Raw genomic sequence first — 71,158 nt, forward strand, 5'->3', positions numbered from 1 at the left:
TTCCTTTTGCTTGAGGAGAGGAGGGGGAAGAGTAAAGAGGACTTTGTCTTACATCTTGGATAGCAGCTCAGCCACAGCAGGATAGAGCACTAGTCAGAGTAGAGAGGCCCCCATTCCAGAACCTAGCTCCTGAAGTTACATTTCTAGACACACCCTGGGCCAAAAGAGAATCTGCTGCCTTGAAGGAAAGAACCCAGTCCTGGCAGGATTCATCACCTGCTGACTCAAGAGCCCTTGGGCCCTGCAGAGCCAACAGTGATACCCAGGTGGTATGCTTTGGGCCTGGAGTAAGGCTCTGAGACATGCTGGTTTCAGGTGAGACCTAGCATATTCCCAGCTATGGCGGCTGTGGTGAGAGACTTCTTCTGCTTGAGAAAAAAAGAGGCAAAGGTGAAAGGGACTTTGTCTAGCAGCTTAGGTACCTCCCTGGCCACAATGGGGTAGAGAGCACCAAATGGGCTCTTGTGGTTACTGATTCTAGGCCTTGGCTATTAGACAAGCTCTGGACCAGACAAGCTATTGGACTTGCCCTGGGCCAGAGGGGAGCCCACTGCCCTGAAAGGTGAGTCCCAGGCCTAGAAGCATTCACCACAAGCTGACTGAAGAGCCCTTGGGCCCTAAGTGAACATCGACAGTAGCCTGGCAGTACTCCCTGCGGGCCTGTGGAGGTGGCCACAGGGTGAGGCTCCTCTGCCTGCGGAATGGGGAAGGAAGAATGGCGAGGACTTTGTCTCATGGTTTCAGTGCCAGCTCAGCCATCATAGAATAAAGCACCAGGTAAATTTCTAAGGTTTTTGACTCTAGTCCCTGGCTCCCAGACAGCATCTCTGGACCCACCAGGGCCAGAGGGAACTCGTTGCCCTGAAGGGAAGGACACAAGCCTGGCTGGCTTTGCCACCTGCTGACTGTAGAGCCCCAGGGCCTCGAGTGAACATAGGCGATAGCCAGGTAGTGTTGACAGTGGGCCCTGAGTGAGACCCAGTGCTTTGCTGGCTTTAGGTCTGGCCCAGTGCAGTCTCAGTGGTGGTGGCCATAGGGATGTTGTGTCGGCCCACTCCCAGCTCCAAGTGGCTCAGCAGAGAGCGAGAGAGCGAGAGCGAGAGAGAGGGAGAGAGAGACTGAGACTGTTTGGGAGAAATTACAGGTAAAGAATAAGAGTCTCTGCCTGGTAGTCCAGAGAATTCTTCCAGATCTTATCCAAGACCACCAAGGCAGTACCTCTATGAGTCTGCAAGCACCATAGCATAAACTGGGCTTGGAGGGTCCCCTAATACAGATACAGCTTAGATCATAACACCCACATCCTTTCAAGTACCTGGAAAGCCTTCCCAAGGATGAGTACAAACAAGCCCAGACTGAGAAGGCTACAGTAAATACCTAACTCTTCAATGCCCAGGCACTAATGAACATCCACAAGCATCAAGACCATCCAGGAAAACATGACCTCATCAAACAAACTAATTAAGGCACCAGGGACCAATCCTAGAGAAACAGAGATATGTAACCTTCCAGAAAGAGAATTCAAAATAGTGTCATCCCAGAACTTTGGGAGGCCAAGGCGGGTGGATCACAAGGTCAAGAAATCGAGACCATCCTGGCTAACACGGTGAAACCCCCGTCTCTACTAAAAATACAAAAAATTAGCCAGGTGTGGTGGCAGGCACCTGTAGTCCCAGCTACTCAGGAGGCTGAAGCAGGAGAATGGTGTGAACCCAGGAGGCGGAGCTGGCAGTGAGCTGAGATCATGCCACTGCACTCTAGCCTGGGTGACAGAGCAAGACTCCATCTCAAAAAAAAAAAAAAAAAAAAAAGTTGTTTTGAGGAAACTTAAATTCAAGACAACACAAAGGATTCAAAATTCTATCAGATAAATTTAATAAGATTAAATAATTAAAAAGAAACAAGCAGAAATTCTGTAGTTCAAAAATGCAAATGACATAATGAAGAATGCATCAGAGTCTTTTAATAGTAAAATTGATCAAGCAGAAGAAAAAGTTAGTGAGCTTGAAGACAAGCTATTTGAAAATACACAGAGGAGACAAAAAAAATAAAAAATGAAGCATGCCTACAAGATCTAGAAAATAGCCTCAAAAGGGCAAAGCTAAGAGTTACTGGCCTTAAAGAGGAAGTAGAAAAATAGAGGTAGAAAGTTTATTCAAAAGGATAATAACAGAGAACTTTCCAGACCTAGAGAAAGATATAAATATTCAAGTACAAGAAGGTTATAGAACACCAGGCAGATTTAACCTAAAGAAAACTACCTCAAGGCATTTAATATTCAAACTCCCAAAGGTCAAGGATAAAGAAAGGATCCTAAAGCAGCAAGAGAAAAGAAACACATAACATACAATGGAGCTCTCATACATCTGGCAGCAGACTTTCAGTAGAAACCTTATGGGCCAGGAGAGTGTGGCGTGATATATATATATTTTTTTTTCAAGACCGAGTCTTGCTCTGTCACCCAGGCTGGAGTACAGTGGCATGATCTCGGCTCACTGCAACCTCCGCCTCCTGGGTTCAAGCAATTCTCCTGCCTCAGCCTCCTGAGTAGCTGGGATTACAGGTGTCCACCACCGCACCTGGCTAATGCTTGTAATTTTAGTAGAGACGGGGTTTCACCATGTTGGCCAGGCTGGTCTTGAACTCCTGACCTCGTGATCCACCTGCTTTGGCCTCTCAAAGTGCTGGGATTACAGGTGTGAGCCACTGCGCCTGGCTGGCATGACATATTTTAAGTGCTGAAGAAAAAAATATTTTACCCTAGAACAATATATCCTGCGAAAATATCCTTCAAACCTGAAAGAAACAAAGACTTTCCCAGACAAAAAGTTGTGGGATTTCATCAACACCAGACCTATCCTGCAAGAAATGCTAAAGGAAGGTCCACAATCAGAAACAAAAGGATATTAGTGAGCAAGAAGTCATCATCTGAAGGTACAAAACTCAATGGTAATAGTACACAGAAAAACACAGAATATTATAACACTGTAATTATTGTGTGTAAATGACTCTTAAGTAGAAAGACTAAAAGATAAACCAAACAAAAATAATAACTACAACAACTTTTCAAGGCATAGACAGCTCAATAAGATGTAAATAGAAACAACAAAAAGTTAAAAGGCTGAGGGACAAAGTGAAAGTGTAAAGTTTTTGTGTTTTCTTTTTGCTTATTTGTTTGCTTCTTTATGCAAGCAATATAAAGGTGTCATCAGTTTAAAATAATGGGTTATAAGATAGTATTTGCAAGCCTCCTGGTAATCTCAAATCAAAAAAACATACAATGAATACACACACAAAAAAACAAGAAATTAAATTTTACATCCAGAGAAAATCACCTTCACCAAAAGGAAGAAAGGAAGGAAGGAAGGAAAGAAGAAAGAGAAGACCATAACAACTAGAAAACAAATAAGAAAAGGGCAAGAGTAAGTCTCTACGCCCTGTAGGCCTGACCAATAATAATATTGAATGTTAATGGACTAAACTCTCCAATGAAAGAGTAGCTGAATGGATTAAAAAAAAAGACCCAATGATTTATTGCCTACAAGAGACACACTACACCTACAAAGACACACACAGATTGAAAATAAAGGGATGGAAAAAGGTATTCCATGCCAATGAAACTAATAAAGAGCAGGAGTGGCTATACTTATAACAGACTAAATAAATTTCAAGACAAAAACTATAAGAAGAGACAAAAAAGGTCATTATATAAAGATAAAGGGATCAATTCAGGGCTGGGCACGGTGGCTCATGCCTGTAAACCCAGCACTTTGGGAGGCCAAGGTGGGCAGATCACGAGGTCAGGAGATTGAGACCATCCTGGCCAACATGGTGAAACCTTATCTCTACTAAAATACAAAAAAATTAGCTGAGTGTGGTGATGGGTGCGTGTAGTCCCAGTTACTGAGGAGGCTGAGGCAGGAGAATCACTTCAATCTGGGAGGTGGAGGTTGCAGTGAGCTGAGATCACAACACTGCACTCTAGCCTGGGGGACAGAGTGAGACTCCATCAAAAAAAAAAAAAAAAAGACAGAGAGAGAGAGAGAGAGAGAGACAGGTCAATTTAGCAATAGGATATAACAATTTTAAATAGATATGCACCCAACACTAGAGCACCCAGATATATAAAGCAAAGTCTATTAGAGCTAAAGAGAGAGATAGACCCAATACAATAATAGCTGGAGACTTTAACACCCTACTTTCAGCATTGGATAGATCTTCTGGACAGAAAATCAACATAGAAACATTGAATTTCATCTTCACTGTAGATAAATGGACCTAATAGGTATTTACAGAACATTTTATCCAGTGGCTACAGAATACACATTCTTTTCCTCAGCACATTGATCATTCTCAAGGATAGACCATATCTTAGGTCACACAACAAGTCTTAAAACACTCAAAAAAACTAAAATAATATCGAGCATCTTCTCTGGCCACAATGGAATAAAACTAGAAATTAATAACAACAGAAAATTTGGAAACACTACAAATATACGAAGATTAAATCGTATGCTGTGGGCCAATGAAGAAATTAAGAAGGAAATTGAAAGATTTCTTGGAACAAATGATAATGGAAACACAACACACCAAAACTTATGGGATACAACAAAAGCAGTAGTAAGAGGAAAGTTTACAGCTATAAACATCTACTTTTAAAAAGTAGAAAAACACCAAATAAACCATCTAACAATACATTTTAAAGAAATAGAAAAGCAAGAGCAAATCAAACCCAAAATTAGTAGAAGAAAACAAATAATAAAGATCAGAGCAAAAATAAATGAAATTGAAATGAAGGAACTATACAAAGCATCAATGAAATGAAAAGTTGTTTTTTTAAAAAAGATAAACAACACTGACAAACTTTTAGCCTAACTAAGACTAAGAAAAAAAGAGAAAAGACCCAAGTAAATAAAATCAAAGATGAAAAAGGAAACATTACAACTGATACCACAAAAATTCAAAGGATCACTAGTGGCTATCATAAGCAACTATATGCAAAGAAATAGGAAAACCTACTAAAAATGGATAAATTTCTAGACACATCCAGCCTACCAAGATTGAACCATGATGAAGTCCAAAACCTGAATAGACCAATAACAAATAATGAAATCAAAGCAGTAATAAAAATTATCCCAGCAAAGAAAAGCCTGGGAACTGATGGCTTCAATGCTGAATTCTACCAAACATCTAAAGAACTAATACCAACCTTACCCAAACTATTCCAAAAATAGAGGAGGGAATACTTCCAAACTCATTCTACAATGCTAGTATTACCCTGATACCAAAACTGAAGATACATTAAAGAACGAAAAATACAGACCAATATCACTGATGAATATAGATGCAAAAATCCTCAACAAAACATTAGCAAATTGAATTCCACAACACATTAAAAAGATCATTCATAGTTCAACATATGCAAATCAATCAATGTGATACATCATGTCAACAGAATGACAAAACTACATGATCATTTCAATGAATGCTGGAAAAGCATTTGATAAAATTTCACATCCATTCTTGATTAAAAAACCCTTGAAAAACTGAGTATAGAAGGCATATGCCTCAACATAATAAAAGCCATATGCAACAGACCCACAGCTAGTTTCATACTGAATGGGAGAAAACTGAGAGCCTCTTCTGTAAGATCTGGAACATAACAAGCATACCCACTTTCATCACCTTTCATCACTGTTAATCAACATAGCTTTGGAAATCCTAGCTAAAGCAAACAGACAAGAGAAAGAAATAAAGGGCATCCAGATTGGAAAGGAAGAAGTCAAATTATTCTTATTTGCAGATGACATAATCTTGTATTTGGAAAACTCTAAAGACTCACACACAAAAAAACTATTAGAACTGATAAACTAATTCAGTAAAGTTGTCAGATACAAAATCAACATACAAAATTCGGTGGCATTTCTATATGTCAACAGAGAACAATCTGAAAGAGAATTCAAGAAATTAATTCCATTTGCAATAGCTACAAATAAAATAAAATACATAGGAATTAACCAAAGAAGTAAAAGTTCTCTACAATGAAAACTATACATTGATACAAGAAATCGAAGAGGACACAAATGAAATGAAAAGACATTCTATGTTCATGGATTGGAAGAATCAGTATTGTTAAAATGTCCATAGTACCCAAAGCAATCTACAAATTCAATGCAATATCTATCAAAACATCAATGACATTCTTCATAGAAATAGAAAAAAATCCTAAAATTTATATGAAACTACAGAAGAGCCAGCATAGCCAAAGCTATCCTAAACAAAAAGAACAAAACTAGAGTAATCACATTACCTGACTTCAAATTATACTAGAGAGCTAAGTAGTCAAAACAACATGGTACTGGCATAAAAACAGATGCCAAGAATACACATTGTGGAAAGAACAGTCTCTTCAATAAATGATGCTGAGAAAATTGTATTTTTTAATATGGCAAGAGATAGGGGCTTGATTTCATTCTTCTGCATATGGATATCCAATTTTCCCAGAAACATTTATTGAAGAGACTGTCCTTTCCACAATGTGTATTCTTCGCACTTTTGTCAAAAATAAGTTCGCTGTAGATGTATGAATTTATTTCTGGGTTCTTTATTCTATATCATTGGTCTATGTGTCAATTGCAACAACATGGATGGAACTGGAGGTCATTATGTTAAGTGAACTAAGCCAGGCACAGAAAAACAAACTTCACATGTTCTCACTTATTTGCAGAAGCTAAAGGTTAAAATAATTGAACTTATGGAGATAGAGTAGAAGGATGGTAACCAGAGGCTGGGAAGGGTAGTGGGGAGATGGTAAGGAAGTGGAGGTTGTTAATGGTACAAAAATTAGAAAGAATATGACCTAGTATTAATAGCACAACAGGGTGACTATAGTCAATAATAATTTACTTATACATTCCAAAATAACTAAAAGAATGTAATTGGATTGTTTGTAATACAAAGGATAAATGCTTGAGATGATGGATACCCCATTTACCAGACGTAATTATTATCCATTGCATGCCTAGTGCTGCAAGATGTGTTGCCCGTGCTACCCTGCTGATTCCTCCTCCCCAGGGCAGTCAGGAAAGTGGTTTGCATTTCTCAGTTCAGCTGTTCCCAGAGAGATGGGCCAACCCAAACCCCATAGTCCCTCTGGCAAACACTGAAGGTATTTTGTGGGTTTCAGCCCCATGGGCGATATTCTGTCAATCTAGAATGTGTCTGACCTACAGTCACAGTGAGATAGTGAAGGCCTTGAGTGCTTGCCAAGAGCTGGAGCTTTATCAGGCAGAGGAAGGTCTCTGGGAAGAAGGAGAAACACTGGTGCACCCTGCTGGTGAGGAAGCTGGCGCCTGTGGCAGGGGTCTGGGGGCTCTCTCCTTGCACATCCAGCTGGGCCTAAAAGTAGTATGTCCCATCTGACTTTTTCCAAGGAGAGTTTGATTTCCTTCCCCAGCACTGAACTTGTTTCTGCTTGACACAGTGACAAAACTGTGTGTATTTCACCTGGGGCTGGAGATCAGTCAGCATCAAGAGCAGCAATTTAAGAAGACAAGGCCGGCGAAGGGAATGTAGCCCTGAACTATCCAAAGGCCAAAATACTTTTTTTGTGGCCTTCAAGGCCCCTGGTGTCTGGCTAAAAGGGAGAGCACAAATATGTGTGGCTGAAGGTCTGTGTTCTCATCCCATCTCTGCTATCAAGCTACTATGTGCAAACACTCAACCTCTCTGAACCTCAGTTTCCTCATCTGTAAATTGAGGAGAATATCGCCACCCTCCCTGGGCTTATGGGAGGTTCAAATCAAGTTCAGCTCTACATAGATATTTGACACTGATTTGCAGTCTTCCTCAGCTGCCCCCTGCAAGCTCTCTGTTCCTTATCTGCTGGGGCTGGAGGTAAAAGGACCAATCAGGAGGCAGCTGAGGCTTTCCACAGATGTGCCCCTGGGTAGCAGAATCAGAGTATAACCAAAAAAGGACCCTCAGTGATAAAGGAGAATGACAGAAAGGAAGGGAGACAAAGGAAGGGAAGTGGGCTTGAGGGTGGGGTGCAAAAGCTGTTCATTCATCTCTCATTTATTTGAACCTACCATGTGTCAAGCACCATGCTGGGCCTTGGGAACTCAGATGAACAAGACTCTCATTCATTCATTCATTCATTGAACATACAGTTATTAAGGGACTTATACGAAGCTGCCAGGTTCTAGCATAGAGAGCGGGTCAGGCAAGCAAACGAGCAATTGCAATCCAGGCTAGCGAGTAGCCTAGGAGAGGATGTAGATAGGGGGGGCAAAGGGCATTGCAGATGGAGGAAGCCTCCTATTCTGAGGCTGCAAGGAATTCCCCAAGGCTGGAAGGGACAGTATGTGTTGTGGTTAGAGGGGAGGCTGGAAAGGCCAAGAAAGACCCTGAATGCCACCAAGAGTTTGGACCATATGTACATAGAAAGCCACTGAGCACCTTCCCAAAGGGAAACGCCAGACTCAGATTTTAATTTGGCTACAGTGTGGCCGAGTGGAATGAAACTGGGGGATGAAGCAAAGAGGAGGGGAAGAAGGAAGAGATGAGACTCTGGAGATGGTTGAGAGGACTGGGTGACTGGCCTTTAGAGGGTAGGGAGAGGGGACAGGCAGCCATGCAGCCTGTATTCACTGAATGGGAGCAGAGCAGAGTGTTGGGGAGCTTACTAACCAGGCAGGTTCCTAAGCCCACCCCAAGTGCACTGAATCAGAATCTCTGGAGTGGGGCCCAGCAATGTGTATACTGCAGCTCAGTGTTCCTGGTCTTGGCGGTCGTGTAGAGGATCCTAAGACCAGCCATGGGCTCAATGATTTGTTATAAGGATGCAAAGGACTTAGAAAAGCCATTATACCCTTGGTCATGGTTCATTACAGTGAAAAGATACAGATTAGAATCAGCAAAGGGAAAAGGGACAAAGTCTAGGAGAAGCCAGGCACTAGCCTCCAGTTATCCTTTCCCAGTGGAGTTGCACAGACAGTGGTTAATTCTCCCAGCAATGATGTATGACAGCACATGCTAAGTGTTGTCTACCAGGGAAGCCCACCCAGGCAAGCCCTAGCATTCAGGGTTTTTCTTGGGGGGTCAGTCATGCAGGCATGCAACTCCTGGGTGATTGACCCCAGCTACTCAGGCTTCAGTCCTTAAAGAAGTCGTATTGATACACCAAGGCCCAAAGTCTCAGGCACACAAAACATTCTTAGAAGGCAGAATTTTCAGCCAGGCATGGGCGTGGTGGCTCACACCTGTAATCCCAACACTTTGGGAGGTCAAGGCGGGCGGATCAACTGAGGTCAGGAGTTCGAGACTAGTCTGGCCAACATGGCAAAACCCCGTCTCTACTAAAAATAGAAAAAAATTAGCTGGGCCTGGTGGCAGGTGCCTGTAATCCCAGCCATTCGGGAGCCTGAGACAGGAGAATTGCTTGAACCCAGGAGGCAGAGGTTGCAGTGAGCCGAGATCGTGCCATTGCACTCCAGCCTGGGTGACAGAGCGAGACTCCACCTCAAAAAAAAAAAAAAAAAAAAAAAAAGGCAGAATATTCTAAAGTTATCTCCCCAGAGGTGGTCAAGGGCCAGTCCTTTTTTTGGAATGTGCAGGGTTGGAGTGACCCAAGGCTGCGGAGCAAACTAACCCTTTACTGTTCAGTGGTCTATATTAGAATGGCCTGGGGAGCTTTCAGAATGCTCTGTGGCCAGGCTGCACCCAGACCAATCACTCAGAGTCCCTGGAGAGTCTATCCAATGTCAAGACCCACTGCCATAGATAGTAATTGGTACCAAAGAAGGGAGTGAGCTCATCCCAGAGGGAATGAGGAGAGAATGGTCACAGGTGGAAGAGATGGCCAACAGCAGTGGACTAAGGATCAGCAGAGGCTGCAGACTGCGGGAAGGACAGCACACAGAGAAGGAGGGCTAGAGAAAGGGCAGAGAACCAGGGTCCCCAGCGTCTGGAGAGCAAAAAGAGAGAGTAGGCGGTCAAGTCACATAGTGACCTGGTGCCTTTGTCAGCTCAGGCTGCTATAACAAATTACTAGGTAGCTTAGACAGTCATTTATTTTTCATAGTTCTAGAGGCTGCGAAGTTGGAGATCAGGCTGCCAGCATGGTTTGGGTTGGGCGAGGACTCTTTTTTTGGTTTCTCCTATGGAACCTCCTTGCTATATCCTCACACGGCGAAGAGAGAGACAGAAGGCCTACTTGCTCGTGTTTCTTCCTATAAGGGCATTAATTTCATCATGCAGGATACAAACATTCAGTGCATAGCACCTGGGAAGGCTCACTTAGGTCCAGGGTGGGAACAGGGTGCCAGGAGGTGCAAAAATTTCTGTCAATCTGGCACTGTTTTCCCCCTCCTCCTCCCCTTCCTCCTCCTGCTCCTCCTCCTTCTGATCCCCTCCCTCTTTCTCCTCTGCAGCTCTCCACTCCCTTCCTAGACTTTCTTCATAGAGCCAGAAGAGGGTACCTGAATTGGCCTGGACTGCTCAGCCTGTACGGTTCTGGGAATGGGGTAGGGTGGATGGAGTGAACTCAGCAGGCACCCCCAGCTCCGCTATCCTGTGGTTGTGACTGGATCTCCAGGAGGGACTTTGACTTTTCCAGGTCTTAGCACTGAAGATGCTTTGGTGCTTCTCTATAGGGGAGAAAATTCAAAATAAAAACAAAACAATAAACCATACAACTTTTATATGGATGCTAAAAATAAATTTTTTTTTTTTCTTAAAGTTTGCAATGGCAAAAGTCTGAATATTTGGAAGCTGAACCTCCTTTGCCCTCTTTTGGAGGATGTACTGGTTTTGTAGTCATCCGCAACCTGCCTTGGTTTACCTATGTACTGGGTCACCCACTCCTGTGGACCTTTGAGTCTCAAGCCCATGCACACCAGGGCAAAGGCCTTTGGAACCCTAGTATTCTTCCTGGGGTGGGGAACACACTGACTCCTCTGCATTATCCCCCTCACCCCCACCCTAATGGCTCTGCAGGGGAGAAGGGCTTTGATGCATTATTCAGGGATCTTCAGGGCCAGCTCTCAGCTGATTCCCAACATGTGATTCACTATGAGCTGGAGCTCAGCTGAGCTCGGGGAAGACCCAGGTAAATAGAAGCCATCCCTGGCCTGGACTGGGAGCAGATGGAGGGGGCAGGACTCTGATCAGCATCAGTCTTGCTAGTTTTTGTATTTTTTTTTCTTGTAGAGACAGGGTTTCGTCACATTGCCCAGGCTGGTCTCGAACTCCTGGGCTCAAGCGATCTGTCCATCTCAGCATCCCAAAGTGCTGGGATTACAGGTGTGAGCAACCACCCCCGGCCCCAGAAGCTTGGGGGGATTCTGGGGATGCCTTGGCCTGAGGCTCTAGGATCGTCCAACATGTCCAGGAAGAGGGGAATGTGAGCTACTGAAGCCATAGCAGAAACCCAGGCCATGGCACATGATAATATATGGGATTCCTGGAGCAGGGCCTGTGCCTGGCATGTGGCAAGAGCTCAAAAACTAATGGTGGGATCAAATTCCCATGAGCAGAGCCCATCCAGGGTCCCCAAAGAGCCTCCTGTCTCTCTGGCCTGTCTCACTAGGGTTCTGCCTTGCTGATGCCGAAAATCTGAAGCCGATTACAGTAAGCAGTCAGTAGCCCTCTCCCAGGCTGGTCCTTCCTGGCCTCAGGCCACATACCACTTCCAGGAAGCCCTTGTTTTCCACAGCTATGTGGCTTCCTCTGCTCCAGGTGTGGATCTGGAGTGAGCTTGGCATTGGAAGTCGCTTGGCTGGATTCAGACTCTAGGTCCCCAGTACAGCAAAGCTACTCATTAACCTTGTGGTCTCAGGCAAGCGACTTAACCCCTCTGAGCCTTGATTTCCTCATCCATAAATGAAAACTCATACTAGTCCCTATTATCAGAGCTCACAGAGTGAAGTGCAGAGCACAGTGCTTGGCATATGAGAAGCACTAAGCATGTGTTAACTGGATGAACGAATGAGGAAATGAAGGAAGTGGGGCCTGCCCAGGGATTGACCTAGGGAAGCATCTCCTGGCTTCTTCCCCCTAAGGATCTAGCCAAACCCTCCCCATCACTCAGAAGGCCTCAGGGGCCAGCAGTTGACGTGGGGAGGAGAGAGCGACAGTGGGGAACACCTCACCTCCAGACCTGGGAGGGTCATGTGGGGGCCCTTCCTGGCACGAGGAGATGAGGGAGAAAAGGATTAAAGGCAGGAGCTTTCACAGGACTAATCAAGTCATTATAGGACTGGATTTCAGGCGCTCAGTTTACATGATAAAGCTCCTTTTGGAAGGGGTGGAAATAATACTAGTTTTAAGAAATGATTTAGCTTCCATGACATGACTGCAAAGGGCAGAAATAAATGTGAATGCCTAATCCAAATTCAGTCCTCTCCAAAAAGCATCCAACTCTGTGAAAGATGGTTTTGAAGGAAGCTTTTCCCCCACTCCTATCCAGACCCTGCCCCTAAAAGGTGAGGCATCCAATCATCTGGCAGGGGAAACATCTTCAATTCTGCCCAGCCCTGGTTGTTCTTAATTAAAGAACAATCTGTTTTTTTTTTTTTTAACTCTTTGTTTTGTGATCTTTGTTACCCCATCTCTTTTCAAAGCTGTTTTGTTTTGTTTTGTTTTGTTTTGTTGAGATGGTTTCACTTTGTCTCCCAGGCTGGAGTGCAGTGGTGTGATCTCAGCTCACCGCAACTTCTGCCTCCCAGGATCAAGCAATCCTGCGACCTCAGCCTCCCGAGTAGCTGGGACTATAGGTGCACGCCATCATGCCTGGCTAATTTTTGTATTTTTTTATTGTAGAGATGAGGTCTTGCCATGTTGCCCAGGTTGGTCCAAAACTCCTGGGCTCAAGCAATCCTCCTGCCTCAGCCTCCCAAAGTACTGGGATTACAGGCATGAGCCTCCTTGGCTGGCAAAAGCTGTGATCTTTATGCATCAGAGAGGAACATCAAGAAAGTAGAAGCTTGCTTGGCTTGCCAGATCTTGGGAGATTTTGTTCCCATGCTAGGTCTTGGGCCTCTCTCACCTGGAGCTACAGCAGACATTTCAGCCACATCTCACAATACTGATTTCAGCTCTCCTCTCTCCCACTACATGACAACCAGGAGCTTTATTAGAAGCCTTAGCCTGACATTGTGACCTCTACATTGAGGTAAAGAACTAGATAGAAAAAAGGTCTATCTAGTCCAAAATGTCAGAGAGGCCAGGTGCAGTGGCTCATGCCTGTAATCCCAGCACTTTGGGAGGCTGAGGCAGGCAGATCACCTGAGGTCAAGAGTTCGAGACTAGCCTGGCCAACATGGTAAAACCCCATCTCTACCAAAAATACAAAAATTAGCCAAGTGTTGTGGCAGGTGCCAGCAGTCCCAGCTACGTAGGAGGCTGAGGCACAAGAATCACTTGAACCCGAGAGCCGGAGACTGCAGTGAGCTGAGATTGCACCACTGTACTCCAGCCTGGGTGACAAAGCAAAACTTAAGTCTCAAAAAAAAAAAAAAAAAAAAAAAGAAAAAAGAAAAAAGTCAAAGAGAAACCCTGGGTTAGAGGAAAGGCTGTCCTCCAACAAGCATGGCCTTAGGCTTTCAGCCCCTCTAAGAATGAGTTGTTCCTTGCTTTTTTCCTCCATCTCTCATTGGCCCAGATGTGGGGGAGGGAGGTTAGACCAGGGTAGGATCCAAGCACTCCTGATCCTCTGAGCCAAATATGGTTCTCCAGATAGCACAATTTCCCTGAAAAATGCAGTCCAACATGGAGTGGGTGAGAAACATACTTCATCTTCTACTACATTGGCTTTAAAAACTCATCTTAAAAACATGACAAGAGGCCAGGCATGGCGGCTCACGCCTGTAATCCCAACACTTTGGGAGGCTGAGGCGGACAGATGACCTGAGGTCAGGGGTTCGAGACCAGCCTGGCCAACATGGTGAAACCCCATCTCTACTAAAAATAAAAAATTAGCTGGGAGTGGTGGCACACACCTGTAGTCCCAGCTACTCAGGAGGCTGAGGCAGGAGAATCGCTTGAACCCGGGAGGCAGAGGTTGCAGCGAGCTGAGATCATGCCACTGCACCCCAACCTGGGCGACAGAGTGAAACTCCGTCTCAAAAACAAACAACAAAAAAATGAAAAGAACATTCACTGTAGAGCTGTTCATTACTGAAAAAGATTAAAAACAACCTAAATGTCTACTTATAATGACCAGATAAATAAATCATGATATATTCATGCAGTGGGATTATATGCGGTTGTTGAGTGAGATAACTCTAGATATGATACGAAACAATCTGCAAGACATATTATTAAGAGTACTTAATGTGTGAGCCACCAGGCACAGTGTCTCACACCTGCAATCCCAGCACTTTGGGAAGCTCAGGCAGAAGGATGGCTTGAGCTTAGGCGTTTGAGACCAGCCTGGGCAACATAGTGAGACCATATCTCTACAAAAACAAAAAAATTAGACAGGTGTGATGGCACACACTTGTGTTCTCAGCTATGTGGGAGGCTGAGGTGGGAGGATTGCTTGAGTAGGTGAGGTCGAGGCTGCAGTGAGCTATGATTGTGTCACTACACTCCAGACTTGGTGACAGAGCAAGACCCTGTCTCAAGAAAGAAAAAGGTTATCAGAAAGATGCAGGAACAATCTGCTAGGTGTAGTAATACTTGTGTGAAAATATATTTAAAAATACTATTGAAACCTAGATGCTGAGCATGCATAGACCCTCTCAGAAAAGATACACAAGAATGCAGTAACACTGGTTGTCTCTTGGGAGGGGAGCTGGGGTCTGGAGGGGGAAGGGATAGGAGAGAGATTCACTCTTCACTCTAGGTCCTTTGCATCTTTTGAATTTTGTACTCTATGCATGTACTATCTATTCAAAAACAAACACAGATGGTCCCCAGCTCATGATGTTGTATTTTTATTTTTATTGTTATTTTTTGAGATGAAGTTTTGTTCTTGTTGCTCAGGCTGGAATAAATGGCACAATCTTAGCTCAATGCAATCTCTGCCTCCCAGGTTCAAGTGATTCTCCTGCCTCAGCCTCCCAGGTAGCTGGGATTATAGGCATGTGCCACCACCCATGGCTAATTTTTTGTATTTAGTAGAGATGGGGTTTCACCACATTGGTCAGGCTGGTCTTGAACTCCTGGCCTCAGGTGACTCACCTGCCTTGGCCTCCCAAAGTGCTGGGATTACAGGCGTGAGCCAACATGCCCTGCCCCACAACAGTTTGGATTAATATTTTTTGACTTTACAATGGTGCAAAAGTGATACACATTCAACAGGAACTGTACTTCAAGTACCGATATAACCATTCTGATTTTCACTTTCAGTATTCAATAAATTACATGAGATAGTCAACATTTGATTATAATATAGGCTTTGTGTTAGATGATATTGCCCAGCCGTAGGCTAATGTAAGTGTTCTGACCATGTTTAATGTGGGCTGGGCTAAGCTATGATGTTCACTAAGTTGGGTGTATTAATTGCATTTGTGACTTACAATATTTTTCTTTTACAGTGGGTTTATTGGGATGTAACTCCATAGTAAATGGAGGAACATCTGACAGTACACACAATGGGACATTATTCTGCCTTAAAAATGAATAAAATTCTGATACATCTTACAACATGGATGAACCTGGAAAACATGCTAAATGGAATAAGAGACAAAAAGACAAATCTGTATGATTCCACTTATATGAGGTACCTAAAATAGGCAAATTCATAGAGACAAAAGTAGAATAGTGATTATTAGGGGCTGGGGGAGAGGGAATGGGGAGTTACTGTTGAATGGGTACAGCGTTTCTATCTGGGATGATGAAAAAGTTCTGGAAATGGATAATGGTGATGGTTGTACAGCATTGTGAATGCACTTAATGGCAGTGAACTGTACACTTGAAAGTGGTTAAATGGTATGTTTTACATTACAGACATTTTACCACAATAAAAACCAAATATATAACATAACCTATTTTAAAATAAATGTTTTACAATTTCAGTGTCTAACGACCACTTAATGAAAATCCACTGCCTCCAGTGGGAGTGTGTGGACGACTAAGAGCCTGAGCTTTGGAATCAAACTGAACTGAGTTGGACTCATGCCTCCACCATAACTAGTTTTGTCACCTTCTAAATTAACCTTCTAGAGTAGACATCAGTAAACTCTTCCTATAAAGGGTTAGACACTGAATATTTTAGGCTATGCAGGCCATATATGGTTTCTGCTGCAAGCAACTACTCAATGTAAAAGCAGCAGCCATAGACAACACATGAATGAATGAATGAGGCTGTGTTCCAGTAACAATGGGCAGTGACTGGATTTGGCCTGCAGGCTACAGTTAATCAATCTCTGCTCTCAGTTCCCACATTTGTAAGACAGGGACAATAATGTAACTACCTCATAGGGCTGTTGTGGGAATAAATGGGGCAATGTGTCAAATTCTTTGCTAAATGCTTTATGTATACAAAGTAAACCAATAAATGTTTATTTTTGTTGATGTGGTTGTTGAGGTAGATGCTGAGAATGCAGAAGGAAGCCACATTTATGGAACACCTACTGTAAACATAGTAGGGCCAACTCTTAATGCGACAGGATTTCATTTGTTATTTTTATTAGTTACTTAATCAAAACATCTCATGTTGGCATGGAGCTTCGTGCTTTGGGTCCATTAGCTCATTTCATCTTCCTGATTACTCTCTGGGGTAAATGTTCTGAATCAGGAAGCCAGACCTCCAAGGTCACCCTGCTAGGGAGAGCAGAGACAAGGTTTGAAACCTCAGCCATCTTATTCCAAAGACTGGGTTCTCAACCAAGGGTGGTACTGCCCACTTCTACTCCACCCTGTTCCCTCCACCCTGGGAGATTTGGAAATGTCTGGGGCTTTTTTTTTTTGTGGGGAGGAGGGTTTTATAAGAATGAGGAGGCGCTGCTGGGGTTTAGTGACCAGGGTCCGGGAATGCTAAATGTAGACTCGTTTAAATGTCTGTAAAACAAAAAATTTCCAGTCCCAAATGGACTCCCAAATATCAGTGGTGCTCCACATCATGCTGCCCAGATGTGACTCCATTACCACCCTGCCTTGAGCAGCTCACAGTCCTATGGGGAGACGGTGCACTGGAGCACAGATTCTTTCTGTTTCCCTCTAAATCTGCATGAAAGGCAGTGCGGTGTAATAGGAAGTCTGCTGGATTGTCAGAGGCTAAAACCACTGACTTGACCACTGAACAGCTGTGCAAAGTAGGGCAACTGGCTTGACCTCTCTGGGCTTCAGTATCCTCAGAGTGAAAAGAGGATCCTGACACATGCCTGCCCCCTTTTAGGGATGTAACTAGGATCAGATGGAGCAGCAGAGTGAAAGTGCATACCTCTGTAGGAAGACGTGGCGTGTTACTAAGTGAATTGTAACGCAATTGTCAACAAAATAAAGCTCTTCCCCTTTAAATCTTGAGTTTGGCTTCCAGAGGCTGCATGGAGGTTTTATCTAACAGCCCAGGTGCAGATGACTGCCACTGACTGCCCCTCCTCCCCAAAATTGAGATTTAGCTTTGGTCACATCTCCAGCAAAACCAGCCAGGGTGAAAAATGAGCTCAGGAGAGAGCGACTGTGCTTCCTGTTGGCCATACCTCCTCAGGGTCATAAAGAAGCCATCCATTCCCAGCCAGAGACTAAGCCAGAAAAGGGCCGGAACAGCCTGACGGGGTCACTTGTGGGTCAGTCCCCACAAGCCATTTTTCCCCCAGGACGGGAGGGAAAGGGTTAATAGCTCCTTTGGTCAAAATGCCAAATTGGAATCAATCTACATAAATGTCAAGCCTGCTCTGTAGGCAAAAAATAAGGAGGTGCATCACAGCAGGAAGTCTGTCTGCAGAACAAGGTACAGATGTCTTTTCTGTAAGGCTCTGATTTCTCTTTTTCTACCCAGAGCCCAGATGGCAGCTGGGTCCCCTGCCTCTTCAGATCTAGCTAATTGTGGTCCTGCCTCTGCAATTCCACACCTCCTGAAGGCTTCCCCAAACTCTCTGCAAGGGCCTGGGGGCTGGCATCATGCCTCACATGGCCTGTGCCCCTGCATGCCCTTGTCAACCCAGCAGTGAAACTTGATCCATTCTCTAGTTTCAAAAACAAAAACAGGAAAAACAATCCTGGGAGGATCCCAAAGAGAGAGAAGAATTTGATGAAGTTTCCCATGCAACACAGTAAGCAACTTTGTATTGCAGCAAACAGGTGTTGGAGTCAAACTTCTAGAACCCAAATCCCTTACTTATGTAATGGGGCGACCTCAGAAAGTCACTTCACCACTGGGTTTGATATTTTCATCTATAAAAAGAGGTTGTCAATCTCTACATTAAAAAGCTGTTGTGAGGACTCAATTAAATTTGTCATGTAAATGGCAGGCACATAATACATGCCCATTTCAGTTAGAGCTCTTGGCTACAGATTGATTTATTTAAATCACTTCCTTTTATTTAAAAGGAATGTGTAGGCTGGCCAAACTGTGGAGTCTGGCAACCCGCCATTTGTAGGCAGAATTGGATCAGGGCCCTTCTCTCTTCTGTTTCCTTTTCTGTCCTCCAGCCTTCCTCATAGTCATAAAATGACTGCAGCTGTGCCAGGTATCACATCTACCTTCTGCAGCATCCAGAAGAAGAAAGCTCTTTTTCCTTTGCCATGGGACAAAAGTCCTAGGTTTTCTCTGATCAGAACACTTAAGGTCAAGTTCCCACTTTGGAAGCCATCATTGAGGCTGGGGGCATACCATTCCATGATTGGCTTGGCATAGGTGATAAAGGGGTGGGATTACACTCTGTACCCTGAGGTGCCCCAAAGTCCAGGTTCCTCCATATGCAATCCTGTCTTCACATCTGCGTCCCCAAAGCCTGGCACAACATTTGACACACAAGTAAAAGCTTATTGGATGAATGATGCTCGTCGAATGAGGATTATAAAATCTAAGGAGAGAATAAGTTTGTGTGTGGTTAGAACATCTAATCATTCTCTGAATCAGTTGTTCAGTCAGTGGTAATTTCCCAGATATTCTTTTCAATGAAATCCGAGGTTGCAAATGTTGACCTTTGCCTTTTCCCAGAGAGCAGCTTGCTTCTTCTGGTAACACCTGGGAAAGCCTAAATACATCCCCTTGCCAGGCCTCGTGAGCTGTCTGAAGGCTGCTGGTGCTGCCCCTGCTACCTCTGCACAGCTCACTCAAGCCAGGAAGCATGAGAGTCAAAAGTCCAATTCCATTTTTAATCATTGAGTTCAATAAGAGAGATTAAATTTATCTTTTTTTTTTTTTTGAGATGGAATTTCACTCTTGTCACCCAGGTTGGAGTGCAATGGCTCAATCTCGGCTTACTGCAACCTCTGCCTTCCAGGTTCAAGCTATTCTCTTGCCTCAGCCTCTCGAGTAGCTGGGATTACGGGCACCTGCCACAATGCCCGGCTAATTTTTTGTATTTTTAGTAGAGACGGAGTTTCACCATGTTGACCAGGCTGGCCTCAAACTGCTGACTTCAGGTGATCTACCTGCCTCGGCCTCCCAAAGTGCTGGGATTACAGGTGTGAGCCACCGTGCCGGGCCTTTTATTTTTATTATTATTATTATTTTTTAATTAGAGTGTGCGGGGAGGCAATCCCCAGGTAGCCATCCTGAGGGACGTTCTCTGCAGCTGACATGGAGATCTTGACAAGGTGAAGCTACAAAATCTGGGGGAGTTGGCCAGGCATGGTGGCTCGTGCCTGTAATCCTAGCACTTTGGGAGGCCGAGGCAGGCAGATCACTTGAGGCCAGGAGTTTGAGACCAGTCTGGCCAACATGGTGAAACCCTGTCTCTACTAAAAATACAACTTAGCTGGGTGTGGTGGTGCGTGCCTGCAATTCCAACCACTTTGGAGGTAGAGGGACGGGAATCCCTTGAACCTGGAAGGTGGAGGTTGCAGACAGCTGAGATCCCACCACTGAACTCCAGTCTGGGCTACAGAGTCAGACTCTGTCTCAAAAAAAAAAACAAAGTCTAGGGGGAACACAGCCATGGCACCCACAAAGAGGGACACTGACCCCCAGGGTATGGCAGAGGAGGTGGAACAGCTGAGCCCCACACTTCAGAGAACCCCTGTCCTGGGCCCACTGGAGCACACAGAGGCAATGGAGCCGGGTCACACAGCATTCAGCTGGGGCTGCCCAGAACCTCCATGGCCAACACCCAGGTGTGGGATGCCCACTGAACAGTGCCGCAATCTTGGGGAGGATAGGGAACCCCAAGCAAATAACTCTTACGGATCCCTGGGATTCAGTCCCACACATCTGCTGGTAATGGCCTGGACGGCCTCCTCCAATTCACATCCAAACACAAACTCATCACCCCGCTCTTGCCTGCTGCTCCCCTAATCCTGACTCCAATCTCTGTAACAGCCCCTTCAGCTCCTAAGACTTCCTATCAAGCTGCTGGGCATTGTCCTAGACCCCCCACCCCCACCTGCATGGCCATTACTTACCGAGACCTGTTGAGTCCATCATTACAACACCCATGGCCTCTCTTGACTCCCAGCCCTTCCCATCCCCTCTCGCCTGAATTGGCCTTTCTGGCTCCAGTCTTGCCCCCTCCAATCTGTGCTTCCAACACACAGGTCATATCCTGCTATTCACCTCCTCAAAAATTTTCAGGGCTCCCCATGGCCTACACAATAAAGCCTATGTTTTCATGGAACACCCAAGACCCACCACTTGTCATTCTATTCTCATTTCCAATGCATAAGGAGCCTCGTCCTCAGAACCAGTAGACACTTTCCTGTCTCAGAGCCTTTGCTTGTGCCCCTCTGGACACGGGGACTGCCTTCTCCCTTTCTCTTCCTTCTGAAGTCGTTCTCATTTTCCAGGTTCCTGTTTCAATGCCTCCTCCTGTAGGCACCTCCCTGGAGGTGTGGGTTCAGGGGTGGGTGACTGTTTTCTCCTTCCTGCCACTGCCCCCACGCTAGGGTCTCTATTTCAGCATGCTTTTCATTTTGCCCAGGGCAGTGAGGACAGTGGCCTGCTAGCTATATTCAGCATTTATATTGTATCGAGCATGGCCAGGTGAATTTCCACCCATGATCTCAATGAATCCACACTCTTAGGAGAGGTGGTTTATCCTGTTTCACAGACAGGAACCTGAGGCTCAGAAAGGAGAAGTGATTTGCCCAAGCAAGCGACAGAGCAGGTTCAACTCTGCATATTCTTTATGGAGTCCAGGGAAGTTCCTCCTCCCCCTCCCTGCACAAGGCAGCCCCGGGGTGGGAGAACCCTCAGGAAACCCATCTACACTCTGCTTTATTTAAAGGGCCCTTGAGTTCCAAAGGGGGCTGGTGGAACACACTCCTGTGATCACTAATTCACATTTGTCCTCCCTCCCCGGCCCCTGACTTCCCAAGGCCTGCCATGAATCAGGGGCCCAGGCCCAGGACTGAGCAGGTCTGCATAATTTCCTGAATGTCACCAAACCCATCTGTCACTCCCTGAGCTTCCCAAATGCCATCCCTGGTGCACCCAGGGAGGCCCTGAGCCATATGGCCAGGGAGCCCCTCTGTGAAATCCCATTAGTGCTCTCCGCTAATTGGCTTTAAAGCACGCAAAGTAATTAGGAAGGGGGCCATACATGTGTCCTCATGGGGGAATGGGAAGTACACCATCCAGACGGCCTCTGAGAGCTCCCTCATCTCTCCCTCCCCTCTGTGAACTCATCTCTTCCTAAATGTCTTCCCTCTCTTCCGTGCCTCACTGCTGTGGTGGGGCAGAAGGATGGCTCAAAGAAACATTTATATTCAGACATATAGGTCACTGGGATAGAAGTCCGTTTTGAAATATTAACAGGTTTTCTCCTTCCTGCCTTCCCCCTCATTCCAGCCAGCGGCAACTCTAAACTTCACTGCTGTGGGGGAGGATATGGTAGAGCAGAGGGAGGGATGGAGGCAGGAGGCAGGGGGACCCCTGACCCTCTCGCATAGCATTTCCTGCCACCCCCGGCAACAATGGTGTCTCTGGGGTGATCCTGGGCCTGCCACAGAACAGAAACGATGGAGAGAAAAATGGATGTCTCAGTGGCAACCAAGGTGGAAGGATGACAGAGGACAGGTATCTCCCTGCACACCAAGCCCCCAGACTTCACATAGGACCAGAGTGCTAAGGCATAACTGACTGCCCAGGAAAGGGACCTTGACTTCAGAAACTCAAGTGTTGCATTTAAGATCAAGAAATTTAAGATCAAATGTCTTGTGCACTGCATTCTGGACTGGGATTCAAGGTGCTGTAGAGGAAAGCACCTCCCAGTGCTGGGGTTTTGCGTTCAGCACTTTGCATCCATTCTCTCTGACCTCCCAGCAGCGCACTGAATAAGACACTACTGCCCTAATTTCACAGATGGGTCAGAGGCCACAGGAAGGCCATGGGGAAGGAGAAGCAGGCCTGAGCTTGAGACCCACTTCCTCTCACTCTGAGGGCGATGCTGAACTTCTACCCTGTAGCATTTTCCCTGGCTGGAATCCTGCAATTGTCACAGTGGTCCAAGATCCAGGAAGGCAGGGCAGGAGCATCATGCCCGCTTTCCAGCAGGTGCAAGGGGAGGCTGGGGGCTGATGCACAAGTCCAGCTAGCAGGGAGCCCGTGGGAGGGTGAGGGGTGGGAGGGGTGCATGGAGAGCCTCTATTGGCTGCTCACTGCCTTAGCTGGCAGGTCAGGACCCAATTGCAATTCCAGGATACAATACAATTACAGAAGTATTTTGGATTTTAGATTTTTTTTTTTTCAGATTTTGGAATTTGAAAATCTGAAATCCAAACTGTTCCAATGATCATTTCCTTTGAACCTGGCCTTTGAGCATCCTGTCGGCACTCAAACAGTTTTGGATTTTGAACCATTTCCAATTTTGGATTTTCGGATTAGGGATGCTATATTATCTTCTGAACGAGGCCACTCATTCAAGAAACCCCAGAGCTTGGGGAGATAGAGCTGCAGGCCAAAGAGGTGATTTCTGAGGTGCCTCCCACTGTGGAAAGGCCTACAAAGTGGTTTCAGGCAACCCAGAAAATAGGAAACCCAATATTTAGCTAACGGAACATGAATAAAATCTGCTGAAGATGTCTGCCTGTAATTTAAATGGAGCCAAGCCAATGCGTTACTAAAAAAAAAAAAGACACCAATCTCTCTGCAAAAGCACTGAATTGTACCATGTATCATCAGTGGTGGTTTTCTAGGGATATGAAGAAGGGGTTTTCACAATACATCACATGATACACTATTTCCCAAATCTCTAAACATTTCTCTCCACAAGCCCAGTCCTTTAGTTATCCAAATCCCTCACTCTTTTCTCTTGCTGTCTCCAAAACTCAGAACTGTGCTCTGACTTTCTGCATCCTGCCCCACTTTCTCGGCCTCCCTGGAAAGCCCCCCACTTCCCCAGGGTGTCCCCTCCTCCCCTCCTGGGGTTCCCCCATCTTTCCTCAAGTGGACCCTCTTAGTTTCTCTAACTCTGCATCTCAACCTTTGTCCCTTCACTACACAATAATGTCCAGGAGGCCAAGAGCCCACAAACAAGGGACCCTCCCTTTCCAGAAGGGAGAAGAGGTGACTACAAATATTTGGTTATAATTTTTTTCCCTGCCACACCTGTTTCCACAGGCAGTGCTGAGCCCCAGTCCTGACAGATCTCAGAATCCAGGCTCTCATGAGCCGGGGCAAGTAGGTCCCAGGGAGCCTCTGGGTTGAGGACATTGCATCCCACTCTGCAGCTGCCCTGCCCTGGCCTCTGCCCCTTCCCAGTCCCCCAGGCCTGCCCTGCCCTGTCCTGCCTCAGCCTGCCCAGGAAGGCCACTGCTTGAGGCCTCCAGGAGGCTCACCCCAGAGCAGGCATTATGACAGGGACTGGCACATCCCACCTGCAGACTCTGCCTGGGGCTTCGGACCAGCCAGGAAGCTAATGTGGACAAGGCTGGCCCCTAGCCCAGCGGTGGGTGAGGCAGGCCAAGTCTGAGCCCTCACCAGTGCTCCCCCCATCACCAGACCTGGCTTCCTCCTGGCACCCAGTCACCCAGGTCCCACCCACCCTGTGCTCTGCCAGGTCAATGGACTTCTGCTATAGCACTGGAGGGTCAAAGGTGCAGAAGGCCCTGGAATTTATTAGCTAAGTCCACCTCCCATGCCTCAGAATGGGGACTGTTAAGGCCTAAAGAGAATCAGGGACCCTCATCCATAAGAGATCACATAACTTTGGACAGAATGAGCTAGAACCCTGGTCTCTGAACCTCCAGGCTAGTGTTTTCCCCGTAACATGTAGGGATTACATCATTCCTAGCTGGGCTTATTGGCTCATGCCTGTAATCCAAACACTTTCAGAGGCTGAGGTGGGAGGATTGCTTGAGACCAGGAGCTTGAGACTAGCCTGGACAGCAATTTGAGACCCTGTCTCTATAAAAAATAAAAAAATAGCCAGACATGGTGATTGCATCTGTAGCCCCAGCTACTTGGGAGGCTGAGGCAGGAGGATTGTTTGAACCCAGGACTTCAAGGCTGCAGTGAGCTGTGACTGAGCCAGTGCACTCCAGCCTGGGTGACAGAGCAAGACCCTGTCTCTAAAATGATAATAATTTCTAAACTACGGAGGTGAGTGGAGGGTGGGTATTGTTGAAATTAATGGAATTGAAAGTGTAGATTATGGGCTGGGTGTGGTGGCTCATGCCTGTAATCCCAGCACTTTGGGAGACCGAGGCGGGCGGATCATGAGGTCAGGAGGTTGAGACCATCCTGGCTAACACAGTGAAACCCTGTCTCTACTAAAAATACAAAAAAAATTAGCCAGGTGTGGTGGCAGGTGCCTGTAGTCCCAGCTACTTGGGAGGCTGAGGCAGGAGAATGGTGTGAACCCGGGAGGTGGAGCTTGCAGTGAGCCGAGATTGCGCCACTGCACTCCAGCCTGGGTGACAAAGCAAGACTCCATCTCAAAAAAAGAAAAGAAAAGAAAAGAAAGTGTAGATTATGGGTTCTCCTATGGTTATTTGCATAGATCAAAGATCAATTCCACAGAGGCAAATCCACAGAGACAGATCAAAGAGGCAAATCCACAGAGACAGAAAGCAGATTGGTGGCAACCAGTGCCTAGGGGAAGGGGCAGGATTGGAAGTGACTGCTTCCTGGGTACGGGGTTCCTTCTGGAGCGATGAAAAGGTTCTGCAATGATTAGTGATGATAGTTACACAGCATTGTGAGTGTACTTAATGCCACCGAATTATACACTTGAAAATGGTTGAAGCGGTAAGTTTTGTTTCATGTATTTCCCCACAATTAAAAGAGAAATCTCCTTGACTCAAATACCTAAGACCTGTATTGAGGAAAGGTCTCACCACTGGGAGTTTGTTTTGCTTCTTCCCTTCTCTCTTCTGTCCCTCTCTCAGCAGACCTCTGCTGAGAGCATTCCCAGTCTAAGAGGGGAGCTACACACAGTGGAGAGAGTGACTGAGACTCCACTCAAGGACACCATACTGAGAAACAAGACAGAAGCAAATGCTAAAAGGAGTTGTTCCTGCAGAAACATCTAGGAATGGGGGGAGGTAGCAAAGATCGAGCTGCAGGGGAAGGGATCTGTGACAGACGCATGCATGACTCCACTTGGCACCACTGAATGCTCAGGTGGTTCCTGAATGCACATTTTAATTTATTTTTTTTTTTTTTTGAGATGCGAGTCTGTGGCCCAGGCTGGAGTGCAATGGCACAATCTCGGCTCACTGCAATCTCTACCTCCTGGTTCAAGTGATTCTCTTGCCTTAGCCTCCAGAGTAGCTGGGATTACAGGTGCCCGCCACCAAACCCAGCTAATTTTTGTATTTTTCATAGAGATGGGGTTTACCCATGTTGACCAGGTTGGTCTCGAACTCCTGACCTCAGGTGATCTGCCCACTTTGGCCTCCCAAAGTGCTGGGGTTACAGGCCACTGGGCCAGGCCCTGAATTCACTTTTTTTTAGTTTCCACATGTGAGTGAGATCAAGTGCTATTTACCTGTCTGTGCCGGCTTATTTCATTTAACATGGTATCCTCCAGGTTCATCTGTGTTGTTCCAAATGACAGGATTTTATTCTTTTTATGTCTGAATAGTACTCCATTGCATATAAGAAATGACACATGCATGAGGGGATGGTTGTGCTACTTCCCCGAGTTGATCATTATGGCGCATATCTGTACTGACATATCAAATTGTACCCATATATATGTACAATTACAATGTGTCCATTTCTAAAAAGCTGGCTCACTGTGGAGACCAAAAAAGCCTTTCACAGCTCCAAGGGAGATCACAGACTGTGAAGCAGTCTGGGCGCTCCAGGGCCTGGGCCTCTTGCGCTCACCACTGTACTTCCCAGACACAACCCTCGCTGTCTTTAATGTCGGGCATTGCCCCTCCCCTCCCTGAAAGCCCTGCTTCAAGCCTGCCTCCTCCTTCCTCACCCAAACCACTCGCTGTATTTTCATGCCTTATTAGAAAATTACTTAGGCCGTGAAGATCTGCATACATTTACCTGCTTTCTGTAAAGGTTTTCAGATCAGGCAGTTCCCCACAGGGTTGGAATCTCAATGCATTGAAATGGTAAATTATTTCTTCCTTAATCCTCTCACTGAACTCCACAGGGCCTAGCACCGTGTTCTGCACACAGTGAGTCCGTCGTCTGGCAGACGCTGGTTCTTCACCTGGTGCTGAGCTCGGAGCCCCACAGTGCCAGGCTGGCAGCGCCCACTGGGGTGGGAGGGAGTTGGTGCTCACCCTCCTTGGAGTGCTCTTGCAAGTGTGTGTTAGATCTGTGGTCTGAGGCACGTCAGGAGCCCAGAATGGTTTCCCAAGGGGAAGAAATAAAAGTCCCCACAAGAGAACAGAGCTTGCCCATCCACTGAGGAACAGTGCTCCAGGGTCCTTTTCTGACCCTGGTCAGCCGCAAACTTCTCCTCACCCACCCCTCCTGTTTCTCTTCCTCCACCTCCTCCCATAAGGACCTGGGCACTGTGCTGGGCCCCTGCCTCTTGTGTTTGACTTTCCCCCTTGCATGGAGCACTCAAGAAAGCCATCAAGTTGAACATCTTCCCCATAGGGCACAATCCAAATGAGCACCTAGCGCTGTCAGCCATGGACTGTTGCGTGAACCTGCTCACCCCAACCCTTCAACCCACACATAGGGAAGCCTTATCCCAAGCATGTGCTTTGTAAACACACATTTCTCAGGCGCAGACAGGGAGTCTGGGCTCCCATATCAGCTTAGCTGCTGATCAAGATATAACCTTAGTCCCTCCCCTCTCAGGCCTCGGTATTCCCAGCTGTATGATGAGACCACTGGACTCAATGAACTTGGCTTTCCTTTTAGTGTAGTGTTCACCAAGTTGTCCTTGGTGTCCCTCAAGCAGCTGCTCCTGCCTCCCCCAGCCCCACCCATACACACACCTCATAGCTAGAGTGGGAATGAGGAGGTGTGGGTGGGTAGCCCCTCAGAAACTGCTGGCCCTGCTGGTGTCACCACCGAGAGCCCCTGGACACAAAGCCCTCCATGGACCCCCTTAGGCTTGCCTGGCAACACACAGGGGCCTGTTGCCCAGACATATGCTTCCTCATGGTGCCCCTCGGCTGACCACAGGGAAGCTTTGGAACTATCCCATAGAAAAGACTTCATTAGATCTCATTCTCCTCAAGTCCATTTGGGGAGAGGGGGCCGTAGAATGAGAGGGCTCATTTTCTGGTTGCATTAGCCGTTAGCCATTAGCTTGGGAGGTCTGGGCCCTGAAGTCCTGGGCAGCGCAGGGAGGGGTGGGTGAGCATCTACTTCACCCCAGAGGCTGCTCCTGGCCTTGCCAGGCCTGACCTCAGAGGAGTTCATCACATGGGGGTCTTTTCTCCCCGAGACTCACAGAGACATGCAAAACGCCAAGTAGGGGGGTGGGTGAGGCCTACAGAGGGGAAGACACTTGTTGAGGCCTCCACAGTGAAAGGGGCAGCTCCAGTGCCTGGCCCCCAGAAGGTCCTCAGGCCTGAGCCCCCCTGTAGCACCAACACAGGGCAGTGCTGAGCCACTACCCCCCCCCCATCCCATCTCCCTAAGGTGTGACTAATGGGTCAACTGTCCTGGTCCAGGGATGTTTCTAGCCAGCAACATTTAGCTCTGAAGGTAGCTTTCCTGCAGCTGCTGTAACAAATTAAAACAAAATGGTTGGCTTAAAACCCCAGAAATTTGCTCACAGTTCTAGAGGCCAGAAGTCTGACATCAAAGTGCTGGCAGGGCCACGTTCCATCGAAATGTGCTATGGCAGAGTCCCTCCTTGCCTCTTCCAGCTCCTGGGCGACCCAGACATTCTTTAACTCATGGCTGCATCACTCCAGCCTCTGTCTCTGTCTTCCCATGGTCTTTTTTGTGCCGTTCCTTTTCTGTCTCCTATAAGGACACACTGGATTTAGGCCCCACTCAGATGATCTCATCTTGAAATCCTTGATTATACCTACAAAGACCCTTTTTCCCAATAACGCCACATTCACAGGGTATGGGGGTTAGGAAATGGACATGTCTTTTCGGGAGGCCACCGTTCAACTCATAACATACACCACTGGATTGCCCCACTCCCCCAAATTGCCAGCCAGACTCTGCTGTTTGTTCATGCTTTCTTTGTGGTAACAATAACAGCAACAGCAATACTAATAGATAACATTTAGTGCTTACTAAGTGCCAGGCACCACGATAAGCCCTTAACATATTAAACTCATTTAATTGTCACCGCAACCCTGTGAAGTGGTTACTATTCTCTCCAAACTACAGTCAAGGAGACGAGGGTCAGAGAGGAACATGTTGTTGGTAACAGGTGAACACAGAACTCAACTCCTGGGATCCCAGAGTTCAGAGTGGACAGAGACCAAGGTAAGGGACAGAGACCAAGGTAAGAGACAGAGCTCTTGTCCCTGGAGTTGAAGGGGGTGAGGAGCTGAGGAAGGTGATGGAGGAACTCTGGCCAGCACCACTCTGCCCCTTCCAGCTGTGTTACCCTGGGCCGGGGCCTGGCTGTCTCTGAGTCTCTGTCAGGTGAGGTCTGGGGTGGGCTCTTTCTGGTGCAGGCCTGGGTTGATGACACTGATTCTTAACCCTGGATGCATATCAGGATACCCTGGGAGCTTTTCAAAATCCCAATGTGCAGGCCACTCCCCAGGCCAACTACAACAGAGTCTCTCGGGGGTGGGATCCTGGCACATGGGTGGCTTTGACAGCTCCCAGATGACTCCAATGTGTGGTCCAAGCCAAGAACTGCTGCTCAAGTCTGTCCATTCTCTCCCTGGCTCACCATGCCCAGTAGGGAAGCTGAGGCCCTGAAACTCTGTGTCCCTGACTCCTAGTAGTTACTGGATAGCCAAGAGATGGGCCTGGCTTGGTACAGATGAGGGACACCTGGGGCTGCAGCATGGGTTGGGGTGGACAGAAAATGGGAAACAAGTCCCTGGCAGGAGTGGGAGTGGCTGGCCAGTCTGCCAGAGACCCCTGATGTGAGTTCAGTCTCTGGCAGGCCCAGTCCAAGAGAGAAAAAGGCCTGAAGGGATGACCATGGTGAGTTTTGGGTGTCAGAAAGTGGGACACAACAGGACACAGGAACTCCCACGGTGTGACTTCTGGGAAGAAGGGCTGGGCAGGAAATGATGGAGGATTCATGCCAATCAGGACACAGGGATGCTGTGCTGGCCTGGCCCTGACCTTTCCATCGCAGCTCTGACAGCTGGGGTGGTCTAAGGCCCAGAAAGGGGCTTGTGTGAGGACTCTGTGTGAGGTTTGGGAAGATTTTTGGTGCAGACTCGGCTGAGGCCAACCGACCAGACAGCTCAGCCTGCTAGGGCTGCCCCAAATCTGGAATTCTGTGCCCTGGTTGGAGAAGGCAACTGGGAGAAGCACAGAGAAAAACTCTCCTTCTCCTCTTTTCCAAGAATGAGAATGGGGCCTTCTCTGACCATTTAGGAACTGGGTTTTTAAGACCAGGTTAGGAACTATTCTTAAGAAAAAAACAAAAAGCCCTGCCACCCCCACTTAGAACATTCACTTTGTAGTGAAACTTTGGCTTCAGTCTCTCTCTTCCTGTCTTTTTTTCTCTGCTCTTTAAGCCAAATGTATCTCTCTTTGTCTTGCTCTGTCTAGATGTCTCTGCCTCTCCCTGTTGTTTGTATCTTTTTCTGCTTCTCTCTGTGTATCTGACTCACTCTCTGCCTCTCTCTGTCTCTATCTCATTCTATCTTTATCTCCTATGATCTCTGTCAGATCCCGGGGTCCGGGTCCAGCCCATGCTGAAGTCCAAGGGGAGTGGGTGGATGGGCAGAAAGAACACTCGGGGGGCCATAGGCAGGTGACTATGGTTTATTCAGCAGCAGCTCTCTTACACAGCTTATTTAAATTAGCTTTCTCATTAACAGCACTCACACACTGTTCACCCTGTCTCGGCTGCTTGAGCTGGCTGCCCCCACGCAGTTGCGCAGCCAGCTCTCCTTTGCCTTCAGGGTCAGCAGCTTAACTCTCTCTGGGCACAAGCAAGCCAAGTTGGGTCCTGACTCCCTCCTGTCCATCTGCAAGATGGACAGCTTTGACTATCTCTCTTTCTCTGGGCACCCGCGCACCTGCCATGCCAAGCCATGTTGAGCCGAGCCGAGCCCCCCAAGAGCCAAGCCCCATGCACAGCATCAGCAGGACAGTTATACCTTTTACAGACCATAGTAACTTAGAGCCAAGTATGAACTTACACAAACAGGTTATATAACAAGTGGAGGTGTGCACTTGTGCACCAAACTCGCTGAGTCATGCAGGCCTGAATATCCGCCTTGGTCTGTTCCTAGACCAAAGCACATCCATGTACCTTACAATCTCTTTCTTTGTTTCAGCCTCTCTCCCATTCTGAGTTTTCTCTTTTTTTTTTTTTTTTTTTTAAGACTATAGCAGCCTATAGAAGCAAGAATGTTAGTCCTGGAGAATGAGACTTAACCTAAATTCACTCCTAGAGCAAGCTGATACCTGTGTGGGGCCCACAGCTCTGGCCCCCAATCCCCAGGCTGGGCTTTTTCCCTAGCACTAAACTGCCACTTATCACTGGTTATCAGGATTGTTAGTGCACAGCTGGCCGAGGCCAGGTGCCGGGCACAGGACTCCCTGAGACGGGCCACAGGGTGGGCCCAGTGCCACATAAGATCTTGCCCTCCCAGCTGGAGTCACAGCTGTCCAGGCCCATAGCTCTGGCCTTCCAAGTCTTGTTTCTGGGAAGCCAGATTGAATTAGCTGCTGGGCCCATCTGGTCAGCCCTTGGCCTAATACCGTCTGGCAGCTCATGCTTCAATGCCAAACCTAGCCCCATGGCCTCATGGCCAGAAATCCAATTTACTGAAGCTTAATTGAGCCCCTGACTCCCTGGAGCATTGGCCCTCAGGCCCTCCTGCTCCGCTAGCAGCAGATTTCCCGGTGATTAGGAAAGGAGGAAAAAACGGCAGGAGCCAAGTTAATTTCAATTACCCTCATTTTCTCCCTGGAGCACCACACACCCCTTGCTAAGTGCGTCTTTATGTCAGCTGCAGTGGAAGCTGATGAGTATTAAGTATTAGAGCTCTGGGTGCCCCAGACACCTTGCATTTTATCTGCTGACTCCAGGGAGCAGACTGTCCCCCCGCATCTGCTGGTCCTCAGCATTTAGTCCTATTTTACGGAGCCCAGAGGAGCAAGCTCAGATACAGTCAATGCCCATGTGGGAAAAGGGAGGAATATTTTAACAGTCTTTTCAGATAATTGTGGATAATTTTCTTAAATACTGCATCAAAACTCAACAAGTGGTATTTCTTAAAGGTTAATTGCAATGTGGATTCGGAAATCATATCGATGAAATTTCAGTACTTTGTGACTAAAATCCATTGATCTATATTGCACTTCAGATGGATTTTTTACTTATGCATGATTTTATAACATTATGCATTGGTCATTTGGAAAATATTGGTTTTTTGAGTTATGCAGATCTTTCAGATGTTGATGTATTTTATCATATAGTATTTTAAAAAATCATATTTATTATTCTTACCACAATCTCATCAGAAAAGTCTGTTAAGTGGCCGGGCGCAGTGGCTCACACCTGTAATTCCGGCACTTTGGGAGGCCAAGGCGGGCGGATCACAAGGTCAGGAGTTCGAGACCAGCCTGGCCAACATGGTGAAACCCCATTTCTACTAAAGATACAAAAGTTAAGACAGGCATGGTGGCGGGTGCCTGTAATCCCAGCTACTCCGGAGGCCGAGGCAGGAGAATTGCTTGAACCAAGAAGGCAGAGGTTGCAGTGAGCCGAGATTGTGCCACTGCACTCCAGCCTGGGCAACAAGAGTGAAACTCTGTCAAAAAAAAGAAAGGGAAGAAAGAAAGAAAGAAAAGAAAAGAAAAGAAGGAAGGAAGGAAGGAAGGAAGGAAGGAAGGAAGGAAGGAAAGAAAGAGTCTGTAAGTATTGGAAAGATATTAAGCTTGTGGTAGCAAATACAAGTTTTCCAAAATTCTCATCTTCACTTGAAAGCTCAAATGCTATTGCCTATAAGTATTGTCAGTTTCCCTTGAAGTGGCAAGCTTACTTTGTTCATTGTTTAGACAATATCCATCTCTGAATAAGTAGTTTGTCCACCATCCTTTTTTTTTTTTTTTTGAGACAAGAGTTTCACTCTGTCGCCCATGCTAGAGTGCAGTGGCTCACTGCAAGCTCCACCTCTGCCTCCCAGGTTCACGCCATTCTCCTGCCTCAGCCTCCCAAGTAGCTGGGACTATAGGCACCCACTACCATGCCCACTAATTTTTTGTATTTTTAGTAGAGACGGGGTTTCACCGTGTTAGCCAGGATGGTCTCGATCTCCTGACCTCGTTATCCAACCACCTCGGCCTCCCAAAGTGCTGGGATTACAGGCATGAGCCACTGTGACTGTCCTGTCCACCATCCTTTCAAGCAAAAATGGTGTTTCATGAAAAATGCAACTAGTTCAACTTGCAACTCAAAGACTGCACAAATATTTTTCGTCTAGATATTTATATTTTGCTATGAAACAGAAGTGCTTTATGTCTACCTCCCATTTGTTCACAGATTATTACAAAGATGTGAACTCAGAGGTTGAGATTTCACAAAATTAATACATATATATTTGCTTTATCAAGGGCAGTCAGGAATGAAATACCAAGTTCCACTTGCTATAAGTGTGTGATGGTGAAGAAAACTATGATCACCAGAACAGTTTGGTGCCACCGCCTTGATGTGGGTTAGGGCACTGGCAGTTTTACTCCCCATTGCTTTTCCATGATTGATGCAAAAGGCTAACATCACAGTCTATTATGAAAATAACTTTGACCTTGTAGATCCTCTAAAAAGGCTTTGGGGACCTCCAGAATTTCACGGGCCACACTTTGAAAACCACTGCCCTAAAGCAGGGATCATCCAACCCCAGGATACATAAAAGTCACCTGGAAGGCTGATTAATATGCAGGTTCTTAGGCCCTAGCCCCAGAATTCTGAATCTGTAGCTCTGTGATGGGATCTATGATTCTGCATTTCTGACAAGCTTGCCCGTGATGCTAATGCTGCAGGTCCCACAACCAAATTTTTTGTTTGTTTTGCATTCATTTGTATTTTTTATTTTTTGTAGAGAGGGGGTTTCATCATGTTGCCCACGCTGGTCTTGAACTCCTGGACTCAAGTGATCCACCCACCTCAATCTCCCAAAGTGCCAGGCATGAGCCGCTGTCCCTGGCTGGGAACCAAATTTTGAGTAGAAAAATCCTAAAGTACACAACATTTCTTAAAATATTTTCATAGAATGTTAACAAATTTAAAGACATTTGGGAAGAACTGGATTAATCAAAAATATACAAGTTTATTTACTGTGGGGCTTGTCAGAGCCTTTAATATGCCAATGTAAATTGGGACTCCCCAGGAGAGGCATTGGGTGCTCTAGGTTCCCAAACCTATTTGGTTTGGAATGCTTTTTCAGGGCTGGTAGCAAGGGCTTACAAGTTAATGTTCCTCAGAACATGCTTTCTGAGCCACTTCTGTAACAGTTTATGAATCAACTCTCTGAGGGAACAGAGCCGACCATCCCCATCTCCTCCTCCTCCTCCCCTCTCCCTCCCAGGCCAGCTGTGCTCCTTTTCATACCTCATCTACATCTCTGGGGAGGGGAAGTGGGGACCACCCAATTTAACTGTAGGACCGCATTGTACCACACTTGGCACACTGAGTTTTGTTTCATTTTAAATTTATCAGTCTGTGGTAGACTTATTTCAAACATGGACCACCAAAATCAGGGGCATGCTGTTCAATATGCCTCTTGAGATAGATAGATATATATACATACACATATATATATACATATACATTTTTTTTTTGAGATAGAGTCTTGCTCTGTCACCCAGGCTAGAGTGCAGTGGCACAATCTCAGCTCACTGCAACCTCCACCTCCCAGTTTCAAGTGATTCTCCTGCCTCAGCCTCCCAAGTAGCTGGGATTACAGGCACCCACCACCATGCCTGGCTAAATTTTGTATTTTTAGCAGAAACAGGTTTCGCCATGTTGGCCAGGCTGGTCTCGAACTCCTGACCTTGTGATCTGCCCATCTCTGCCTTCCAGAGTGCTGGGATTACTGGGGTGAGCCACTGTGCCTGGCCCGGTTCTTTTCTTCTTAAGCTTCTACACAAATGGGTTCTGTGCACCTTTCCATCAGGCATGCGTATACCTCCAGCGCTTACAGACAAGGTCACAAAAACCATTCTCTAAAAAAAGACATGGAGTTAGTTGGAGGGTGAACCCAAAAGGAGCTTCAGGACTCATACTGCATAATTCACTTGGCTTCTAGGGCAGGGTCAGTTATGGGGAATCATAATCGTACCCTCCCATGGTGATATGACTCTATAGGCATCTGGACTGGGGACAAAGCCTAACCTGAGAGTGAGGCTGCTATTGAAGGAATCCTGGTAACCAAAACAAGTAAGCCAAGAGGATGCAGAACTTAGCTCCTGCCTGGTGACAGGCACTGCTGCCTCCATGCTGAATGGCATGGGAACAGCTTAGCCAGAGAGGCTTAGATTCCTGGTGTGCCCCGAGACATGGATGTGGGCTGTGCAGACAGCAGCCACCAAACATGACTTGTTCGGCTCTGCCTCTCTTCAGGCCCTGGCCATTATTAGTGTGATAAGTATATTGGAGACTGTTAAGGTGGGTGGTGAGGAAATGGGAGTCCAGGAGAGTTACGCTGATGATTTCCCTCCACATGCAAGGAAAAAATCAAGAGTGGGGGCATAAGTATTCCTTCCTCCAGCAGATGGATTCAAGCCATCTAAGAACAGAAGGGGGAAAAGAGTGCTCCAGGCCAGGGGTCAGCATGAGCTAACATTAGGAGGCATCTAGGAGCATGGCTCACTGAGAAACTACAAAGAGATGAGGCTAGAGACACAGGCAGAGTCCAGCTCACCAAAGGCCTTGAATGTCATGGCAGATTTGATCCTGCTGGCTCTAAAGGTCAACTGAGGAGTTCAAACAGGGATCTACACTCAGATTCTTGCTTTCGGAAGGTCACCCTGGCTGTGGCAGCATGTGCTGGGGACGAAGGGGCTGAAGGTGACAGAGCCACAATATCCCAGGCAGGAAAATGAGGCTGAGTTAGGGCAGCAGCTGTGAGAATGAATGGGATTCAAGATGGGGACTGAGAAGGCACATTTATATTCTCTCCTTCCATTCAACCGATGGACCAGTGTTTTAAACAGTCTAAGCCACAACAACAAACATGACAGGCTGAATGCGGTGGCTCACACCTGTAATCCCAGCACTTTGGGAGGCCGAGGTGAGCAGATCACCTGAGGTCAGGGGTTTGAGACCAGCCTGGCCAACATGGCAAAACCCCATCTCTACTAAAAATACAAAAATCAGCTGGGCATGGTGGTGTGTGCCTATAATCCCATCTACTCTGGAGGCTGAGGCAGGAGAATTGCTTGAACCCAGGAGGCGGAGGTTACAGTGAGCAGAGATTGCACCACTGTACTCCAGCCTGGGTGACACAGCAAGACTCTGCCTCAAAAAAAAAAAAAAAGAAAAAAGAAAAGAAACAAAGAGGATGGGAGAAAGTCGTTAGTCATTAGCAGACAAGTGATTTCATCTGGAAGATGAAAAGGAGTTAGAGACCTGTCGGGTAGATTAGAGGGGCTGGGGTGCAGCGGGGCTGAGCCATCTGCCTGTGAGAACCTGAGGGAGTCTCCGGGCTCCAGTGCAGGTACCACAGAGGGCAAAGTGAAAATGGGGCTGGAACAGGCAGAATAAATGAAGATCCAGGTATGGATAGTTAATGCAACTTCCCCCAAGTTATGGGTTCAGCCAGGCGCTTACCCCAAGGAAAAAAATCAGAGACTCTCTCTAAAGAGAACTGTGTACACTGCCTGGTGAGATAGGTGCTGCTAGTGTAGTGGTCGGCACCCTTGAGGAAGCCCTCCTTACGGTGGCATTTAGGGGTCTGTGGGTGTAATGACTGGTTCCCACTCTAAGCTCTGTCCGCATGCATATAACCCCCTTTGGCCTGTGCACAAAATTCCTTTAGATATGGAAGGACACCAGGTAGCCCCATATATTTTAGAAAAGCTTCCAAAGTGAAGGAGAAAGAGCCAAAGAAGTCCTTAGAGAACCTTCAGAGAATAAAAGATTAAAAAGAAATAAAGAAAATGTGTATCCTCGGGAAAGCTCAAGGAAATACTACAACTTTTAAAAAACACAAGATGTTAAAAAAAGGAACAGTTAGAGAAACAATTATCTTTTTAAAGATTGTGGCAAATACATAATATAAATTTCACCATTTTAACCATTTTTAAATGTACAATTCAGTGGCTGTATTAGTCTGTTTTCACACTGCTATAAACATACTACCCGAGACTAGGTAACTTACAAAGGAAAGAGGTTTAATTGACTCATAGTTACACATGCCTGGGGAGGCCTCAGGAAACTTACAATCATGGCAGAAGGAGAAGGGGAAGGAAGAACCTCCTTCACGTGACGGCAGGAGAGAGTATGCATCGGTGCAGGAAAAACTACCAGTTATAAAACCATCAGATCAGGTGAGAAGTCATTCACTATTACGAGAACAGCATGGGGAAAACTGCCCCCATACTCCAATCACTTCCCACCAGGTCTTTTCCTAAACACCTGGGGATTATAATTCAAGATGAGATTGAGTGGGGACACAAAGTCTAACCATATCAGTGGCATTAAGGATATTCACATTGTTCTAAAACTGTCATCAACAACCATCTCCAGAACTCTTTTTTATCTTGCAAAACTGAAACTCTGTACCCATGAAGCAATAACTCCCCATCCCCAGCTGGCCCCGATCCTGGCAACCACCATTCTACTTTCTGTCTCCATGAATTTGACTAAGTATCTCATATGAATGAAATCATACAATAATTGTCCTCTGTTACTGGCTTACTTCACATGCATAATGTCTCCAAGGTTCACTAATGTAGCATGTGTCAGAATTACCTTCCTTTTTAAGGCTGAATAATAGTCAATTGTAAGGATATACCAAATTTTGTTTATCCATTCATCTGTCTATGGACACTTGAGTTGTTTCCACCTTTTGGCTATTGTGAATAATGCTGCTGTGAACATGTGTGTGCAAACATAAAAGAAGCAACTTTTTGGCCGGGCACAGTGGCTCATGCCGGTATTCCCAGCACTTTGGGAGGCCGAGGTGAGCAGATCACCTGAGGTCAGGAGTTTGAGACCAGCCAGGCCAACATGGTGAAACCCCGTCTCTACTAAAAATACAAAAATTAGCCAGATGCAGTGGTGTGTGCCTGTAATTCCAGCTACATGGGAGGCTGAGGCACAAGAATTGCTTGGACCTGGGAGGCGGAGGTTGCAGTGAGCCGAAATCACGCCACTGCACTCCAGCCTGGGCAACAGAGTGAGACTCCATCTCAAAAAGAAGTAATTTTTACAATTAAAAATATAGTTACCAAAATAAAACTTGCTAGATGGCTTGGAAAATAAAACTGATGGAATGTCTAGAATGCAGACAAAACATCAAAAAGAAAAAAAATACAAGAGGAGAAATAAAATACTTCAAGGACTGATTCAAGTTCAACAACCAACCAGTTGACACTCCAGACAGAGAACAGAGAAAACAAATGACAAGGGGTTACCAAAGAAATAATAAAAGAAAATCTCCTAGAGCCATGGGTTAGCCGTGTTGAAGCCCAGCCATGTGTCATGCACCGTGTGGATACTGGAGCTACATATGACAGCCACATGTTCCTGCCACATGGTGCTGAGAATCTTGGGAGAGAGAGACAGAAACAAAACACTTGCATAAATTAATGTAAAATTATAGCTAGAATGCAGAGCGCAAAGGAACCTATAAAAACTTAGGCCAAGGAAGAGCCTCCTGAGACACGGACATTGAAGCTCAGAAGTAACCAGGCAGGAGAGAATGGGAGGAGTTTTGGGCAAAGGGAACAGTATGTGCAAAGACTGTGTGGCCAGAGAAGGCACGATGAGTTTGAAGAGTTGAAAGAAGACCTGCGTGGCTGGAGCTAAGAAGAGGCTTCCTAGGTGGTGAGCAGGGGAGGAGGTGAGGGGTGGATCCAACCATGTCAGGCTTTGAGGGCCTAAGAGTGGTAAGAAGCCAGGTTTTAGAGATAAAAACAGGTCCCTACGGAGACAGAAAATGCTTTCCATTCCTTCTGGACACCAAGAAACAAAGCACAAGTTAAATCCTCAGTAGCTACTCACTTTTCTAGTGCTGGATGGGACTTCCTGCTCCACTGCAAAGAGCTCAATCTGGCCCTGCCCTGTGCAGCACAAGGGGGCAAAGCTCCTTAGGCTAAATCACAGGTGCTTTGGTTTTTAAAACTTGACTGAAGGACTTGGGTGACTGATGGTAAGCAAGAAGAAAGTTGTTTGGATTCATGGGTGCACATTTAGGCAGTTTCAATATTCCATGTATGAGTGTGACTGTGATGCATATTGATGCATTCATTTTGCACATGTGATTATTTCTTTAGGATCTATTTCTAGAAATAAAATGTCTGGTACAAACAGATGGGGCATTTTTAGGGCTTTGGCCCTACAGAACAGTTATTCCAGTTTACAGCCCCAGCAGTGGATGAGTGTCTGTTTACTCAAACTCTTCCCTGTCTAGCTGTCATTATTACTATATCTTTTTTATCTCTGCCAATTCAGCAGGAAAAAAGAGGTATCTTATGGTTTTAGTCCTCCTCCTCCTCTTCCTCCTCTTTCCTCTTCCTCCTGCCTTTTTAAGATAGGGTCTGGCTTGGTCACCCAGGCTAGAATGCAGTGTCTCAATCATAGCTCACTCAAGCCTGGATTCAGGCAATCTTTCTGCCTCAGTCTCCGGAGTAGCTGGAACTACAGGTGTGCACCACCATGCCCAGCTAATTAAAAAAAAATAAAAAAAAAACTTAAGAGTTTTGTTTTTTTTTTTGCCCCCCACTGGCTGCTCTGAAAAGCCATCTTTGCATTGTTCCTCGTCCGCCTCCTTGCTCGCCGCAGCCGCCTCCACCGCTCGCCTCCTCGGCCGCCGCGGACTCCGGCAGCTTTATCGCCAGAGTCCCTGAACCCTCGCTTTCTTTTTAATCCCCTGCATGGGATCACCGGCGTGCCCCACCATGTCAGACGCAGCCGTAGACACCAGCTCCGAAATCACCACCAAGGACTTAAGGGAGAAGAAGGAAGTTGTGGAAGAGGCGGAAAATGGAAGAGACGTCCCTGCTAACGGGAATGCCAATGAGGAAAATGGGGAGCAGGAGGCTGACAATGAGGTAGATGAAGAAAAGGAAGAAGGTGGGGAGGAAGAGGAGGAGGAAGAAGAAGGTGATGGTGAGGAAGAGGATGGAGATGAAGATGAGGAAGCTGAGTCAGCTACGGGCAAGCGGGCAACTGAAGATGATGATGACGATGTCGATACCAACAAGCAGAAGACCGACGAAGATGACTAGACAGCAAAAAAGGAAAAGTTAAACTAAAAAAAAAGGCCGCCGTGACCTATTCACCCTCCACTTCCCGTCTCAGAATCTAAACGTGGTCACCTTCGAGTAGAGAGGCCCACCCGCCCACCGTGGGCAGTGCCACCCGCAGATGACACGCGCTCTCCACCACCCAGCCCAAACCATGAGAATTTGCAACAGGGGAGGAAAAAAGAACCAAAACTTCCAAGGCCCTGCTTTTTTTCTTAAAAGTACTTTAAAAAGGAAATTTGTATTTTTTATTTACATTTTATATTTTTGTACATATTGTTAGGGTCAGCCATTTTTAATGATCTCGGATGACCAAACCAGCCTTTGGATCGTTCTCTGTCCTACTTCTGACTTTACTTGTGGTGTGACCACATTCATTATAATCTCAAAGGAGAAAAAGAAACCTTGTAAAAAAAGCAAAAATGACAACAGAAAAACAATCTTATTCCGAGCATTCCAGTAACTTTTTTGTGTATGTACTTAGCTGTACTATAAGTAGTTGGTTTGTATGAGATGGTTAAAAAGGCCAAAGATAAAAGGTTTCTTTTTTTTCCTTTTTTGTCTATGAAGTTGCTGTTTTTTTTTTGGCCTGTTTGATGTATGTGTGAAACAATGTTGTCCAACAATAAATAGGAATTTTATTTTGCAAAAAAAAAAAAAAAGTTTTTTTTTGTTATTGCAGTGGCTCATGCCTGTAATCCAAACCCTTTGAAAGGCTGAGGCAGGCAGCTTAAGTCCAGAACTTTAAGACCAGCATGAACCACATGGTGAATACACAAAATACAAAAATTAGCTGGTTGTGGTGATGCGCACCTGTAGTCCCAGCTACCTGGGAGGCTGAGGCAGAAGGATCGCTTGAGCCTGGGAGGCAGAGATTTCAGTGAGCCATGATCGCAGCACTGCACTCTAGCCTGGGTGACAGAGTGAAACTGTCTCAAAAAATAATAATTTTTTTTTTTTTGTAGGTATGGGGTTTCACTTTGCCACCCAAGCTGGTGCTGGACTGCTAGCTCCAAGCAATCCTCATACCTCGGCCTCCCAAAGTGCTGGGATTACAGGCGTGAGTCACTGCGTTTGGCCACATTTCTTTTATTGTTCTCATGGTTACAGTTGTTTCATATATTTACTGGTCATTTCTACTTTTTTATTTATTTTTATTTTTATTTTTATTTTTATTTTTTTTTGAGGCGGAGTCTCGCTCTGCCGCCCAGGCTGGAGTGCAGTGGCGCGATCTCGGCTCACTGCAAGCTCCGCCTCCCGGGTTCACGCCATTCTCCTGCCCCAACCTCTCCGAGTAGCTGGGACTACAGGCGCCCGCCACGCCCGGCTGATTTTTTCATATTTTTAGTAGAGACAGGGTTTCACCGTGGTCTCGATCTCCTGACCTCGTGATTTGCCCGCCTCGGCCTCCCAAAGTGCTGGGATTACAAGCGTGAGCCACCGCGCCCGGCCTATTTTTTTTATTTTTATTATTTTTTTTTGAGACGGAGTCTTGCTCTGTCACCCAGGCTGGAGTGCAGTGGCGCAATCTCGGCTCACTGCAACCTCTGCCTCCCAGGTTCAAGAGATTGTCCTGCCTCAGCCTCCCACGTAGCTGGGACTACAGGTGCCTGCCACCATGCCTGGCTAATTTTCGTATTTTTAGTAGAGATGGGGTTTCACCATGTTGGCCAGGCTGGCCTTGAACTCCTGACCTCAGGTGATCTGCCCACCTCAGCCTCCCAAAGTGCTGGGATTACAGGCATGAGCCACTATGCCCAGCCATATCTACTTATTTTTAAGTATCCATGCCCTGTGCCCATTCCTACTGGGAATATGTCTTTTTCCTATTGATTTGTACCGACATTAACTCCCTGTCTGACATACATTAAATTCTCCCGATTTAACATTTGCTTATTTTGTTTATGATATGTTTATATCATAAATCTTTTTGCAGTCACGTTTCCAATCTTTGCTTCATGGTTTCTATTTCCATGTTAAACTTAGGATGGCCTCCCTCACGTTGACATTATATAAATGTTTTCTTCTATTTCATTCTATTATCCTTGTTTACATTTAACTCTTTGTCCCATTTGGAATTTATGTTAGCATGCGGTTTGAAGAAAGATCAAATCCTTAATTTTTTCAGCCATATTTATTTCCTCTCCATTTTGAAATGCCAAATGTGTCATTTGCTAAATATTTAAAGTATACGTGGGACTTCTGGGCTTTCTACTACATGACATTGGTATATCTTTTATAACTGTTGTAGCCCCCTACATTCTTTTTTTCTTTCAATATTTACTTGATTTTTCTCTCCCATTTACCCGCGGTTTTAAATTGAATTTACTGAGTTCACTACCACCCTCCCTTCTAACAATTCCTTTAGGACCTTGACTGGAATTTATAAATTAACTTTAAGATAACTTCCCTTGCAATGATAATTGTCCCATCTCTTGGCTTCAGCGCCCCACATTAGAGCATGTTTACAATGAGCCAAGGTCAAAGCGGTGCATCCAGCGGGTTCCTGTCCCCGCCGGGAAGCACAAGTTCCTCCCTGTCCCCTGCCCACCCTGCTGGCTCTGGCAGGCCTTGAAAGGCCTATTAGGAAGAGGCCATTCCTCCATCTTCATTAACACCTGTGCCCTGGGGACCAGACCAGAAGTTCTAGGAAGAGGAAAGTCCTCTCCTCACCTCTCCCCACATACCATGCGCTCCCCCTAACAATGTGGGGAGCAGCTGCAGATTCACCGTACCCTGCCCCAACCCCAGCATAAGGACCTAGAGTTGGAGTCACTGGGGCTTCAGGGAGAGGGAGGGACTTGCCTGCCACATCCTGGGGTCCTGACTGGGTGGGCTTCCCTGGCAGACCAAGAACACAGATATTCTGATGTTCTTCTTTATCATATTGATGGGGGAGGAGGGTGGGTGTTGAGAACTTTACTAATGACAATTTACAAGAGTCAGTTACACGTGAGGATGAGCACAGCTGTCCCAACTGCAGCCTCCTGTTTCCCTCCTCTGCCTACCCCACCCCACTCCCACCTCCACGGCCCTCTATAAACTGTGGCAGGTGGACCTTGGTAACAACATCACCTGGGGCTTGTTAGAAATTAGAAACGTGGCTTTCCGGACCTGGTCGAGCAGGAGGCGCCATCATGGGAGTTGACATCCGCCCCAACAAGGACCAAAAACGTTCCGTGCAAGGAGCCCAAGAGCCAGGCTATCTACCTGAGGCTGTTGGTCAAGCTGTACAGGTTTCTGGCCAGACAAATCAACTCCATATTCGACCAGGTTGTACTGAAGAGGCTGTTTATGAGTCGCACCAACCGGTCACTCTGTTGCTCAGATGATCCGGAAGATGAAGCTTCCTGGCCGGGAAGACAAAATGGCCGTGGTCTTGGGGCCCATAAAGGGTGATGTGCGGGTTCAGGAGGTTCTCAAACTGAAGGTGTGTGTGCTGTGTGTGACCAGCCCAGCTGCAGCCGCATCCTCAGGGCGGGGCCGGGGGCAAGATCCTCACTTTCGACCAGCTGGCCCTGGACTCCCCTAAGGGCAGCGGCACCATCCTGCTCTCTGGTTCTCTCAAAGGCCAAGAGGTGTACCGGCATTTCGGCAAGGCCCCGGGAACCCCGCACAGCCACACCAAACCCTACGTCCGCTCCAAGGGCCGGAAGTTCGAGCGTGCCAGAGGTCAAAGGGCCAGCCGAGACTACAAAAACTAACCCTGGAGCCTACCCTCTTATTAAAAAGATTTTGGATGAAGAGAGAAAAGGAAAGAAAACGAAAGGAGCCCACGCTTGTCCAGCTGAGTCAGAAACTGTGTTTCAATCAAATCTCCAGGCAATTGTGTGCACGTGAAAGTTTGAGAAGCCAGGATCCCAAGACTCACTTGAGCTGGATGGACCTCACAGCAACCGCTGAGATAATTACCCACCCTAGCCCCGACTCTCTTGGGACAAGCCTGATCTCAGGAGTTAGGGCCTGGGCCCAGGCCAGGGCAAAGCTGAAAAGTGAAAGAACCAAAGCTTCTCTCAGACACCAGGTGCATCAGAAACCAGCCTATTTCCTGCATTGATGGCTGTGTGGAGTGATGGACAAGCGTGAGGTCAGTGTGACACACACTTGTGTTCCAGTTGTCGCACTGACCCTTTCAGGGGCTGTGACGTGGGGCCCTCTATGAGCCTCTGCCGACTTACCTGTCAAATGGCAAGAACTACACCACCTCACAGACCTGATGGGAAAACAGAGGTAAGTTTATCAAATGTCCAGGAGAGTGCCACGTCATAGTAGGTTTTTACTAGAAAGGAGAATATTGATGCAGGGCAGGTGAGCCCCAGAATGGGGGCTTAGCCCAGGAGGGTTTTTGGCTTCTCCCAGGAAAGAATTTAAGGGTGAGCCAGTGGTGTTAGCAACTTTTATTGAAGCTGCAGTGTACTGCAACAGCAGAGGGACTGCTCCTTGTGGGACGGGGCTACCCCATAGGTAGTGTGCCAAAAGTAGCAGCTCACAGGCAGTTTTGTAGTCATATTCACTTTTTTTTTTTTTTTTAAGATGGAGTCTTATTGTGTTGCCCAGGCTGGAGTGCAGTGGCGCAGTCTCAACTCACTACAGCTTCCGCCTCCCAGGTTCAAGCAATTTTTCTGCCTTAGCCTCCTGAGTAGCTGGGATTACAGGTGCACGCCAACACGCCCGGCTAATTTTTGTATTATTAGTAGAGACGGGGTTTCACATGTTGGCCAGGCTGGTCTTGAACTCCTGGCCTCAAGTGATCCACCTGCCTCACCCTCGCAAAGTGCTGGGATTATAGTCATGAGCCACCACACCCACCATCGTCTCTAGCTTGGACTCCTGTGAGCCTCCTCACTGGTTCCCTGCTCCCACGTTGAACCCCTAGACTCTTGTCTTCATCTAGCAGCTAAAACAAGCCAATTAAAGCAATCATGTCACATCACTCCCTGCTTAGAACTCTCCAGAAGAAACTCTAAACCCTTTTCCTAATTTGAAGACCTTAAATGATGATTCCTGCCTCACTATCTCTGTCTAACCATATATTAGGCTGTTCTTCTCCTTGTTCACACTACATCAGCCTCACATGCGAAGACTGTCCCTCTGTGACTTTGCCATCTCCTACTCTGTCTGCCTATAATATTCTCCTAGAGTAGGGTTGGTTCCTTCTGGTCATTCAGGTCTCAACTCAAATGTCACCTCAGAGAGCTACGGTACCCCTTCTCTGTCACCCTGCAGCACATCACTCTTTTGTTTTCTCTAGAGCCTTCACCACCACAAGCAGTGGTTATCCTGCATGTTTACTTCTTTTTCTTTCTTTCTTCTCGAGACACAGTCTTGCTCTGTTGCCCAGGCTGGAGTGCAGTGCTGTGACCTCAGCTCACCTCTGCCTCCCAGGCTCAGGTGATCCTCCCACCTCAGCCTCCTGAGTAGCTGGGACTACAGGCATGAACCATCATACCCAGCTAACGTTTGTTTGTTTGTTTTGGTAGAGATGGGGTTTAACCGTGTTGCCCAGGCTGGTCTCAAACTCCTGGGCTGAAATGACCCACCTGCCTCAGGCTCCCAAAGTGCCAGGACTCCAGGCATAAGCCACCCTCCCCTGGCCCTATTTCTTTACTTGGTCATTGCCTCCCCATCTTACACCCCCACCACCCATAGAATGAGGGAGAATAAGGATTTTGTTTTGTCCACTACTGTATCCCTAGGACTTAGAACAGTGACTGGGACATAGTATGTGCTCAGTTAATGTATGTGAATAAAGTAATAAAAATGCTTACTCTTCACCCTCCTTTCTGCTGCCTTCCTGCTGAACCGTGTGCAGCAGCTGGCTATAGACCACATCAGCCCAGAGCAGTGTTTATAATAGAGGTTTTCAGGCATCTCCTCTCCTTCAGATGCATGAATTAGAATTTCTGGGAGGAGGCTCCTGGGAATTTGTATTTGGAGTCCACTGCTTTAGATAACCAAGACTTGGTTCAGGTCAGGGCCTAGCAGAAAGGCTTTTTTTTCCCCCTCTTCAAAATCTTGTGGCTGTGCTTTCAAGAGAACATTGATAGCTTCATCCAATAGCTTCATCCTGGTATGCAGGAAGCACTTAAGAACTATTAGTTGGAAAGAAGATGAAATGAAATCTGTACTTAGTTATTACAACTTTTTTTCTTTTTTTCCAAGACACCAAGAGCAAGTAATTACAACTTTCTTGATGCGGTAGAGGAATCACTGATCTGGGGCCGAGAGGACTGGGTCTGTCCCCCAGTTGTTGCTGCTTCCTAGAGAGGGCAGTCTCTGAGCCCCAGATTTCTTATCTATAAAAAGGGACAAATAGTACTTCGACAATGGAGTTATTTCATTCATTCATTCACTCATTCATTCAAACATTTATTATCTCTGCATTCTAGGACTGAGCCAAGGTCCAGGTGATATAGAAATAAACAAGAGGCTAGGCGTGGTGGCTCACGCCTGTAATCCCAGCACTTGGGAAGGCTGAGGTGAGTGGATCACCTGAGGTCAGGAGTTCAAGACCAGCCTGGCCAACATGGTGAAATCCCATCTCTACTAAAAATACAAAAATTAGCCAGGCATGATGGCAGGCACCTGTAATCTCAGCTACTTGGGAGGCTGAGGCAGGAAAATATCTTGAACCCAGGAGGCAGAGATTGCAGTGAGCTGAGATCACACCACTGCACTCCAGCCTGGGCAACAGTGAGACTCCTTCTCAAAAAAAAAGAAACAAGAGACAATCATTGTGAGGAATAATGATATATGTGTCCCCAGAATCAAAAGTGCCCCACCCTCTTCCCTGCTTGTAGCTGTGGTCTCAGTGAGGTTGCAGAGCAACACAGGAGAAAGAACCTGCTCTGATACAGAGTCTGATGGAACTTTATTTAAATCATGATGCCTCAGCCAGGCACAGTGGCTCACGCCTGTAATCCCAGCACTTTGGGAGGCCAAGGTGGGCAGATCATGAGGGCAGGAGATCAAGACCATCCTGGCTAACACGGTAAAACCCTGTCTCTACTGAAAATACAAAAAATTGCCGGGTGTGGTGGTGAGTGCCTATAGTCGCAGCAACTCGAGAGGCTGAGGCAGGAGAATGGCGTGAACCTGGGAGGCGGAGCTTGCAGTGAGCCGAGATCGCGCCACTGCACTTCAGCCTGGGCAACAGAGCGAGACTCTGTCTCATAAATAAATAAATAAATAAATACATAAATAAATAAATCATGATGCCTCTAGCATTATGGGAACAGGCATGAGACATCCCAAGCCAGCTCAAAGGAGTTAACTTTCTTCAAAACTTATATAGAGTAAATTCACTTTCTATGCTACCAATCTTCATTCACTCATCCGTACAACACATATTTACTGGATATTTACTACTCTTCCTATTAGGTGTTGCACAGCTGGTGGAGGAGGTTGCCATTTGCAGTAAAGGAAACGTTGGATAAGGAACAGGTTTGAGGCTAGCCGCAGTGGCTCATGCCTGTAATCCCAGCACTTTGGGAGGCCAAGGTGGGCAGATCACTTCAAGTCAGGACTTTGAGACCAGCCTGGCCAACATGGTCTCCACTAAAAATACAAAAATTAGCCAGCCGTGGGGGCGTGTGCCTGTAATCCCAGCTACTCAGGAGGCTGAGGCGGGAGAATCACTTGAACCTGGGAGGTGGAGGTTGTAGTGAGCCAAGGTCGTACCACTGCACTCCAGCCTGGGTGACAGAAACTGTCTCAAAAAAAAGAAAAACAATTGGAGGGAAGATTGTGAGTTTCATTCTAGAGAAGCTGAGTTTAAGGGCCTATGAGAGAGACATGCCTGGAACTTAGGGCAGATGCCTGGTCTCCAATGTACAGAAGATATTGTAAGCTATGCATGCAGGTATGCTAGGGAGAGAATGTAGAATAAGAGGGCCCAGGGCCTTCGATCTTTTTCCACTGCAGGATCCCCCCCAACTCTCACCACTAGAACAACGCACACCCCATAATGGAAAGTGAGAGGTATAATTAAGGGAATCAGAACAAGGGAGGTTTTTATGCCCTTCTCTGGAGTCTTATTAGTCATTCTGCTCTTCTACTTTAAGCCTTTTGACATCTTATCTTCTACAGCATTTGCCAATGAGTGCTGCAGGAATTCCCCGTATATCTGTGTGCTCTCAACGTCTCGGCTGTGAAAGGAAGGCGAGTTCATCATAAAAGTTTTTAGCAGCAAATTTTTTTTTGCTTTGTGTTACTTTATTCTACAAGTGACTTTTATTTTCTTATTTGCACAAATTTATGGGGCATGTGTGAAATTTTGTTACGTATATAATGCATAGTGATCAAGTCGGTATTTAGGCTGTCCATCTCACGAGTACAGTACATTTTTGTTTAACCCTAGTCACCCTACTATGCTATCAAGCATTGAATTTATTCCTTCTTTTTTTTTTTCTTTTTTTTTTTTTTTTTTGTTTTGTTTTGAGACAGTCTTACTCTCTTGCCCAGGCTGGAGTGCAGTGGTGCAGTCTCAGCTCACTGCAACCTCCACCTCCTGGGTTCAAGCAATTCTTCTGCCTCACCCTCCCAAGTAGCTGGGGCTACAGGTACATGCCACCATGCCCAGATGATTTTGTATTTTTAATAGAGATGGGGTTTCACCATATTGGCCAGGCTGGTCTCAAACTCCTGACCTCAAGTGATCCGGCTGCCTCGGCCTCCTAAAGTGCTGGGATTACAGGTGTGAGTTATCGCACCCAGTTTTGAATTTATTCCTTCTAACTGTATGTTGGAGCAAACAATTTGAAAGTGAAATTTTGAAAGTCTCATTTAGAGTGGCACCAAAAATTTTTAAAATACCTAAAAATAAATCTGTCAAACCTCTACACTGAACACTATAAAACATTGTGAAATTGAAGAGGAAATAAATGGAGATATATGCCATGTTTTGGATTGGGAGATACAAAATTGCCCAATATGATGATTCTTTCCCAATTTATCTCTATACTCAATGTAATTCCAATCAAAATTTTCCGCAGGCATTTTTTTTTTTTTTTTTTTTTTTAGAATTTGAAAAGTTGGTTTTAAAATGTATATGGAAATGTAGAGGACGTAGAGTAACTAAAACAATTTTTGTTTTGTTTTTGAAACAGGGTCTCGCTCTGTTGCTCAAGCTGGAGTGTGGTAGCACCATCATGGCTCACTGCAGCCTTGACCTCCCCTGGATCAAGCGATCCTCCTACCTCAGCCTCCTAAGTGGCTGGGACCAACAGGTAAGTACCACCTCATCCAGTTAATTTTTTCTATTTTATATACATATGTAATTATATGTGAGATACATATAGATATAGATAGATATGTAATGTATATATACACAAAATTAGCCAAGTGTGGTGGTGTGCAGCTGCAGTCCCAGCTGCTAGGATAGGGAGGCTGGGAGGTGGGAGGATCACTTGAGCCTGGGGAGTTGAGGCTGCGGTGAGCCATGATCACGCCACTGCACTCCAGTCTAGGTGACAGAGCAAGTCTCACTCTCAAAAAAAAAAATATGTACTGTATAATTTTGTTCATACAAAATTCTAGAAAGTGCAAACTAATCTATAGAGACAGAAAGCAGATCAGCCTGGGACAGGATTGGAGGGAGCGATGGATGACAAAGCGGCATGAGAAAACTTTGGGGGATTATGGAAATGTTTGCTGTGTGAATTTTGGCTTCATGAGTGAACACAAACAACACTAATCAAGTTGTACATTTTTAAAAGGTGCAGTTTATTGTACTCCAGTTATCCGTCCATAAAGTTGGGGTGGGGGGAACTCTTAAAACCAGGTGAAATAAATCTATACCATTTAGAAATTAGAATAGTGGCTCCATTTGGGAGGGTAGGGACCTGGAGGAAGTACAGGGGGTCTTTTGGGGTGCTGGTAATGTTCTGTGTCTTGAGCTGGATGCTGGTTACACAGGTGTGTTCAGTTTGTGAAAATTCATTTAGCTGAACATTTATTTGTGAACTATTCTATACATATATCTCAAAAGTTTTTTTAGAAAAGCTCTTTCACCAGGCCTTAGATGAGTGCTGTAGTTACAGACAGTATAGGGATGATCTGGACTCCGGAATCTGCCTGTCTGGATTTCATATTGCCTATTTTTCACAGCACATGTACAGAAGATACTCTTGATCTCCCTATTTAACAAATGAAAAACATGAGGCACAGAGAGGTTAAAGAGTTTGCCCAGGGTTACACAGCTAGGAAGCTGCAGATTGCAAGCCCAGGACACATGCTGCTATGACTCACCTCGGCAGTCTCTCCTAATCCAGGCTTTACCTGATACACTTAGCATAGTGCTCAGCAGATGGAAAAGCACTGAATGCATGTTCTTTGCTGTCATTGTTATTGTTTAAGGTGTCTCCATTGAAAATACTTCCAACAAAGGAAACAGAAGGAAATCAGGCCCCATCAGGGCAGACTTAAAAATCATCATCTTTCCTTAAGTGGAGCACCCAGCAATGTTACCTCAATTCCCGTTGAGTATTAGGCTTTCCCAGCAACGTGCCAAAACCCTGGTACAGAGCATTAGGCTTCTTCTCTCCCTCGTAAGTTCATCCAGAGCAGGGATCCTGGCTTCATCCATCCCTGAAGCACATGTGGCCTGACACAGATCTGGGTCTTTATGCTATGTGAACAAGTGAAAGGGGGAATTGGAATAGACAGGTTCTCAGGTCCCTTTTTAGCCCCTGAGGGTCTGGAGTCCTTAAAGCCATTGAGCTTCTTCTGCACAGCCTTTCATCCTGGAGCCCATTGCAGCCCATCCCTTCCATGGTGCTGGAGATGGTAAGTGCTCTGGACAGCAGATGCTGAGGTGTAGTTAAGAATGGGAGAGGGTTCAGTGGGTACCAGTAATTACTGTGAATGATAAGAGGAGGAGGTAGCTGGATTGGGAAGGGGAAGACTTCAGATTGCCATGCAGATCTAACAAAGTTTCAGCCCCCGCAACAGGAGGACTTGGAGTTTGAGTTGAGCAAAAATGGCAGGCCCTAGGACTCTCACTGTGCTCAGTAGTTGGTTTGCGGGCTGGCCAGGAAAAGTGTGGCCTCTACCTCAAAAGCTGAGGTAAAGCCTGAAGATGCTAGCCACTGGAGGCAGGCAGCTAACTGCATTCTTGCAGCTAGGAGATTTGAATATCTCTGCGGTGGTCACAGTCACAAAAGGGAAGAAAAACACCCAGCAGGTTTTCCGCTTTTGCCTGGCTGTCAGTGGACAGCTGGGGAGCCAGGTGAGGCAAGCTATGGAGAATCAAATATGGAGTAAGGAGGTCCTTCAATGAGGAGACCATAAAGATTGAGAGGAAGCAGGGCCGGCTTTTCCAAGATGAGTCCTGAAAGCCCAGATGCTTCTGATCAGCAGGAAGGAGGGAGGAGGTGATTCAGGACAAGGTAGAGTGAACCCTTTAGACTTAAAGCCAGCATTTGAAACAGCTTAATGTCCTGCCTCCCTCAGAACTTTCAGATGGAAGTACACGTCATTAGTTATGACTGATTGAGGAAGCAACAGTCAGGGTTACATTGTAAAAGGATCATGCAACTATTAAGCACCTACTGAATTCCCATCTGTTATAAAGGAGACAGGAGAAAGGAGAAGGAAGGGGTGGTGTGCTATCTGCTGAGGCTTTCATGTTCATTATCCCATTTAAACCTCAGACCAACCCTATGAGTGGGGTGACAAGTATCACCCTCTTTTTATAGATGGAAAAAGCAAGCCTCAAAAATGTGAGATAGCTTGCCCACCACAGCTGCTAAGTGGCCAAATGGATTTGAGGCCAAGTCAATCCAACCATAAGTTTTTGTAATTTCTCCCATTCCACCACCACCCCTAGTGCCGCCATCGTTTCTGAGCACTGATTGAGTGCCAAATCACTGTGAAACATGCTCTACCCACGTTACCTTGTTGAAGCATCAGGACAGCCCTTATAGATGAGGAAAAGGAGAAAGTAGCTAGTCCAGGGTCATGGAGCTCCAAAATGGCAGAACCAGAATGGGTACCCTTGTCTGTTGACCTCACTAACTTCATTACCATCTACAGATGGAAAGTTGTGGAGTCACCAGGCCGGAAGGGCTGTGGAGGAAACTCACTCCAATCTGCTGCATTTAGAGAGGATTTTCTGAGACTGAGCAAGGTATCAGGCCAGCAGCAGGCACTGAGATGCCACCAGCCCAGATGATGAGGCCTCAGATGGTGCTGGCCAGAGGGGTGGGAACCAGCTGTTCCTTGTCTCAAGCCCTTCAGGTTGAGTGGCTGCACTCCACAAGGCCTCATGTCTGAGTCAGCAATGACCCATGTCCTCAGGCCCCACTGGCAGAGCCACCAATGCTACAGGCTCTGTGGCCTCAGCTGCTGTGTGCCCCAGACACTGAGGCACACAGGTGGAAAGGGGAAGAGCAGAGAGCAGCAGGGCCTGGGAGACTATGGCCCCACGACCCAGCAGAAGCCAGATACAGGCAGGAATTACTGCTCCACCTCCTGCTGCAGCTGTGGGCAAGTTACAAGTGAAGAACCTGTGGGTTTTGCTGCTTGGTAATCATAGGTTCAAACTCCAGCTTCACCAGACTCCTTCCCTGTCAGCTTTCTCACTGGAAGATGGGGCAGTAGCTTCTTGTGAGGATAAAATGATGAAGTATCTAGCACCAAGTAGCTACCAGGTATATTGTGGATTCCTCACCACCTGTCCTAAGAGATGAGGATCCAAGACCCTGCCCTGTCCCTGCAGCCCTTTTGGGCTAGTGTGGGGCAGATGTGACCCTTTTCAAAAAAAGTTCTGCTAAGGGGCTGAAGGAAGCAGGCCTCCCTCTGGAGCTGCTAAAGAAAGGAAGGCTACCCAGGGTGGGGGCATCGTGGTTCACTTGTGTTCCCAGGGCTCAGAGAGCGCTTGCCACTTACACCCTCCTTGATGGAAGTGTCGGGATTCAGTCAGGGAAGAAGCAGAACCATGAGTTATGGGCTAAGGGATTTATTGCACAATTAGACCTTACATGATTGTGGAGGGGCTGGGAAGTAGAGGTATGGGGAGGGAGCTGGAGAGTCAGAGAAGGGGTCCGCTTCTCGGTCAATCTGAGAAGCTGAAACATGTCCAGCTTCTGGTGGGACCACCAAGGGCAAGGCCCTGAAGCGGTCTCTGGGCAGCTGTGCCTTGCAGAGCTCCCACATCTGTGGGTCTGCACAAAATGCCTGTGGTGGGCTTAGGGTCAGTGCAGGTCATATGGTCAGCAGTCGGGGAGAAGAGCTGGACTCAGGGCAGAGTGAGGACAAGCTGGCATTTGCCAGCACCACTACATCTGTCACTACTGAAACCGAGGGGTGAATTTGATCAGGTCTGCCTGCCACCCTGCTTGCTTTTGGCTGCTTGCTTTTTGTTTTGTTTTTGTTTTTTCCATGAACCCTGAGGCCTTAGTCTGCTGAAGGCTGAAACTCAACCTTCACTGGCTGCTTTATAGATCACTGGCTGCTTTATAGATCACTGGCTGCCTTATAGATCAGAGTCATAGGTTGCCATGGTCATGGTTGCTTCAGCTGTTTTTCAGGAACTTGGGCCAGCTCCTGTCCAGTTCAAACTGGTTGAGACCATTGACCCTTCAACTGGACCTGTGCCAATGCCCGAGAAAAGGTCCATTTTGATGTCAGAGGGTCAAATACTCCACCTTCAGATCATGCTAATGCCATCATTTTCTGCACTTACGTCCTATGAAATGTGACAAAGCCCGACTACACTTGCATGAAACAAACCTATGACTTCATTTTTCCCCGCTGCCAATCACCTCTCCCCACATCTTAGACCATCACGCTTCCCTAGCCCATAAGCAACCCTAAGCCTTATATCTCTGCAGAGGTGGATTTGAGAGCTGTTCTTCCCCCTCCTCGTTTGGTGGCCTTGTGGCATAAATCAGGACCTGTATCACAGTGATTGACTTGCTGTACACTGGCAGAATGGACCTAGACCTGGCCAGTGACACCGCTTGCGGCCACGGCCACCTTCAGACAGCAATGGCTGCCTCTTTCCTTCTGCCTTCCAAATCACACATAAATGCCCCTTTTGGTCAACGCTTCCTCTGTAAGGCTCCTCCTCAAGGGGCACCAGCACTGATGGGGAAACCAGAGAAAGGCAGTTCAGGTTGGGGATGAAAAGCCAGGAATGTGAAGACCAACTTCTGCTTGGCTCTTACTTCCTTAATTAGAGAGGCTGGAGCCCAGGGCATTAGCTACAGGTCTCAGGACAAACCCTGGGCCCGGAAAACAGAGCTGGATGAATCCTTGGACACCATGAGATCTACCATCTCACTCCACAGATGGGGAAGTTGGGCTCTGACTCCTGCTGTCATTTGCGGCAGGTCCCAGGCTGCTAACTCCATCCTCTCTGGCCAGCACCACTGCAGCCTGGGCCTCAGCTGGTGGAGCCAACTAGGCTCACCCACTGCCAAGGCAGCTGTAAGAAGGGCATGCGACAGTCATGGGCAGAACCCCGGGCCAGGATGTCAGTCTCTCTGGCCTGTGGACAATTGCTCAGCCTGCAGCTGGGGCCCGGCTAGGCCAGACAAGGGGCCGGATGCACAGCAGGGAGGGTGCCTGCCCATGTCCACAGCCATCCTCCTCCTGGGCACGCTCACAAAAAGGCACTCCTTTAAACAAAATGTATTAAATATTTCAAACATACATAAATCTATAGGAACCCACATAACAAACACCTGGGAACCATTATCCGCAGTTGTTAGAACATACTCATATGTAGTCATATTTGCTTCAGACCTTCTTTTCTCATTTTATGAACTAAAGCAAATTTATTTATGAAATAAAACCCCCAGAACCTCCCCCCATGCTTATTTTTCTTCCCATCCCCAGAGGTAACCACTTCTCTGAATTTAGAGTTTATCACTCGTGTGCAATTTTATTCTTCTGCTACTTACATGGGTATCTTTAAACATGTTTTTAAATGTTAGCTAATGTGTATATGTCCACGTATGTTATATGTGATTTGTACATATTCAAAACTTTTTTGCTTAACATTTTTTAAAGATTTATTTTTGTTAATACATGTGACTTTAGATCAAGGGTCAGCAAACTTTTTGTGTAAAAAGCCATATAGTTAGATATTTTAGGCTTTGCAGGCAACATATGGTCTCCGTTGCAGTCTTTGCTTTGCGTTGTTTTATTTTGATTTGTTTTTTATGGTGCTTTAATGTTACAAAAACCATTCTCCTTAGCTCCAGATCTGGCAGATGGGCGGTAGTTTGCTGGCCCCGGCTCCAGATCATATTGTATTATGTGAGTATCCCACAGTTCATTCCTCCATGTTCTCGTTGATGGACATCTAAGTGGTCTCCAATTTTCACTATACAAGGGTGACTATGAACATTATCATATAAATGAGTGTCTCTGGGGTGCACACTGAGAAATGGAAGGGCTAGGCATTGGACGGAAGCATCTTTGACTTTACAATACATTATCAATTTCTCTCCAAACTGGCAGCCCCAGTTTACATCCCCAGCAGCAGTTGGCGAGTGCTCCTGCTGTTCCACATCCTTACTAGCACTTGCTGTTATAGGGCTTTCAAAATAATATGAACTGCCAGGAGCGGTGGCTCACGCTTGTAATCCCAGCACTTTGGGAAGCCAAGGCAGGAGGACTGCTTGAGCCCACGAGTTTGAGACCAGCCTGGGCAACATAGTGGGACCTGGTCTCTACAAAAAAATCCCAAAAATTAGCCAGGTGTCGTGGCATGGTTGTGGTCTCAGCTACTTGGGAGGCTGAGGTGGGAGGATCACTTGAGCCTAGGAGGTTGATGCTGCAGTGAGCAGTGATTGTGCCACTGTATTCCAACCTGGGCAACAGAGTGAGACCCTGTCTCAAAATAACAGTAAGATATCCTCTTTTTTTTTGTTGTTTTTGTTTTTGAGACGGAGTCTCACTCTGTCACCCAGGCTGGAGTGCAGTGGCGCCGATCTCGGCTCACTGCAACTTCCACCTCCCGAGTTCGAGCAATTCTGTGCCTCCACCTCCTGAGTAGCTGGGATTACAGGCATCTGCCACCACACCCGGCTAATTTTTGTGTTTTTAGTAGATACAGGGTTTCACCATGTTGGCCAGGCTGGTCTCGAACTCTTGACCTTGTGATCCATCAGCCTTGGCCTCCCAAAGTGCTGGGATTACAGGCATGAGCCACCGTGCCCAGCCAACAATAAGAATATATTCTTATGTAGCAGAAGGAACAGATTCACCCCCATGCCTTTTCTTTTTCTTTTTCTTTCTTTTTTTTTTTTTTTTTTTTTTTTTTTTTTTTTTTGAGACGAGTCTTGCTCTGTTGCCCAGGCTGGAGTGCAGTGGTGTGATCTCGGCTCACTGCAAGCTCCGTCTCTCAGGTTCACACCATTCTCCTGCCTCAGCCTCCCGAGTAGCTGGGACTACAGGTGCCTGCCACCACGCCCTGCTAATTTTTTGTATTTTTAGTAGAGACAGGGTTTCACCGCATTAGCCAGGGTGGTCTCAATCTCCTGACCTCATGATCCGCCTGCCTAGGCCTTCCAAAGTGCTGGGATTACAGGCATGAGCCACCACACCTGGCCCCACCACCCCCACGCCCTTTTATAAAGCACTAATCTCATCCATGAGGGCTCGCCCTTATGACTTAATCACTTCTTAAAGGCCCTGCCTCTTCATACTATCATCTTGGCAATTAATTTGAATTTTGGGAGACACATTCAGACCATAGCAATACTGTTCATGAAAGGCCTTATGTATATTTTGCTAGATATATTCTAAGGTTTTTGTTGCCATCGTGAATAGAATCTGTTTTTTGTTTTGTTTTGTTTTGTTTTTGTTGTTTTTTTTTTTTTTTTTTTTTGAGACGGAGTCTCTCTCTCGCTCTGTTGCCCAGGCTGGAGTGCAGTGGTGTGATCTCGGCTCAGTGCAAGCTCCACCTCCTGGATTCATGCCATTCTCCTGCTTCAGCCTCCAAAGTAGCTGGGACTACAGGTGCCTGCCACCACGCCTGGCTAATTTTTTTTTTTTTTTGTATTTTTAGTAGAGACAGGGTTTCATCATGTTAGCCAGGATGGTCTTGATCTCCTGACCTCGTGATCTGCCCGCCTTGGCCTCCCAAAGTGCTGAGATTACAGGTGTGAGCCACCACACCTGGCCAAATCTCTTTCTAATACATTTTCTAACCTGTTATGGATGTGTAGGAATGCTAGTATCTCATTATCATTTCTGTGTCCATTCCCCTCACTCCTATCCATGGTAAACCTCTTCCTATGTTTGCAGGTCATTCAAGTTTTCTTTTCTATGAATTACATGTTCATATTGTTTGCCCACTTTTCTTTTGGTTGGTTGAGTTTTTAAAATATTAATGTTTATATATATATATATATATATATAATGTTTATAATTCCTTAAATATTCTAGATACGTATCCTTTGATTATATGAATTGCAAATATCTTCTAATCTACGGTTTCTCTTTAAACTTCGTTTGTGGTATGTTTGGTTGAATAGAAGTTTAAATACTATAGTGAAGTCAAATCTATTACCATTTTTCTTTTGAGCCTATGCTTTTAGTATTTTTTTTCTCCTGAGACAGTCCCACTTTGTTGCCCAGGCAGGAGTGCAGTGGCTCAATCACAACTCACTGCAGCCTCAAACTCCTGGGCTCCAGTGATCCTCCCGCCTCAGCCTCCTAAGTAGCCAGGACTACAGGCACACACCAGCACACCCAACTAATTTTTTATATAGAGAGAGGAGATGGGGTCTTGTTATGTCGCCCAGTCTGGGCTGGAACTCCTGGGCTCAAGCAGTCCTCCTGCTTCAGCCTCCCAAAATGCTGGTATTACAGGTATGAACCACCACACCCAGCCACTTTTAGTATTTTGTTTAGGAAATTACTTTCTACTTGTTATGGATTGAATATCTGTGTCCCCTCTAAATTTATATGTTGAATTCCTGGCTTCCAATATAATGGTGTTAAGAGGTGAGGACTTTGGAAAGTAATTAGGTCAGGAGGGTGGAGCTCTCATGATGGGATCAGCACCTTCATAAGAAGAGATGCAGGAGAGTTGCCTCCTGTCTTTCTTGTTCTCTGCCATGTGAGGATACAAGAAGATGGCCCTCTGTGAACCAGGAGGTGGGCCCTCACCAAGAGCCGACCATGCTGGCACCCTGATCTTGGACATGTAGCCTCCAGAACTGGGAGAAATCAATGTTTGTTGTTTAAGCCACCCAGTCTATGGCATTTTGTTAGAGCAGCCCACACTAAGACACTACCCCACTCATAATGATATCCTCCTATATTTGCTTCGAAATGCTTTCAAAGTTTTGCTTTTCAAACTAGATCTTTAATGAACCTGGATTTTATTTTTGGTATGGTGTGAACTAGGGATCTAGTTGTATTTACTTTCCACATGGATAATCAATTGTGCCAACATCATTTTTAGAATACTCCATCCTTTCCCCAATGATCTACAAGGCAACTTCTATCTTATTTCAAGTTTCCATGTGTCATGGATCTTTTGCTGGGCTCCTGTTCTCTTCCAGTGGTCAATTTGTACATCCCCCTCGACAATATTTAACTGTCCTGATTCCTATGACATTATCGTATGTACACAAATCTTAAACCTTCCATCACCCACTGACCTCTATGTCATTCTTTTTTTTTTTTTTTTTTTTTTTTTGAAACAGTCTCGCTCTGTCGCCCAGGCTGGAGTGCAGTGGCGCGATCTTGGTTCACTGCGATCTCTGCCTCCCAGGTTCAGGTGATTCTCCTGCCTCAACCTCCCAGGTAGCTGGGACTACAGGTGTGCGCCACCAAACCCAGCTAATTTTTTTGTATTTTTAGTAGAGAAAGGATTTCACCATGTTGGCCAGGATGGTCTCAATCTCTTGACCTTGTTATCCGCCCGCCCTGGCCTCTCAAAGTGCTGGGATCACAAGCGTGAGCCACCGCGCCTGGCCTATGTCATTCTTATTCTTTAAAAATGTATTCATTTGGGTTCTGCTTGAAGGAGAGCCTGAGTCAAGGATTTGGGTGCAAGCTTTTTTTTTTTAGAAGATGATTCCAGGAAGCAAGGTAAGAGGGTGAGAAGTGAGATAGGAAAGGGAAGAAAGTCAATAGATGATACATTAATGAGCAGGTTGCCACAAAAGGTAACTGGGGCTCAATCTCACTGGGCCCTTCAGTTATTCCAGCTGAGGGGTGGTGAAGCTGTGGTATTTATCCACCAACTCCCTTTCTTCATGGCTGTTTTAAAATGCACTCAAGATTTTCATTAGGTATGGCAAGACACACAGATGTGGAAATGACTGTCCTGAAAGAGTTCTTTATACTCAGAGGTCCCTAGAAACAAGAGACATGGCATGCCAGGCAGGGATACATGGGGAGGCACCAGGGTTGGTCAATAAGTAAAGGGAACTGGGGGGAAACATGGGCAAGAGCTTTATTTGTGTCATCCAGGAGAAGGGCAAGGCAAGCCAGGGTAAGCAGGCACAGGATTAGCTATTAAGAGTTTAAATAATTTCACTTGGCTCCGGAGCATAGGGCCGTCCCTGGTTGTCTGGTTCATGGCCCTGGGATGATGAGGGCAGATGGACAATGACCCAGTATAACAGTCTGATGAAGGAGGTGGTTGGGGGTATGGGCTTTGGATTGGCTGGTTTGCATATGGAAAGGTGCATTTGCAGGTGAGTCCCTTACTGTCTCGGGGAATTGGCTAGCCCTGGGAGGAGCAGTCTCTCCAGGATCAGCAAGGCCTCAGCTGTCAAAACATCAGGAAATTCAGGAAATGAAAAGGCATGATGAATACACTAAGGGTGCTCTTAAAAGCATCAGCTCCCTGGCATGTGTGTGGTTGGCAATGCCAAGGGGTATGGCGAGGGCACCAGCAGTGTCTGCACACTGTTCTTGGCCCCTCAATTACTACATGAATTTTAGAATCAGCCTGTCAAGTTCCACAAAAAAATCTATTGGTATTTGGGAATTGCTTGAATTTATAGATTAATTTGGTGAGAAGTAATATGTTTATAGCATTGAGTCCTCCCATTCATAATATATATGGTCTGTATTTCAATTTAGTCAGTTCTTCCTAAGTAATTTTTGTATTTGTCTTAGGCCTTTTGTAGTGCTATAACAAAATACCAGAGACTGGGTAATTTACAAACAACAGAAGTTTATTTTCTCAGTTCTGGAGGTTGGGAAGTCCAAGATCAAGGCACCAGCAGGTACAGTGTCAGTGAGGGCCTGGTCTCTGCTTCCAAGACGATGCCTTGAATGCTGGCTCCTCTGGAGGGGACAAATGCTATGTTCTCATGCAGCAGAAGGAACAGATAAACCCCCACACACAAGCTCTTTTAATAAGACACTAATCTCATCTATGAGGACTTGCCATTATGACTTAATCACTCCTTAAAGGCCCTACCTCTTAATATTATCATCTTGGCAATTAAGTTTTAACAAATCTGTTTTGGGAGACAGATTCAGACCATAGCAATACTCTTCATGAAAGACCTTACGTATATTTTGCTAGATATATTCTAAGGTCTAAGGTTTTTGTTACTATTGTGAATAGAATCTTTTTCTTTTTTTTTTTTTTTTTTTTTTTTTTTTTTTTTTTTTTGAGACGGAGTCTCGTTCTGTCTCCTGGGATGGAGTGCAGTGGTGCAATCTTGGCTCACTGCAAGCTCCGCCTCCTGGGTTCACACCATTCTCCTGCCTCAGCCTCCCGAGTAGCTGGAACTACAGGCGCCCGCTACCATGCCCGGCTAATTTTTTTATTTTTAGTAGAGACGGGGTTTCACCGTGTTAGCCAGGATGGTCTCGATCTTCTGACCTTATGATCTGCTCGCCTCAGCCTCCCAAAAGTCTGGGATTACAGCCTCCCAAAGGTCTGGGATTACAGCCTCCCAAAGGTCTGGGATTACAGCCTCCCAAAGGTCTGGGTGAGCCACCACGCCCAGCCTAGAATCTCTTTTTCTATTACATTTTCTAATTTGTTATTACTGATGTATAGGAATGCTAATAGGTTTTTTTAAAGATGATCTTGAATTCAACAACCTTGCTAACTCTCTTACTAGTCTTAATAATTTATCTGTATATTCTTTTGGATTTTCTGCATAGACAATCATACCTGCCTGCAAATACAGGTAGTTTTTTCTTTCCAATTTTAAAATTTTATTTCCTTCATTTCTATTATAGGTTGAATCACATACATTTCTGATGTTGGGCATCTCATAATCTTAGAAAATGGCAATTTCATATGTATTAACCTAACACATTGCCTAGGACCTCCAATGCCATGTTCAGTAGAAACAGTGATAGAAGGCACCCTTGTCTATGTCCTAACTTTGATGGAAATTGCTTCTAAAGTTTTCCCATTAAGTATGATAATTGCTACACATTAAGAAAGATAGGGCCAGGCATGGTGTTGCATGCCTGTAATCCCAGCACTTTGGAAGGCTGAGATGGGAAGATCACTTGGGCCTGAGAGGTGGAGGTTGCAGTGAGCCAAGATCCCACCACTCTACTCAGGCCCGGGCAACAGTGAAACCCTGTCTCAAAAAAAAAAAAAAAAAAAGCTAGCTTGCTAATAGTGAATTATCTGATGTTGACTCTGCCCTTGCATTATTGTAATAAAACCTAATTCATCATGATGCATTGTTTATGTGTGTGTACATTGCTGTATTCAACTTGGTATTATTTAAAATTTTGGAATCTATGTTCATAAAAGTTAATAGCTAACATTTATTTGGTTTTCTAGGTTCTGGGTATTGTTACTTTCCATGAATTATTTCATTTTATCCTAAAAGGCTTATTGTGAACGTTATTTTCCCCCTTTATATATGAGGAAGTTAAGGCACAGTGAAGGCAAATCATTTTCCCTAAGGTCACAGAGAAGATTAGTGGCACCAGAATACAAATCCGGATGCCTGGCTCCAGAAGCAATGCACTGGCCACTGCTCTGTGCGGTCTCTCTGTGACAAAGACCCATAATTCAGATTGTTCTATAATGTGCTTTCCTTGTACATCCTTGTTCTAGTTTTGTACCAAGATTATATTATTCTCAATAGATAATTAGACAGCTCTTTTTATTTAAAGAAAATACATGTCAAACCTCTATAAAAACCTATTTCATCCTATCCCCTTTGCTAGCCTAACTTTTACAGTTCTGCAGTGGCCTCCAGGTTTTATGTCCTTTCCAGGCTCCTGTCCTGGGTATATTGGGGATGTACACATCCTATAAAGCCAGGGATACAGACCACGGATCAGCAGCAGGCCTCCCGCTCCCATCATCCTTTCAAATACGGGCATACACCCAAGCTCCCAGCTTCTAGCCAAGTCTTTTGGTCCCCACTTATCCCAAAGGACCTGCCACTCTCCTTGGTTTCCAAAGCCCAACAGGCTCCAGGCTCTTCAGCCTCCAACCACTTTGCATTTCTTTTCTGGTTTTGGTTCATGGAGATGATTATCTTATTTTCCAGCCTTGCCATGTCTTTTTTATTTATATATCTCACCTATTACTGCTGCAGTTTGGAGAAGAGAGGATGCCCTCAATCCTAACTTCTCCAAAGCATCCCAAAGGGGAAGTCCGCTCCACTTCAACAGTGTTGTTGTTGTTTTTAAAGGCCATATGTCAACATGTCAGATTATAGCAAAATGACGTGGGGGGAGCAATATGAAAGCAAGACTGAGTCCTGGAGATAAGGTGGCAAAGCTGCCTTTTTACAGGCCGTCACTCCCTTGGACTCCGCCCTTCCTGCCTTGTTCCTCCAGTTGTCAGATTTGCCTGTTATGGCCCACAAAGGGGAGCAGGTATGAGGACTGGACTGAGAGGGAGTTGGAGAAGCTGCCAGAGGCCCTTCTGGATCCAGAATTGATGCAGCAGTTCCCGAGGTGGGGGCTGACCCCCCATCCGCAAGGGAACGGTACTGATTCTAAAAACGCGTCAAGGACACCCTGGCTAGTAGAGGGATGTGCTTGAATCACCTGAGCGGCCTCTGTTCAGCCCAGATTGGAAGGCCCATGGGGGAGGACGAGACCAGCCCACTCCAGCCCCATCCCCTCCCTTTTAACTCTGCTCCTTACCCAGCCCCCAGGCTGGGTGAGGGGCCCTGAGCTATTCACCCTCCCAGATTCCACTCACTTTTCCTAAGTGCCCTCCCTGCAAAGTCTGCAGAGAGCAGCGCTCCCTCGCGTCGGCTCACCCTGCAGTGTCGTTTCTTTGAGCAAACCCCATGCGAATGAACTTGAGATGATTCATTTGCCTAAAAGCGTCTTCGAGGTGAGGGAAGGCAAAGCCCAAGGACGTCCCCGCTCAAGCACATGCTCTTTCCCCAACAGTAGAGGGATCCTGTGCTAGCGTCCGCCGCCCTCGAGGGCTCAGTCTCCCCAGCTGTACCAAGGGTGCCCGCACTGTCCTGCTTGCCTTGGGGGAAGGTTGCAAGGCCCAAGGAGATAGGGAAGCCAGGCGGCAGGTGGGGTCCAGACCACCCAGGGGCGTCGGGGCGGAGCAGCGGGCCCAGTACATCCCCCGAGTGGGCGGGGCTCCCAGCTGCTGCCCACGCGGGGCTCGGCGGGGCTCTCCGCGGGGTCCTAGTGAGCGCCGCCCCGCCAGCAAACCTCCGGGGCCAGGACCGGCGCTCACTTGACCGCGCGGCTCACGGGTGCCCTGTGACCCCACAGCGGAGCTCGCGGCGGCTGCCACCCGGCCCCGCCGGCCATGAGGCGCGCGCCTTCCCTGGTCCTTTTCTTCCTGGTTGCCCTTTGCGGGCGCGGTGAGTTCTTTTCGGGGAAGGAGGGAGAGGCGCCTGGGTTGGGCTGAACAGGGCTGAACGGAGGTGGACTGGCCACAGGTGGGAGGGAAGGGAGGATGCCCTGCTCCCGGGGGAGTGGCCCAAGATTGTCCCGGCAAGATGGGGGCGTGGGCAGGGCTGAGCCCACTCGCCGAGGCAGCGGGGGCGGGCCTGCGTGGGTGGGTCTGCCAGGTTTGGAGTGGGGGCTGCCTCTTCTCGGAGCCGCTGCGAGGGCCAGGGCTGCCCTCCAGGGCGAGTGTCTGTGGGCTGGGCAGCGGGCTGGATGACACCGGCTTTGCAGGCACCGCGGGTCATCCCCAGCAGTCTGGGAGGCTGGGAATATACCGACTCCCGCTCCCAACAGGGCTGAGGCTCCTTCCTTGCCTAAGAGGCGACTTTCTTGAAGCGTGGGTGCAGAGGAGCCGGCCACCTGGGCGGTGTAGGCACTTGGGAGCGAATCTGCTGCTCAGCCTTAGAGAGAAGTCCCCTCCAACACAGCTGTGGTGGAGATGGGGAAACTGAGGGGAGGGAGCTTGCCCAAATCACCAGCCTTGGAATGTTTTGTGTTTTGGTGGTGGATCTCCCAGGAAACACATTTTATGGCACCACTGCCTCCGGTCACCCACCCGAGGTGTGCTAGGCCTGGACAGCCAGCTTGACTGAGGACCAGGCTGGTGAAGTTGGGCCTGCCACTCAGGAAGAAGACCCAGCCCTTCTCCAGGTAGAATGCAAATGTGAGGACTGCCTTCCCAGGGCCTCAGTTTCCCCACCTGAATTCCAAGGGCCCTTCTAGCTCCTACACTCACCCAGGCTTTTCCTCCAAGCCCCAGTCAGCCTGGAGGACCAGGGCTACCTCTTCCTTGGATAGAGACCCACCATAGGGGAGGCAGGAGGTAGGAGTCAGGGAATATATAAGGAGCTAATAATCTGAGAGGAAGCCATAGCTGGAATTCTAAACTGTGAGTGTGTGTCCAGTTTGGGAAAGCATATCCAATCTAAAAATTTATATTGATAAAATGGAAAGATATACCCGTCATTTTGGAATACAAACTACAGAAGTAGTTTTTACTACTCCTATAAAGAGGTGGAGCTCCCATCAAAGATGGTGTCTGTAGGCAGTGAGTGTATCGTGGCTCTTCTACTAGCTGGGTGACCCTGTGCCATTTCTTTCACCATCCTGGACCTCGGTTTCCCCATCTGTTCTATGGAGAGAATATGCCCTGCCTACATATTTGGAGACTTGGATGTGTGTGGGGGCCAGTGGCAGTGTTTCTTAGGTGTGGTCCTGGGGCAGCCTGTATCACCCTGTACAGATTTCTGGGTCCCACCCTAGGCTCACAGGATCAGAATCTCTGGGAATAAAGCCTAGGAATCCAGGTGATTAATACACATGATTGAAGAAGCACTAATAGTATGTAATAAGCTCTTTATAAAAGATAAATTCTCTACTTAAAAAAAATCATAGGCCAGGCGCGGTGGCCCACACCTGTAATCCCAGCACTTTGGGAGGCCGAGGCGGGTGGATCACGAGGTCAGGAGATCGAGACCATCCTGGCTGACATGGTGAAACCCCGTCTCTACTAAAAATACAAAAAATTAGCCGGGCGTGGTAGCAGGCACCTGTAGTCCCAGCTACTCGGGAGGCTGAGGCAGGAGAATGGCGTGAACCCGGGAGGTGGAGGTTGCAGCAGTGAGCTGAGATCACGCCACTGCACTCCAGCCTGGGCAACAGATCGAGACTCGGTCTCAGAAAAAAAAAAACAACAAAAAACATAGCTGCCTTTTAATATAAATATCATGTTCCTTTCCTCAGTTAAGGACATATACCCCAGTTGAAAAATCACTCTGCCTTTTCAGATGCAGAATCTAATTTTTCCAATAAGATTCTGTTAACTGTTACTTTCTGTAGTTTGTATTCCAAAACAATAGGTATATCTTTCCATTTTTCCAATACAAATTTTTAGATGGGATATACCTTTCCAAACTGGACACACACTCACACAGTTTAGAATTCCAGCTACGGCTTCCTCTCAGATTATTAGCCTCTTTCTGGCAGGGAACAATTTTTCCCAAGAAGGCCTGGAAGACAAAACCCTGGGCAGAGGCTGGTGGGGCCCACTCCTCATCAGAATCATTGAATCGTGACTGACCCCTAGTGGCGGCTTCTCTGTTTAACTGTCAGCCCATGGGCTGGGATGTGACCCCCAACCGTGCTGCAGAAGCTTCCACCCATTCTGGGCCACCCCTTGAAAGGGTGAAAGGCGTGTTCCTTGTCTTTTGAGCCCAGCAGGGCCTCACAGGCATTCAGTAGATTGGAAAGTCTAAGCATGTGCTGGGCTGGGCTCCCCCGCCCCTTTTGTGGGGGCAAGTGGGGTGCATTCCAGTCCCCAGTATCCCTGCTGTTTATTCCCACCCTTCACTGCACCCCCCCACCCCCCGGCCATACACTCACAAGTACAAACACAGGTGCAGTCACGGGCACACACTGCCCAGGACAGCACCATTTCCAGGCTCTGCGGGGCAGTCTCCTTACAGGGAAGCTAATGAGGCACTGAAGAAGGCTCAGGGGTCAGGGAAGACCTCTGTCGGAAAGAGGCTCCTATACCTGGTTCCTCCTCTGACTTGCTGGGGACACTTGAGAAAGTTTCTTCCCTCTTTGGTCTCAGTTTCCCCAGCTGAGAAATAGGGGGTTGGGCTAAAATGGTCTAAGGTTCTGGGAACCTCTAACTCGAGCCCACAGCTGGTGGTCAAGATGGGGGAGTCCCTCCGGGTCAGCTGAATGCCTGAGAGGCAGGACAGGCCCAAAGGTGAGCAACCTGAGCACATCAGGTGGGCTCGGAGCTGGAGCATGAGCCCCACAGCCTGCAGAGCAGCCCTGGGCTTGGGAGCCTGGTCGGACCAGCCTGGTGGGACTTCAGAGATTTGGGATCCAGCCTCCCCTAGTATTGCAGGGCTGGGGGATGGGAGCTGCAGATTCTGACCCCAGAGCTGCCTCAGACATGCCAGATGGGCTTGGGCAAGACACACCCCTCTCTATGAAATAAGTCAGTCCAAACAAACATGCTAAAGAAGGGCTGTGGGAGGGACCCAGCTCTAGCCTGGGGCTACAGACTGGCTTCCAGGGTACTCAAGCAGCTGGCCTCTGGGAAAGGGGTCCTGGGTATAAGAGGCAGGGCTCAGAATCTAGGCCAAGCATCCATAGGACCCCCCTCTGGAGAGCCCAGGGCAGCCTGGGGGAGGGGCAGCAGGCAGCAGGTGCACTAGGAGCATCTTTCACAAGGCACTAAATATTGCATCTGCTCCAGATAGGCAGTGAGTTGGAAAGTGGATGAAGTAGGCAGGGTGGCGGCTGCTCCCCACAACCAGGAGTCCAGCCCAGCACCCACCCCTGAGTCCACCTCAGGCCTGCCTAATTGGGTTGGTCTGTGCTCTGGGCCCTCTGGCCCTACCCACAGAGGAAGGGGTTTGGTGCAACTAGGTGAACTGCCCCTTGCGGGAAGATGTAATCTACTCCTGAGCCTGGCAAGCTAGGCAGCCCCTCACCAGCATCCCCACCCCCACCTCTCCAGCCCCCCTTATTCCCTGATCCTCCCACCTGCTTCCCTGCCCCAGCACTGTTTCCTCTGCTCACTCTCATCTCTTTTCCTGCTCCCAGGCTTGCCTCCTCAAATGTCCTTGATTCTCCTCTGAGTCTCCCTTTTTCCAGGCTGCCCCCTCTATGCTTTACACATTCTCCCTGAAGACACTAGAATACATAAGCCCAAGTCCCTGAACCTCACCTTTACTCCCGGACATGTGAGGGAAATGACATAAAGACCCAAACGCCTCTTGGCAAGAGATCGGGGGTGTGCAGAGGGGCAGATTTGAGGCTATGGAAGCTCAGGGGGGCTCCCTGCAGGAGGTGGTATTTAGGCTGGGTCTTGAATATGGCTCTGAGCTAAGACCTCTCCTCGAAGCTCCAGACGAGGAGCCAGCTGCCAGTTGGACCCTCCATTTGTTATCTCAGAGGGACCTTACACTCTAAGTCTGAACCCGGAAAATCCCCCCCATCTCAGTTCTGTTTCTTCCTAGGGAAAGCACCACCTCATACCCATTTCTGCACCCAAACTCACATGTGAGTAATGGGGCTGCTCCCCTGCACTGTAAGTGCTCTGGTGGCAGGATCCATTTCTGGCTTTTGCTTGCTGTTATCCTCAAAAGGTAGTAAAGTCCCTGGCACAAGATAGACCCTCAGATAATTCATAACTGGTGGGCTGGGGGCAATCCTGGCAGAAGAAAGAGTGTGCTCAAAGAAATGAGACAAGCTGGGTGTGGTGGTGCACACCTGTAGTCCCAGCTACTAAGGAGGCTGAGGTGGGAGGATCCTTTGAATCCAGGAGGAATCGCTTGAAACCAGCCTGAGCAACATAGCAAGACCCTGTCTCTAAAAAAAAAAAAAAAAAGGAAGTGAGACAGTGAAGGTCACAGGGGGAAAGGCAAACAGTAGGCTATGGCCAGAAGAGAGAGTATCCGAGTATCTGGGGTAGAGGTAGAGAGGTGGGAGAAAATCAGATTGAGAAAGATAAGCCAGTGTCAGTGGGGAAAGGGCCTCGAATGCCAAGCCAAAACATTTGATTTTTAAGTCCACCTACAGCTCTGAGAGTTGTGGGTAGGGAAGGGCCCTAGACCAGTTTGCTGTAGAAAGACCACTCTGGCACTGTATGGTACATGGATAGCAGGGAGAGACTGGGGGTGGAGAGACCAGAAGGAGGGCAGGGGTGGGGAGGTGGGGACATGGCTGTAGCAGTAGAGATAAGGAGAACAGACTGAGGGGCTTGGAAAGTAAAAGATAGGACTAGGGCCGGGCATGGCGGCTCACACCTGTAATCCCAGCACTTTGAGAAGCCAATGTGGGCGGATCACCTCAGGCCGGGAGTTCCAGAGCAGCCTGGCCAACATGGTGAAACCCCGTCTACTAAAATACAAAAATTAGCTAGGTGTGGTGGCGCAGGCCTGTAATCCCAGCTACTCTGGAGGCTGAGACAGGAGAATTGCTTGAACTCAGGCGGTGGAGGTTGCAGTGAGCCGAGATCACACCACCGCACTCCAGCCTGGGCGACAGAGTGAGACACTGTCTCAAAAAAAAAAAAAAAAAAAAAAAAAAAAGACAGGACTAAGTGGCCACTTGGATGAACCAAGGGAGAGGTCAAGAAGAGATACCCAGTTTTTGTACCAGCTATGTAGAGTGGGATGCCATTCATTGCTAGAGGGAAGAGGAAGAGGTATGGCATGGGAGCTGAGCTCTGTGTTGAGTGTATTTAATTTGAAGTCCTCAAGGAGAGACAGGCCTGCCAGCACCTTCGCTGCTTCAGCCAGCCCTAAGGGCACCTGTGCTCCCTCAGCTCTCCCTGCTGCCACAGGCTGCAGTGGGGATCAGATGCACAAGGGCCCAGCAGGTCTGACTGTGTTTTCCCAGGGAACTGCCGTGTGGCCAATGCGGAGGAAAAGCTGATGGACGACCTTCTGAACAAAACCCGTTACAATAACCTGATCCGCCCAGCCACCAGCTCCTCACAGCTCATCTCCATCAAGCTGCAGCTCTCCCTGGCCCAGCTTATCAGCGTGGTAGGTGCAGAGGGCAGCTGTGGCTCAGGCTCAGGCGGACAGGCCGCTCATGCCCAAGCCCCAGGCGATCATTGGTCAAAGGAATGAAACTACTATAGTTGACTTAGACTTACCAGTACATGTCAGGGAGGCTGCAGAAGGGTCCATGAAGTTCATAGGTGTCCAATATTTAATGAAGTCATGGTTTTGTTATAACAAAGAAGAAATGAGGGTAGTAGAGGGATGACCATTGGGCAGGCAGCCAATGGGCCTGCCATAGACTCTGCTCAGCTGGGTCTCCAGCATGACCATAAACTTCTCCTCCTTGTCTTTACAGCCTCACCCTATTCTCTCCCCTAGACTGCTCAGATAACCTTACATGCTTCTTACTTGTTGGGAGAAGTAAAAACCAGACTGGGGGAACTGATAGGTACAGAGGCCCAGGTGTAGGGGCAGGACCAGAGGCAGTGCAGCACCTATTGAGCCAGGCCGGTGAGGGATGGACAGTGGGTGTGGCTGCTGCAGGCATGGAAAGGAGGAGTGGATGGCAGCATTCACAGGTACCGTTGTCAGGTTGTCTATATGTGGACGTGGGGCAGAGGCAGGGGTGCTGAGGGAGGAGGTGCCTGGGAATTTCTCTTCTCTTTGCTGCCTCTGAGTTGGAGATGTCAGAGGGAACCATGGCCTACTGTAAACCTTCCCATGTCCCCGTCCACAGGGTTAGAACTCCGTCCCTGGAAGCATCTCTGGGGGAACATTCACAAGGGGAGAGTGCAGGGCGCTGTGTCCAGCCGGGGGAAAGAGACCACCAAGGGGGCTGACCCTCCTCTGGCCAGGTGGCTGCCTTCTGAAATGCCAGACTCTCTCTCTAGCACGGTTGGCCCACACACACCCAGCCTGTCAAACCTACAGCCCTCAGGAAGGCTTTGGCCAAATTAATGACTGGCTGCATCTCCTGGGAGGACGCACAGCTCCAGGATGGGGAGGGCTATAGAGCTGTGTACTCTCCGCCCCTCTCCCTCCAGTCGGACCAGAAGGAAGGAGGGCTTTCAGCCAGGCTCGCTCAGGCTGATGTCTGAGTGTTACTGTCCAGCCCAGGGCTTCTTGCTTAATGAGTTGAACCCAGCTGTGCGGTGCAGCTGCCACCCTAGTGAGGGTGAACAAGCAGGAGGCTCTGCCGCACTTCCAGACTCAGGCTGCCTGGTCAGATCTGCTCTGCGGGCCCTATAGGGTGATAGAGGCTACCAGAAGGAGGAGGGGATGCAGCCACCAGCCCCCACCCATGCAAGTTATATTTCTGAAAGCTTGTGTATACAGTAAATACTAGATTGTGGGTTGCCAGGGTTTGTTTATTTATTTGAGGAGGGAGGGTTATAGGTACAACCAGTTTAAAGATGGAAATTTTTAGAGAGCAGGTAGGGATTTAGGGCTGGGTAAGGAAAGCAGGCTTGTCAAAGCAGCTGTTTTGTAATTGACTCCAGAGTCTGGTGAGCCAAGCACTCCCTCGCCAGCATCCCCACCTCTCCAGCCCCCCTTATTCCCTGACCCTTCCACCTGCTCCCCTGCCCCAGTACTGTTTCCTCTGCTCACTCTCATCTCTTTTCCTGCTCCTGGGCTTGCCTGTTTCGATGTCCTTGACTATCCTCTGAGTCTCCCTCTTTCCAAGCCATCTCCCCTGTACTTGACACATTCTTCTGGAAGACACCAGAGTACACAAGCTCAAGTCCCTGAACCTCATCTTTACTCC

At 47.1% G+C, this 71,158-nt stretch overlaps 2 protein-coding genes, 1 long non-coding RNA gene and 1 pseudogene across 10 annotated transcripts in view; 3 read left to right on the plus strand and 1 right to left on the minus strand.

The window, feature by feature from the left end:
• Positions 1-10,494: 10,494 nt before the first annotated feature.
• Positions 10,495-34,778, minus strand: LOC129482182 (uncharacterized). 2 transcript variants are annotated; one of them, XR_008657627.2, is made up of 3 exons: positions 34,639-34,778; positions 28,258-28,450; positions 10,495-10,649 (listed from the first exon to the last, which is right to left on the minus strand). It is a non-coding gene; the product is annotated as an uncharacterized lncRNA (long non-coding RNA). The 2 variants fall into 2 exon arrangements; XR_010120671.1 differs by lacking the exon at positions 10,495-10,649 and adding an exon at positions 18,875-18,974.
• A 4,765-nt stretch (positions 34,779-39,543) lies between these two features.
• On the plus strand, positions 39,544-40,620 carry LOC129482181 (prothymosin alpha-like). The gene has a single exon (XM_055277550.2). The coding sequence runs from the start codon at positions 39,686-39,688 to the stop codon at positions 40,037-40,039; it is 354 nt and encodes a 117-aa protein (XP_055133525.1). The 5' UTR covers positions 39,544-39,685; the 3' UTR covers positions 40,040-40,620.
• A 2,574-nt stretch (positions 40,621-43,194) lies between these two features.
• On the plus strand, positions 43,195-44,031 carry LOC129481746 (large ribosomal subunit protein eL18-like; annotated as a pseudogene).
• A 5,145-nt stretch (positions 44,032-49,176) lies between these two features.
• The window catches only part of CHRNB4 (cholinergic receptor nicotinic beta 4 subunit), a 31,816-nt gene continuing 9,834 nt past the window's right edge, over positions 49,177-71,158 (plus strand). For 2 of the 7 annotated variants that reach the window (XM_055277556.2, XM_055277563.2), the window contains exons 1-2: positions 63,679-63,810; positions 69,284-69,432. In XM_055277556.2, the coding sequence (XP_055133531.1) occupies positions 63,756-63,810; positions 69,284-69,432 (204 nt within the window). In that variant the 5' untranslated portion in view covers positions 63,679-63,755. Of the gene's footprint in view, positions 49,285-63,678; positions 63,811-64,433; positions 64,563-69,283; positions 69,433-71,158 lie in introns of those variants that run through there. The other 5 variants (XM_055277560.1, XM_055277561.1, XM_055277557.1 and 2 more) reach the window with 5 other exon arrangements.

Source organism: Symphalangus syndactylus, chromosome 5 (assembly GCF_028878055.3).
Source record: "Symphalangus syndactylus isolate Jambi chromosome 5, NHGRI_mSymSyn1-v2.1_pri, whole genome shotgun sequence".
NCBI lineage: Eukaryota > Metazoa > Chordata > Mammalia > Primates > Hylobatidae > Symphalangus > Symphalangus syndactylus.

Excerpts from the sequence above, each read along its gene's own strand:
- LOC129482181 (XM_055277550.2), top strand. The coding sequence starts at position 39,686 with ATGGGATCACCGGCGTGCCCCACCATGTCAGACGCAGCCGTAGACACC.